Below are 72,089 nucleotides of genomic sequence, written 5' to 3'. Positions count from 1 at the left end.
GTTACGTTCTGCTTTATCGAAAGTCTTGCTATAGTACGCCACCACCCGCTCCCCGTCCGGCCCCGCCTGGGACAGCACGGCTCCCATACCCCCATTGCTGGCATCAGTGTCTAGTAGGAACGGCAGGGCGGGGTCTGGTGCTCTAAGCACTGGAGACTCGGTAAGTGCTTTCTTGAGGGCTTTGAATGCTAGGTGGCATTCTGTCGTCCAGTGGAAGTCTGCGTTCTTCTCTTTTAACCTGAACAGCGGTTCCGCTATTTTAGAAAACCCGTTCACGAATTTCCTGTAGTATGCGGCTAGCCCTACGAAGCTCTCGAGTTCGCCTTTGTTTCTGGGGGTGGGCCACTCCATGACCGCCTGAGTCTTCTCTTCTAGGGTGCGAATGCCCCCCGCTCCGATGCCATGCCCTAAGAACTCCACCCTCCTCTTCAGGAAGTGGCACTTGTCTGGGTGTAACTTTAGACCCGCCTCTGCTATCTTCTGCAGGACTTTTCGTAACGCCCCCACTGCGGCCTGGAACGTGCCCCCGTGTGTCAAGATGTCATCTAAATACACGACGCATTCGGATCGGGGAATGTCTCCCAGCAACTTCTCCATTAACCTCTCGAACGTTGCTGGTGCGTTGCACAGCCCGAAGCTGAGTACTCGAAACTGCCACAGCCCCTTCTCTGTGCGGAAGGCGGTCTTTTGCTTGGCATCGTCGCGGAGGGGCACCTGCCAGTACCCGCTACGGAGGTCTAGGGATGAGAACCAGGATGACTCTCCCGCGGCATCTAACAGTTCCTCTATGATGGGCATCGGGTATGCGTCTTTTTTTGTTACTTTGTTCAGCCCCCTATAGTCTACACAAAATCGCATTTTGGTGCTATTTTTCTTTTTCACCAGCACTACCCCCGACGCCCACGGGCTGTCTGATGGCTCGATGATCCCCGCCCGCAGCATGTTCTCTACAGCTTCGTTCGCTATCTCTCTCCTCGCCGCTGGGATCCGACGGGGATATGACCTGACGGGTCGCGCCCCCTCCGTGTCTATTTCGTGTTCCACCAGGTGGGTACATCCTAGCTCATCATCTGACATGGCGAAAATGTCTTTATATTCCTCTAGTACCCTCCACAGTTCATCGCTCTGCTGGGTCTCTAACCCTTCGCTTTGGCGTTTGTGCAATCCCCTGAGCATCTCTAACCTCTCTCTCTCCCCCTCTGCCTGTTGCGCTGGCTGAGGGCAAGTGTTTGGAGGTGGGCTAGGGGTGGGGCTTTGTGGAGGGGCTTGGTCTGCTGGGTGGGGCTCATGCACTACGGTGACGCGATATACAGTGATATTATTTACATTAGCTCTCTCCTCTGGAACGGTGGGAGGGTGGCCCATCTGGACTACTGGCCCCCCTGCAAATGTCAATGTGCTTTTTCCTAGGTCTACTGTGCATTTGTTTAGCGTCAAGTAGTCTTCCCCTAGGATGCAGGGTCCCGTCATTTCTACCACCCACACCGGAAAGTCCACTGTCTGTTCTCCCACTGTTATCATTACGTGCCCCCTCCCCCTCATTGGCATCAACTCACCGGATACTGTTCTTAGTAGTTGTGCTGCTGGCTGCTCCAGGCGCGTCCCCTCGGGCATCATGTTGACGTTCACCAGCGTTGCCGTACACCCCGTGTCCACCAGGGCGGCGCAGTATCTCCCCTGTATGTAGACTGGAACATGGCAGCCGTTCATCGCGCGCGGCTGCTCTGCATGCTGACAGCTCCGGCGATGTCGTCTACTTCGGGGCCCGGCGGAGCCCCACCTCTCCGTTGCTGTCGGTGGGCCCCCTCCTGCGATGATGTGGCTACGGGGACTGTGGCATCGTAGACCCGTCTCGCCCCATCTGGACGGGCCCTGTGCCGTTTCCCTGGTTCCACGCTCTCCGGCGGCAGTCTGCTTCCCGATGTCCGGGGCGTCCGCATCCCCAGCAGATCATGTTCCCTCTGGCCCAGCTGTTGTTCCGCTGAGTGGGCTGTCGAGCGGGGTTGGGCTGCAGGGTCGCTCTGCGGAGCAGTTGTTCTGTCAGCTGTTGTACTGACTCGGACAGTTCTTTCACCCTGTCGCCCTGCTCTCTCACCGTGTTGCTTTGCTCTGCCCAGGCCGTCTTCCACGCTGGTTCTTCTTGTAACTGGCTCTCCGCGGCCATTCTGACCACTGGGGCGGCCTCCGTTATGCTGCTGCTCTTGTCCCAGCCTTCTACTGTCTCTATCTCCAGTGCCAGCCCCAGCGCTGCTCCCAATGTTTTCGGGTGTCCCAGCGTTACTTTCTGGCTTAGGCTCCGTGGCTCGATGGCCTGGACAAAGTAGCTTAGGGCTAGTCCATCCAGCGTCTCCGTCGGTAGCTGGCTGTATGCGCGCCGGCTGAGAGTCTCAATGTCCGTTGCCAGTGCACGTAGTGACTCACCCTGTCGTCTGCGTCTGTTACACAGTTCTGCGGCTACGATGGCCTGCTCCTCGCATCGGCCGAAACGTCTCTGCAGGACCCCCATCACCACATCCCAGTCCTTTGTATCAGCTATTGCCGACACGCACGCTGTAGCTTCGCCCTCGAGGGCCATGACGAGGTAGCTGGCTCTCTCCTTTCTCGTCCAGCCATTCCAATCTGCAGCCTCTGTAAACTGCTTGCAGTACGCCTCCCATTCGACTTTACCGTTGAATTTTGGCGGGGTGATTTCCTTTCTTCCCCGCCGCTCGCCGTCTTTTGCCGCCTCGACCCGTGTCCCGTCTTTGTCCTCGGGCCGTAGGCTGGCTCCGCTGGTCTGTGGCACAGCCTCCATGGCTACAGCGGCAGTGTCAACCCGCTCGATCTTCACTCTCACCGGTCCCGGTTCTTCCGCTCCTTCTCCCGCCTCGCTAGCTTGCCTGCTAGCTCCCTTGGGCTGCGGGTTAGCTTCCGTGGCTACGGTGCTAGCTCTGTCTGGCTCGGATTTTATTTTCACCAACCCCAGGCTTTCTGTTGTTTTTCTTTCTTGGATCCCTGTGGTAGCAGCTGCGTCTACCCAGACATCATCCTCCTCGACCGGCTGGTAGTCTGCCCCGGCTCTCGCCTCTCCCGCCTCTCGGTTGAGCCGCTTGCGCTCTTTCTTCAGGAACTTGTTAACCATTTCGCTAATCTGGAGGCAATATTCACCGTTTAAACTTCTGACGCCAGTGTAACGTATCCGTTATCTCATGAGGCAGAGGCTTCTTGATGGTACAAGGGTCTTTATTCACAGTTAGTTATATTACAACTCTCAGCGGTTGTCACGCTCAAAGCTAGCAGCTTTCCCTCCAAGTAGTGTGTGTGGACTGACGCGCATGCTCAGTTCACTCCAGAAGTATCCCCCCAGCATAGTGTTCCCCCAATACAACACTCCCACACATCAGTTCCTATCTGCAGTCGAGACACTACCAATGCTCACCCCTGTATGTGTACTGCTGATTCGCTACAATATCTTCAATATATGTCAATACAAAATATGACGCTCTGTATGGTGGGTCAGAAAAAATAATGGTGATATTAGCTGCATGTTATTCTGCTGTAGTAATCACAAATCAGACAGTTTCACAAGCTCTCCATTTACTTTGTAATGACATTCTTACATTGTTGTTTACATTCTAGCAATGCAATGTCAGAAACAAACATAATTATTCATAATCAGACTGTCACTGAACTTTGATTCATTGATTACATGTGTGGTTGGACAGAGATAAGTTTGTTCCGTCTGCAGACAGTAGAGGGCGCTCTTCAGGTTAGATGCAGCCGTGTTTCTTCAGACTAGATGACTGAGTGAACATTTTCTTACAGCAGTCACACCAGTAGCCCGTTCCAGTGTGAATGCGTTCGTGTGTTGTTAGGTTATGGTACTTAAGTGACTGAAACTGCTCCCACATTGGTCACATTTGTAGGGCTTCTCTCCAGTGTGAATGCGTTTGTGTGTTTTTAGGTGACCTAACTCACTGAAACTGCTTCCACATTGGTCACAGTGGTAGCGATATTTGTTTCCAATGATGGCGAAGGCGTGATCCGCCCCTCTCTGCCTCTGATTTGCTGACTGCACTCGGCCAAGCGGATGTGATTGGATGAACGTTTGACGCTAGGCCAATCAGAGGCAGAGAGGGGCGGGTCATGCCTTCGCCATCACGGCAAAGAACTTTTATGGAAAGAAATGACAGCTCCATATTGCCCCATTGCAACATCAGCGCCAAGCAGCCTCCGCCATTTTTTTTTTTTGGAAGCGTGACAGCGCCAAAAGAACCCCTATAATCAGGCTCTCTAAACAGTAACTCAACGGGAGAACACTCTAAAAACTTTGGGGATTTACATCTTTTCCGGGCGTACTGCAAATCTTGATTGAAGTGGTGTAGTGCAGGGATGTAAAACAACAACCATATTGTGGAAACTAAGCAAAATTTTTCGTTTTCTTTGTTTAGTTTTTTCAAGATAAATACCTAATGAAAAGGACCCGAGGTTCAACTCCCGTTGAGTTACTGTTTAGAGAGGCTGATTATAGGGGCCAGCGCTACCGCAGCTGACCACTGCGAGGCGCATTCTGTTTCCAAAAATGGCCGGTGTGTCGTCTCTTTCCTTCCATGCTCTTTGATCACGGTGAAAAAATATCGTGTTCTTCTTCTTCTTCTGTTTGGTTTTACGGCGGTTGGCATCCAAGATGTTGCATTACCGCCTCCTTCTGGACTAATCCATCCAATGTTTCCCTTCTCCATTACAGTCTTGTTAATTATTAGTCCAGTTTCTCTCAAAAACGGACCAGTATAGTTTATTTCCATCCACTGCTCCCACACATCCCATTATATCCTTCACACTGGCCTCTATTCAAGGGCGTAGCTAAACACTAAAAACTCTCTTCTCTCTAATTGAGACTTGCCAACGCTACATGCATACAAGCTGTATGTAGAAAGAGAAACACAATGAAGATATCCAGCTGAAGAACTATATGACATGGTTTCCTGTAGTAGTGAGGTGGCATTGCATATAGGATATAATAAAGGTGATGTACAGATGCACTGACTTGATCTTTTCTTAACTGGAGTTTGGGAAACAGAAAAACCTTGTTTATTTTATTAATACATTGATTTAATCAATACAATAAGCACAACCCTACAGATGGCTTCATAACAATAATTAGGTGAAATGAAAGTTCATGTGTCACATATTCCATCATACAAGCACTATGTGGTTGATTTAAATAGAAAGTAAATCTGATCTAGAAAGTAAAATATAGGATATATAGAAATTAGTATGGATATTCACGTGTACTCACAGAATCTGGATGATGTATACAGTATTCCTAATGAGTAATAAATAGGCTATGAAGCCCCAACTCCAGTAACTGAATGATGATGCGCAAAACAACACTTAATTGCGTTAATTTGAAACTTATATTTGCATTTTATTTTGAAGGCAGAGACATTCTACTGTGAGTGAGTTTCCTTATTGCAGCATTGCAGCTGGCTTCATCAATGGAGGCCCAGCTCCTCCTCTGTGGAGCTAAAACTCCTCTCCTCTGGAGCTCCAGGGGGGAGGAGCCCAGTACTGCATCAGCACCACTTGGCAAAATCTACAACCAAATCACAATAAAGTTTAATAGTGAAACTTGATTTTCAATTAAATGTTAGATGATGACATTAATCAAATATGCTGCCACAGATCATTCATGTAGGCTATAGGCAATGCTTGTTGTGACTTAAGTTATTTTAGTTAATGCCAGGCTAGAAGTAATACACTGAAGAGATGGGGTTTAAATTCATTGTGCCTTTAATATGAAACTCGCCTTTGTTGTTTGTCACTGTTCTTGTTTCATTCATGTTAGTCAACTTTTTTTTGCAACCACATTTTTATAGTCTTTTTTTAACATAAACATTTACAAATGATACATACAAATAATAAAGAGAGACAAAACAAAAGACAGGACCAAGACAAGACACCCTACCCTCCCCCCTTGCCATATCAACAAAAACATTTCTCATCTACAACCATAGGGTATCATTATTTACACATATATTATAACTCATATCATCGTAACATATCTCCATCATGAAACAGTCTTAAGCCACATCAGAAAAAATAGAGAAAGTAAACCACATCCAACAGTTGCCAACCCCACAGATCTCATGTTAGTAAACCTTAGGGACAATATATCTTCAATATATGTCAATACAAAATATGACGCTCTGTATGGTGGGTCAGAAAAAATAATGGTGATATTAGCCGCATGTTATTCTGCTGTGGTAATCACAAATCAGACAGTTTCACAAGCTCTCCATTTACTTTGTAATGACATTCTTACATTGTTGTTTACATTCTAGCAATGCAATGTCAGAAACAAACATAATTATTCATAATCAGACTGTCACTGAATTTTGATTCATTGATTGCATGTGGTTGGACAGAGAGAAGTTTGTTCCGCCTGCAGACAGTGGAGGGCGCTCTTCAGGTTAGATGCAGCGGTGTTTCTTTAGACTAGATGACCGAGTGAACATTTTCTTACAGCAGTCACACCAGTAGCCCGTTCCAGTGTGAATGCGTTCATGTGTTGTTAGGTGACTTGACTGACTGAACCTGCTCCCACATTGGTCACAGTGGTAGGGCTTATCTCCAGTGTGAATGCGTTTGTGTCTTTTTAGTTGACCTAACTCACTGAAACTGCTTCCACATTGGTCACAGTGGTAGGGCTTATCTCCAGTGTGAATGCGTTTGTGTGTTTTTAGGTTACCTATCCGAGTGAAACTGCTCCCACATTGGTCACAGTGGTAGGGCTTATCTCCAGTGTGAATGCGTTTGTGTCTTTTTAGGCTACCTAACTCACTGAAACTGCTTCCACATTGGTCACAGTGGTAGGGCTTATCTCCAGTGTGAATGCGTTTGTGTGTTTTTAGGTAACCTAACCGACTGAAACTGCTCCCACATTGGTCACAGTGGTAGGGCTTCTCTCCAGTGTGAATGCGTTTGTGTCCTTTTAGGTGACCTAACCGACTGAAACTGCTCCCACATTGGTCACAGTGGTAGGGCTTCTCTCCAGTGTGAATGGGTTTGTGTCTTTTTAGGCTACCTAACCGACTGAAACTGCTTCCACATTGGTCACAGTGGTAGGGCTTCTCACCAGCGTGAATGCGTTTGGGTCTCTTGTTGGTGTCTCTCTGTTTCTATAAAGACACAAAGAAAGATTTAGGGCAGGGGGACTCTGTGTGTGTGTGTGTGTGTGTGTGTGTGTGTGTGTGTGTGTGTGTGTGTGTGTGTGTGTGTGTGTGTGTGTGTGTGTGTGTGTGTGTGTGTGTGTGTGTGTGTGTGTGTGTGTGTGTGCTGCAACATCAGTGATACATCAGTGATATTTTTCTCACCTCCTCTTCTGAAGAATTCATTTGGACAATGCTCCTCCCCTCCTACGCCAGATGTCTGTCCTCCCACCAAGCAGCTCTGTAGATACAGCAGGGGTTAAATTAAATCAGTCATATACAATTAAATTACAAATTGGAGTCTCAAACTCTTCATGGAATTGTTCAAAATTGAATGGTATTGTTGCTTAAAGGAGGACTTACCCCCTAGATATGTATTAGAACAGTGATTTGAAAATACCTATGGAAAAAACCAAGAAATGACATGCTCTTGTCTATACTGGACAACATGGGTTAAATTAAATCAGTCATATACAATTTAATTACAAATTGGAGTCTCAAACTCTTTAGGAAATTGTTCAAAATGTAATGGTATTGTTGCTTAAAATGTATTGAGATAATCATTGGTTTGAAGGTATACAAATATTCCAATCTAAAGGTTGAAGATTTGTGAGTTTTTAAATAGCAGAGGATGATTTCAATAAATAAATTAAGACAGATTCCTATATCAGATCTCTTGGCCATGTGATCTCATCTCATGGCTTTTGCCTCAAAGACATCGATGACTGGATGTCTGCCCACCACCTCAAGCTCAACCTTGGTAAGACAGAGCTACTCTTCCTCCCAGGGAAAGACTGCCCTCTCACAGACCTCTCCATCTCCATTGACAATACCACTGTACTGTGCTTCCCTCCCAAACAGCTAAGAACCTTGTGGTGATCCTTGACAACCAGCTGTCTTGCTCGGCCTACATTGCTGCGACAGCACGCTCCTGTAGGGCCTTGTACAACATCCGCAAAATCCGTTTCTCACCAGGGAAGCGACACAACTCCTGGTCCAGTCACTTATCATCTCCAGCCTGGACTACTGCAACGTGCTTCTGGCCGGCCTACCTGCCTCTGACATCCGACCGCTTCAGCTCATTCGGAACGCTGCAGCCCGTCTGGTTTTCAACCAACCTAAATTCTCTCATGTCACGCCCCTCTTCCGGGACCTTCACTGGCTTCCCATCTCGACTCTGCACACATCCAATTCAAGACACTGGTTCTGGCCTACAGGGCAGTACACCAGACAGCCCCTCTGTACCTACAATCTATGGTCATGGTTATGATATCAGCGTCGTCTATGTACCAGGCCGAGATATGTTACTGGCAGATACCACTGGAGACTGTAAACATGATTAGCTATCTGCCTATCTCTACTGAGAGGCTACAGGCAATACAGTTAGCTACAAGAGAGGACACAAAATGACAGAGACTGAAAGAGTTGATTTTGACAGGGTGGCCACAGAATAAAAATGACATTCCGACAGACACTACCACTCATTCCAGGTAGAATTAAGTTTCCAGGATGGCATAGTGTTCAAGGGAGAGAGAGCAGTGATACCAGATGCGCTCAGAGCGGATATCACTCATCGTGTCCACTCCTCTCATCTTGGGGTAGAAGGATGTCTCAGGAGAGCGAGGGAATGTGTATATTGGCAAGGGATGAATGACTACATCAAAACGTTCATCAGCAAATGTGACATATGCAGGGCAGGAGATCCTAAGCAACAGAGAGAGACACTACACCCACATGACATGGCAGACAGAGCCTGGGCCATGGTGGGTGCAGATTTGTTCACTTTTCATAACAAAGACTACTTAATAACTGTAGACTACTACTCTAACTTTTGGGAGATAGATGATCTACCAGACACTAAGAGTACCACAGTAATCAGAAAGCTAAAGGCCCACTTTTCACTACAGGGGATACCAGATGTTGTCATTTCAGATAACGCGTCACAAGAGTTCCAACGCTTCAGCAAAATGTGGGAATTGGAACACAGGACATCTTCCCCAGGATATTATGCACAGAGCAATGGGAAAGCTGAATCAGCAGTGAAAACAGCCAAACGTCTCATGCTGAAAGCTGCGACTGCGGGACAGGATCCATACTTGGCTATGCTGGACCATCGCAATACACCAAGCCAAGGTCTCGATACAAGCCCAGCTCAGAGACTTCTGTGTAGGAGAACAAGGACCCTTCTTCCTACCAAAGACACTCTGTTGCAGCCAGAAATAACAAACAACGAACAAGGACTGATGGACAATAGATGGAGACAGGAAAAATACTACAATCGCACGGCAAGGGACATGGACACTCTTAAAAGAGGGGACAGTGTAAGAGTTCAGCCGTTTGAGCCACATAAGGTCTGGAGAGCAGCAAAGGTCATCAAACCGGTGAGCCATAGGTCTTATGAGGTGGAACTGGAGTCAGGAGGTGTTCTGAGGAGGAATCGTCGGCACCTCAGACACAACCATAGCACACCTGCCTCACCAACAACAGGGACTGTGGTACAAACGCCAAGAGTGGAAGTGGCAGAGCGGGGTCTAGTGAGAGAGCAACATGCTGTCACTACTACCAGGTCGGGTCGTCAGGTTGTCAGGCCTAGATACTTGAATGACTTTACTCAGTAGTCGGGGTATAGTTACAGGACTCTGGCTAAGACTCTGGGTGGAATGCAATATTAAGGATGGGTCTCGCCCTGGAGAAAAAAAAAGAGAAATGGAATGTAATGATATGCACATTTTGTGTTGATATAAAGTTGATTTTTGTTGTTGAAATACAATGTTATGGTTATGTCTCATGGTATTGATAAAGTAGGGACACAGTACTACAGAGAGGATAATATGATTTATTTTTTGAAGAATTATAGTGAGATTTATATCCTTAACAAAGTGGAAAGTACAAGTTTTGTTTATTAATTAAATGCTGAAAATCGGATTTTTGATAAGGATAATATTGGGTCACTGAGATTAAGTGATATGTTGACATTGTTCAGAGTAAGGGACTTAACTCAAAATTAAAAAAGAAAATACGTAACAATAGGATTGTTAGTTCCTAGTGCATGTTGTTCGGGGGAACAATAACAGTGTGACACCAGTCGGATACTGATGAGTACAGCAGCTAGGCTAAAAGACCAGCTAGACTAGAGCAAACGTTATGTTTATGTTATATATGTCTGTTACAATAAACGTTTTAAAGTAAGCAAGAGTCAATGCTTTAACCGTCCATTCTGTAGGGTCATTGATACAAGACGGAACAGAATGAAACAACAATAACCACCGTCACAACCCACCTGAATATCCGATTTACTTCCTGTATACATAGCAGAGCACAGGCTGATATTCGGCTCATATTAAATGTTAGTGTTAGGCCGTGTCTCTGACAGACACAGTAACAACGTAGCCTATTTCGGTCTTCATGTCTTGTAGTAGTTAGTAGCTAGTTGTTAGGTAGTAGGAAGCATTGGTGTCTGGTCCGGAGCTAGCCTGAGAGGCTAATAAAAGCTACATGTTACAGAGTAAGCTGACTATCAGTAGGCTACGTTATTGCACGCATAGGCCTATCTTTACATTAAAACATTGTATTTCATTTATTTTTATTAGAAGTAGGCTATGTCAGTGTTTCCCCCTAAATAGCTGAGAAAGTGGACACTGTAAATAGTTAGCACTGTGAAGCTGATACAATTCAGGTGGTGGTACTGCAACATTTAAGGATGCCAACCGCCATAAAACACAGAAGAAGAAGCGGTTGAAAACAGTCTATATGCGCTAGTCTATATCTAATTCTGTAAGATGATTCGGCCTTACTTGCGTTTCCAAATGTGTCCTTAATTGTGCGCATGTAGGTTAGTCGTAGACTGGATCGGAGCACAAATAAACCTTGATCAGAGGCCTAGTCCTCCTGGTCTATTGTCCGGGAAGCGATATTTGTTTCCAATGATAGCGAAGGCGTGAACCGCCCCTCTCTGCCTCTGATTGGCTGACTGTACTCGGCCAAGCGGATGCGATTGGATGAACGTTTGACGCTAGGCAAATCAGAGGCAGAGAGGGGCGGGTCATGCCTTCGCCGTCATGGGGGAAATTATCGTGTTCTTCTTCTTCTGTTTGGTTTTACGGCGGTTGGCATACAAGATGTTGCATTACCGCCTCCTTCTGGACTAATCCATCCAATGTTTCCCTACTCCATTACAGTCTTGTTCATTATTAGTCCAGTTTCTCTCAAAAACGGACCAGTATAGTTTATTTCCATCCACTGCTCCCACACATCCCATTATATCCTTCACACTGGCCTCTATTCAAGGGCGTAGCTAAACACTAAAAACTCTCTTCCCTCTAATTGAGACTTGCCAACGCTACATGCATACAAGCTGTATGTAGAAAGAGAAACACAATGAAGATATCCAGCTGAAGAACTATATGACATGGTTTCCTGTAGTAGTGAGGTGGCATTGCATATAGGATAATAAAGGTGATGTACAGATGCACTGACTTGATCGAGTTTGGGAAACAGAAAAACCTTGTTTATTTTATTAATAAATTGATTTAATTAATACAATAAGCACAACCCTACAGATGGCTTCATAACAATATTAGATCAAATTAAAGTTAATGTGTCACATATTCATCATACAAGCACAATGTGCTTGATAAGTAGAATGAAAAAATATAAAAATAATATAAAACTGTTTAAATACGATGGATGAGCTGTCAAATTAATTGTACATGGGGAGTTAAATAGAAAGAAAATCTGATCTAGAAAGTAAAATATAGGATATTGAAATTAGTATGGATATTCACGTGTACTCACAGAATCTGGATGATGTATACAGTATTCCTAATGAGTAATAAATAGGCTATAAAATGCTATAATGTTGTTTTGGCAAAGAGCTCCACCTCCAGTAACTGAATGATGATGCATAAAACAAGACTTACTTGCGTTTATTTGAAACACTTATATTTGCATTTTATTTTGAAGGCAGACATTCTAACGGAAGTGAGTTTCCTCATTGCAGCTGGCTTCATCAATGGAGCCCCCAATGGCAAACTCTCCAACCAAATCACAATAAAGTTTAATTGTGAAACTTGATTTTCAATTAAATGTTAGATGACGACATTAATCAAATATGCTGCCACAGATCATTCATGTAGGCTATAGGCAATGCTTGTTGTGACTTAAGTTACTTTAGTTAATGCCAGGCTAGAAGTAATACACTGAAGAGATGATCTTCAATATATGTCAATACAAAATATGACGCTCTGTATGGTGGGTCAGAAAAAATAATGGTGATATTAGCTGCATGTTATTCTGCTGTAGTAATCACAAATCAGACAGTTTCACAAGCTCTCCATTTACTTTGTAATGACATTCTTACATTGTTGTTTACATTCTAGCAATGCAATGTCAGAAACAAACATAATTATGCATAATCAGACTGTCACTGAACTTTGATTCATTGATTACATGTGTGGTTTGACAAAGAGAAGTTTGTTCCGTCTGCAGACAGTAGAGGGCGCTCTTCAGGTTAGATGCAGCGGTGTTTCTTCAGACTAGATGACTGAGTAAACATTTTCTTACAGCAGTCACACCAGTAGCCCGTTCCAGTGTGAATGCGTTTGTGTGTTGTTAGGTGACTTGACTGACTGAACCTGCTCCCACATTGGTCACAGTGGTAGGGCTTATCTCCAGTGTGAATGCGTTTGTGTCTTTTTAGTTGACCTAACTCATTGAAACTGCTCCCACATTGGTCACAAGGGTAGGGCTTATCTCCAGTGTGAATGTGTTTGTGTGTTTTTAGGTGACCTAACCGACTGAAACTGCTCCCACATTGGTCACAGTGGTAGGGCTTATCTCCAGTGTGAATGCGTTTGTGTGTTTTTAGGTTAGCTAACACACTGAAACTGCTCCCACATTGGTCACAGTGGTAGGGCTTATCTCCAGTGTGAATGCGTTTGTGTGTTTTTAGGCTACCTAACTGACTGAAACTGCTCCCACATTGGTCACAGTGGTAGGGCTTCTCTCCAGTGTGAATGCGTTTGTGTGTTTTTAGGTTACCTAACACACTGAATCTGCTCCCACATTGGTCACAGTGGTAGGGCTTATCTCCAGTGTGAATGCGTTTGTGTGTTTTTAGGCTACCTAACTGACTGAAACTGCTTCGACATTGGTCACAGTGGTAGGGCTTCTCTCCAGTGTGAATGCGTTTGGGTCTCTTGTTGGTGTCTCTCTGATTCTATAAAGGCACAAAGAAAGAATTAGGGCAGGGGGACGTACGTGTGTGTGTGTGTGTGTGTGTGTGTGTGTGTGTGTGTGTGTGTGTGTGTGTGTGTGTGTGCTGCAACATCAGTGATACAACAGTGATATTTTTCTCACCTCTTCTGAAGAATTCATTTGGACAATGCTCCTCCCCTCCTACGCCAGATGTCTGTCCTCCCACCAAGCAGCTCTGTAGATACAGCAGGGGTTAAATTAAATCGGTCATATACAATTTAATTACAAATTGGAGTCTCAAACTCTTTAGGAAATTGTTCAAAATTGATTGGTATGTTGTTTAAAATGTATTAAGATAATCATAGGTTTGCAGGTATACAAATATTACAATCTAAAGGTTGAAGATTTCAGAGTTTTTAAATAGCAGAGGATGATGTCAATGAATAAATTAAGACAGATTCCTATATCAGATCTCTTGGCCATGTGATCTCATCTCATGGCTTTTGCCTCAAAGACATCGATGACTGCCCACCACCTCAAGCTCAACCTTGGTAAGACAGAGCTTACCGCTCCCGCCTGGGGGCTCAAAAGTCACTCATCCCTTTCACGACTCTTCTCGTCCCTGACACCTCAATGTTGGAACGAGCTCCCACCTTCGGTCAGGATGGCCAAATCACTGCCGATCTTTTGGCAAAGACTAAAAACACACCTTTTCAGGCTCCATCTGGGCCCTTCTTGAACTAACATCTCTCTCTCTCTCAAAAAAAAAGATGTCCATCTTAATAATGGAGACACGGGTCCGCAGTGAGTGAGGGAGGTGTGACCACCTGTCTAGGTCCGCCTCTATACGTTTAAAAATGCCATTAAAATTATTGGTAGTGATGTTGGCTAAGGATGGATAGACTTCAATCCCTAAGTATTTAAAGCTCTTCACTACAGGGATGTGAGAGGGAAGTGATGCCGGGTCAAATGTTGAATTTAAGGGTAATAACGAGGATTTTAACCAATTGATTTTATAACCAGATAAAGTACTAACATTTCTAAAGGTCTCTAGAATGTGTGGGACAGAATGGGCTGCATTATCTATAAACAACAATATATCATCTGCATACAAAGCAATGTGGTGACTAGTATCATTAAATTTAATAGGTGAGATGAGAGGGTGTTGCCTAATTGTCTGAGCTAGAGGTTCTAGCGAAAGAGCGAATAAAAATGGAGAAAAAGGACAGCCTTGACGGCAAGAACGTAAGATGGGAAATTGGGTGGAGATGTTGTTGCCTGTGACAATCATAGCAGAGGGGTTACCATAAAGTACCTGAGTGAGTTTTATCAAATCTGAATCAAAACCAAACCTCTCAAGAACCATCCATAAATAGTCCCATTCTAGCCGATCAAATGCTTTCTCGGCATCTAAAGATAAAACCGCACAGGGTGAGTCGATGTCTCTGGCAGCATGGATAACATGCAACAGACGACGCATGTTGTCTGATGCTAGTCTGGTTTTTATGAAACCTGTCTGATCATGATGAACTAGATTTGTCATATGTGATTCTACCCGGGTGGCTAATACTCTTGCATATATTTTAATTTCTGTATTCAAAATGGACAGAGGTCTATAATTACTACACAATGTGGGGTCCTTATTAGGTTTAGGTAACACAGCTATTATGGCAGAGTTGGCATCCCTGATAAAAGAGCCGTTTTCAATAGAAGCAAGAATCATCTCCAAAAAAAGTTGCCCAAGTTCATTCCAAAAAGTAATATAAAACTCAGGGGGGATCCCGTCCCAGCCAGGGGATTTTCCCTTTTTCATTCCAGTTAAAGCCTTATGTAATTCAGTCAGGGTGATCGGTCTGCTGAGATCTTTAGCTTCCTCTTGAGTAAGACAGGGAAGTCTCAAGTTACTTAACACATTGACTGCCAACGACGTGTTAACACGTTTTCAATATCCAAAAAAAAATATCCAAAAAAAAAATCGATTTTTTTTTTTTGACGGTGGATCGTTGATCTGGCCCTTTTGCATCTCCTATTATAGTGTTAGAGCCGCCGGGCGTGTGCAATCCATTCCGCCGACCCACTGAGTGGAGACGGTGCTCAGACTATTGAGAGCCAAGCAAGCCAAGACAGCAGCATGGAAGCCATTATCATGAAAATGGATGGGGCGAAAACGCTTTCGCTTTCGCCTGGGTCCTGGCTGTGGGGGATTGCAAACTTGCATGGTGGATTGCGGATGGAGCACACTTTGAGGCACGCAGCGTAAATATGACCAGAGTCGCAGGGGCTTCATCGGAGCTCTCGGCCAGGGCTCCGGGAGGCGGGCGAGTCCAGCCGGGCTTCCTCGGGGAGCGGCCAGGCACAGCCGCACAGCGGCAGCGGGGCAGTGAGACTGTGACAAGCTTGTGGTGCAGCATGCCATTTTGCCTGGCAAAATAGCACCAAATTGGAAACAGCCATAAAAGGCTTTTAGAATGGGATTTTCAACCCATTCTTTTTTGTTTCTTTTTCGCTCTAATTTAGAGTAATTTAATTTCTATTCAGAAATTTATTTGAGAGGTCGAGAGTATGAGAAAGTGCATTTGCACAGGTAGGAAAGTGCTTGTGACATGGCGCTGCAGCCAAGAAGAACGCCCACGGAGGGAGGAGTTGAGCAGAGGGGAGTTTCCTGCTGTTATGGAGGAAATTACTGTTCAAAACTATTGTTTAGGTCTTACTGATGCCAAAAATGAATGGTTAAAGTGACTGTTCTATCGAATTTCACAAAAAGCCGTTTATCTCTGAATAATTTTTCTCACGCTGAAACCATGCTGTATTCAACTGCTAATGCTTACATAACTACTAACTCTACAAACTAACTCTTTTAGACAGAGAAAGCACACATTCTATTAGTTATTTTTAGATGATTGGTGTTCACGAAGTATTAACAGAAAAGAATCCTCGGCTGTTGTAAAATGAGCCTAGAATCCTCAAAAAAAAACCTGGCAGAACCTACCGACAGCATTGAAAAAAGGCTGGCAGTCAATGTGTTAAGAATTTTTTACAGTTAACTTTATCTAGTGAAATTTCTGAAGAATATAATGAAGCGTAAAAAGAACGAAATTCTGTATTAACTCATTCAGGGCCAGTTTAGGACTGCCAATATTTAGCACAGGCCAAAGATTTTCATAATTGTTGGTCATCTTTCAAGACCCACAGTAAATTATCTATTAGCACCAGAGTGATTTGCAATACCTCAAAATGAAGATGTACGTCTCTGGGTTCACCAGGAAAAAAAAAGTGAGCTTTTAGCATGTTCTGTACTCTACTTATAGCCATTTATATACACCCTGTTTTCACCCAAAAGGTCTCTCTGAGAAAAGAAATTGCAGAAAATGGCATTTATGTACACAGCACACAATATCAGGCAGAACTCGCTCTCAATTCTTTTATTTTGAACTGTATTGACATCAGACATGTAAATATTATTCATTATGACACAAATGACAAAAATATATATATATATATATATATATATATGAAGTGCTTTTTTTACATTCAACAATACAGTTTGCTCAGTGTGAGTGAGTGTACAGACAGACACACAGACAGACAGACAGACAGACACACACAGACACAGACACACACGCACACGCACACGCACACACACACACACACACAGAGAGAGAGAGTTCTCTCCACAGCTGCTGCTAGATCGCACCTCCTTCCCCCTCCTTCCCCTTCAGCGTTTTGCCTCCTCTGCTGCTCGTTTCCCTCCTCTCGCTGGGACGAATGCTGCGACACACACAGGAACGGGTCCGCGGCTTGGCTTTGGGACCAGGCGCTGCTGGAACCGGATCGATCATGTTCGTCACGGGTTTGACTAGGCAATCCAGGTTCGCCCTGCAGCAAGGCTGGCACATAGGAACGGGGTCCAGGGACCAGGATCGATCATGTTGGTCACGGGTTTGACTACCGCGGTTTCGATGTCCGCTGCTCTGCAGCAAGTCGATCAGCTCTGCAGCGCGGCGAGGGGGCATTTCAATGGCGTTTCTCCTCTGCAACAAGGAAGCGCGTTTCTCCTCCTTTCCACCTTCTTCCTAATTTCAAACAACAGCTGCGGTATGTGTTTGATAACGTGCTGTCGGCTTGACTTTGAGGTTAGGGACCCGAAACTATGTCACAGGCTGGGTAAGTGTTTCAACTATGCGCTGCACTCATAAAAACAAAAACACGTCAAACACGTCATTGGCGGGGAGGGCTATTTCTGATAACACGTCAAAGACGTCATTGGCGGTGAATGAGTTAATCTCTTTAGGGTCCGATAGAAGGGCGCGTTCTGATCTGATTGTTGTTATATTTGAATATTTGTCATTTTTCTGCAATCTCAATGCAAGAAGGTGACTGGGTCTGGCCCCATTAAAATAGTAATTCCTTCTAGTTCTGTGAATTTGAAATTCTGCTCTAGACCTCAAGAGGGAGTTTAGATCCATCCTGACTGAATCCATTGCTTTTTTCCTTTCTTCTGAGAAACCCAAATGTAGTTGTTCTTCTTCCATATTCTGCAGTTTTAATTCAAGTTCTGATAATTCACCCAATCGAGCCCTATTAAGGTTAGAAGAGAAAGAAATAGAAGTGTTTCTAATACAACCTTTGATTGCATACCAAAGTATGCGTGGATCCTCAACAGAACCAGCATTTTCAGACAGAAATGTATTAAGTTCAGTTTTTGAGTATTCACAAAAAGCATTGTTTTTAAGTAAAGTTATATTAAAGCGCCATCTTGTGGCCCTGACTGGTGTGTCTCTGAGGGTTAATTTCGCAACAACTACTCCATGGTCAGACAGTGAATTAGGAAGAATATTTACATCATGAAGCTGTGATATAGCAGTTGGAGAAGCTAGTAAGTAATCTATTCTAGAATATGTTTTATGCCTATTAGAGTAAAAACTGTAATGTCTTAAAGAAGGGTTAATTGCACGAAATAAGTCAGTCAGGCTGAAATCTGATATGAGACCTTGGAAAGCAGCTGTTGCGAAATTATGAGAATGCTGGTCCCCATGAGAACGATCGAGCACTGGGTTCAAAGTAGCGTTCATATCTGCGCCTATTATAATAAGAGCAAAATTTTGCATATCCGATAAAAGTTCTGTGACTTTCTTATAGAAATCTGGTTCAAAATAATTTGGTGCATAAATTGAAATAAAACAGATTTTGCGCCCCGCAATAACAGTTTTAAGGTAAGAGATTCGACCGTCTGTGCTGCCAAAAGTTTCTAAAATAGACAGGGAAATATTACGTTTCAGCACAACCAGTGAGCCGCGTGTTCTAGATTCAAACGAAGAGGAGGCAGCAGTGTGGTAATGTCTATTGGCAAAACGTTTAACATCTGAGTCTCTCAGGTGCGACTCCTGAATAAAGGCCACATCGATATTATGTATCCGCAGGTAGTCTAAACACATCGTGCGTTTAGTTTGATCATTGAGCCCATTAGTGTTCCAACTCGCAATTTTAATAGCCGTCATATCATAGAGCTAGATTGGGTGAAACATGAAATAACAGTCCAGCATAAACTGCATGAAATCAATAGTGAATTTAGACAGGTAATATTTTCAGAAAGAGATCTATTCCTCCCCAAATATGGGTCGCCACAACCCCAGCAAACAAACAAAATAAAAACACAAAAGTCGCCCACCCAAAAAAGCCCATTACATTGACTTAAAGCAATGTCCCCACCCATAACACGTAGTCCACCTGACACTGGGGAAGCGGGCTATGCACAGTCACTCACCGCTCATTCCCCTGCAGGTAAAAAGATAACCTCTTAGAAAGAAAAAAGGAAAAACAAAATATATATGTCCTACGACATTTTTACTTTTTTAATAATAATAATATGGACATTAAATTAGAATGAGGTTATATATGTAATTTGAGCTATCCCATAATAACATAAGGATATAAAATTAGGCTACTGTTCTCACCACTGTATAGAGAGCGTCCCGGGCATGATGAGAGAGACAAAAGGAAGGGGAAAAGAAAAAGGATAATGAAAGTCGTCAAACATCAAGGATGATAACAGCAGCAGCTGTAGGGAGCTGCTCAGCCATCGGGGCGCGTTCCGTCGATTCCATCGGTGTTCAGAAAGTCCTTGGCCTCCATGGCATCCTCAAACAGGTGGTGTTGAGCGCCGCGGGACAGCTTCAACCTTGCTGGGTAGATCAAGAAGGCTTGGAAGCCCTGTTTCCTGGCAGCATCCATCACGTCGGAGAAGGCTCGGCGTCGAGTGACGGTGTAGTTGCTGTAGTCAGCCGTGAAGCGAACATTCCTGTCGTTGATCTTCAAAGGGGGGTCCTTGTCCCTGGCAGCCTTGAGGATGCGATCACGATCAGTGGAGCGAAGCATCCTGCAGATAATTGTGCGAGGTCCTCTGGCGCCCTCGCGGGACAGGCCGATGCGGTGAGCTCGCATGATCTCAAACTTTTCACAGGCAAGTGCAGGGAACCACTTGGGGATAGATGAGTTAATATATTGTAGCATATTTGTGTTCTCGGAACGTTCAGGAATGCCGATGATACGGATATTATCTCGGCGTGACCGGTCTTCTTGTTGAGCCAAAGCAGCTTCCAATTCATTATATTTACCCATGGCTGTAGATTCAACTTTCGTGATTTGGTTATGGAGTTTGGAGCACTCATGGTTCAATTTCTTGCCGTACATACTGAAATGTCTGACTGAATCTGGTCCAGTCTTCCAACAAAAGTTGTAAACTGTGCCTCGATGAATGAGCGTTGGTCTTTCAAGGCTTGTTCAATGAAAGCAGCTAGCTTGTTATCTGCAGCTGCGCCTGGTGTGGCCACGCCGACTTCGTCCGCTGGCATATCTTCTTCTTGTTGTTCTCGTTGTTGCTTCGTTCGGTTTCGTGTCGTTGTTGCAGGCATTGAACAATAAAGTGTTCGGCAACAAGATGGAGTTATTTTAGTTGGAGAACAGTGTCTATGAACAGGATAGTTCAGTAAAAAAAAGGAGAGTAGAGCGAGAGTGAGCGTGCTACGCAGCCATCTTGCCTGCAGGTCACATGACGCTAATTTCTCTATTGTTGACAAAAATGTGTTAATGTAAGTCGCTTTGGATAAAAGCGTCTGCCAAATGACGTAATGTAATGTTTAGATGTTTAGTTTAGTATGTGTGTAGGTGTCAATCAATCAATCAATCAATCAAACTTTAAGCGGTCCATAGCACACAGACAGTAGAAAACAATACATAAAACAAGAATAAAAATAGTCAATATCCACAAAGTCACATGGTGATTACATAAAGGCTAGAACACCAATGGTTCCATAAAGTGGAAAAGAGCCTGACTGAGCTTAGTACAGGTTCATCAGCAATGAAATCACACTGTTGGTAGAGTCAGAGAGCTACACATACAGCTGTACATGAGATTAGGCACAACAGCAGAACAGGTGGGCACACCAACACTGACAAACATCTGGCTTGCACTGCTGCATCGTGGCATCTTGAGCAGCAGCCTCATTCCATCATTGTATGCTACACAGGGTGCGAACTACGGGGGAGCTGGGGGGGCTTTGGCTCCCCTTAAAGAAGTAGTAGACCCCCCGAAAGGCTGACTTGTGAAATTTGGGGGGGTCTCTAAATTATTGACTAATATATATTACCCCATGTATTTTCTATTTCTTTTTCTGTACCTTCATAGTGAATAATGCGTAAAATTACGCTATTTTAATCGTATGATTCAGAGTGTGCTCAATCACTGTCAAATTCACTGTAAGCCCCTATACCGACATGCATGTTATTCTTATCATCACCACATCGAAGCGTGGCGGCGCAGGTGCAAATCAAACGTCACTCACGCGGGCAGGTCAGATTTAAAACAACAGCAAGATGTCAAAAAGAAAACAAGGCAGTTTGACAAACTTTACATTCACGAAGAAATGGAAGCAGCCGTCAGTTGAACAGCAACAAGTCGCTTCTACTTCAAACGCAGATGTGGAAAAAGTGATGATGAGGTGAAGCTGGAATAGCCTACCTCCGAGTCCTCCCGCATATGGAGGACTGTTTGTGAGATGGAATGCGTCAGGAACTTCACAGTGAGTGGGACATGTGCGTTATGGAGTGGATAAAAGTGTTGGGCAGAGATATCATGTTCTTGTGGATGCAGTGTATATGGAGAGCAGTGCGCCCGTTTCTCCTTTCTGTGCTCTCTCACCCTCCCTCCCTCTCTGTGTCCTCCCTCCCTCTCTGTGTGCGCAGAGCGCTTTTCTCTCTTGGAGAGAAAAGTGGAACAGACAAGAGCTGTATCCGTGTCTTTGAGTGTGCTGATTTAAAATGAGTTATACCCCTAAATTGGCCTTCAAATTGCCTCAAATTGTCAAATAGTGCCCTTTTATGAATTTGAGCCCCTCAAAAGTCGGCTCCCCCGAAAGCCACAGTATAGTTTGCACACTGATGCTACAGATCATCTCTGCATACTGCTCTTTCTGCAGCGCCGCCACAAGTGGGCAGTATAGCCTACATGGAGGTACAGAATGCTTTAAAAAGTGCAGTCTTCACAGGTACAGAGCACATACCAAATTTACAAATTAACACATTAGCTTGTGCAATATAACGTTTGACACCGTCTGTAAATGTCCCTATCATCGGACAATATAGCCTACTACCTTGTTTCACGCCATTATACACGTTGAAAGTGTGTGTGTGTGTGTGTGTGTGTGTGTGTGTGTGTGTGTGTGTGTGTGTGTGTGTGTGTGTGTGTGTGTGTGTGTGTGTGTGTGTGTGTGTGTGTGTGTGTGTGTGTGTGTGTGTGTGTGTGTGTGTGTGTGTGTATGAGAGCGATGGAGAATTTGGGATCGCGTCTAAAAACGTACTGAGATAGAGAGAGAGAGAGAGAGAGAGAGAGGGTTGTGCACACGTTACCAGATTCGACGGTCTATCGCCTCTCTCACACTCGCCATTAACCACTAGACTATATAGGCTACATAAACAAAGATCATCATATCGTTCTAAAGTGATTCTAGAGGATCATTCCATATGATCAGTATGCACTAGTCTACCGTATATCTAATTCTGTAAGATGATTCGGCCTTACTTGCGTTTCCAAAGTTGTCCTTGCTTGTGCGCATGTAGGTTAGTTGTAGACTGGATCGGAGCACAAATAAACCTTGATCAGAGGCCTAGTCCTCCTGGTCTATTGTCCGGGAAGCGATTTTCCCCCCCAAATGATGAGATACATCTATGTTGGCAAATGATGGCGAAGGCGTGACCCGCCCCTCTCTGCCTCTGATTGGCTGACTGCACTCGGCTGCTCTCGCCAGCTCAAACGAGCCTCTGCCTTCCAGACAACTGGGACCTTCCGATTTTCTGGCCTCCTATTAGGGAAAGTGCGCTGGAACGGCACTCAAAGTGGGAGCTCCGACTTGAAAACTGGGAGAAGAAAATCTACCCCCACTATCCAATCCAATCCAACTTTATTTATAAAGCGCCTTAACAGCCACAGTCAGGGGCACAAAGTGCTGTAGGCCTACAGAACAGAAATAAGCAGCACAATAAAATAGATTAAAATACGTAGAATAACTAAAAAGGAATAAAAATAGAAAAAACATAGGCAACATTAAAACAATAAAACAATAAAATAGATAAGAATATGTAAAAACAAAAGAAACAGCACTAAAATCAGTAAAGACGATAAAACAACAGTAAATCAATAAAACAATAAAATCATAAAATCAACATCCTACATGGTGTCGAAAGCCAGGGAGAAAAGGTGCGTTTTTAGGAGGCTTTTAAAGTGCGACAGTGATGAGGCCTGCCTAATCTGCAGCGGCAGCTCATTCCAGAGTTTAGGGGCGACAACGCCAAAAGCACGGTCCCCCCTGAGCTTACGTCTAGTTTTAGGCACAGTTAGGAGCAGCTGGTCAGCTGACCTGAGAGAGCGGGAAGGTGCATAGAAGTGCAACAGCTCAGAGAGGTAGGGCGGGGCATGGGGCAAGGTCGTTAAGGGCTTTAAAGTCGAACTGAACCTGTTCGTCAGATGCATAATGAGTCAGTTTCAGACTGAAAACATAGTTTGTCTAAGGTGACAGGTTGAGAGGTGGGTCATAGTATCATGTCGAGGATTTTATTTGACAATTCTGGGGACTGGATTGGGCTTTGGCCAATCCTGGCGTGTTCCGCCTCCAAATCGAGTGGGATTCAGTGTGTTGTGGCGCTCCCCTCGGGAAGAGCCTTTTGATGGGAGGAGTGGAGCTCAGCGAGCCGCAGGCAGCCAGCTGCCTTTGTGTTGCCGAGCGGAGAGTGCAGCACGTCGGCCTGGAATCTCCGAAGTGCGACCCCTGACAACCAAGCTCTCGGATGCGCGCGCCATTATCGCTGCTGTAAATACGATATCCCTGGAATGCGCGTTTTAACGAGCCAGTTACATTTCTTTGCATTCTTAGAGATTATAGTTTTTGTTTTTTGTTCATGTTTCTAACAATTGGCCAAGTTAGTAGTTAGTTTATGGTATAGGAATTCTGCCAGCTGACAGGCACTAGGCGCCATTTTCTACTTCATTTGGAAGAGAAAATTATCCAGAAATGAAGATTTGATTGACAGCTGTATGTCGTGATATGATTGATTGAAATGGGGTAGAAATTTGATAGTACTAGGTGACGTCAGCAAACTGTACATTACTGTTATCAATGAAATCTTGATGTGCTCATGCTTACGAGTGCCAGTTAAAAGACGCGCAGCGGCGTTCTGAACCAGCTGGAGGCGAGCAACAGAGGATCCACTCACTCCCATATAAAATGCATTGCAGTAATCCAGCCGAGTAGTGACAAAAGCATGGATTACTGCTTCAAAGTGCTGTGCTTGTAGGATGGGCTTTATTTTGGCCCGCTGCCTCAGCTGAAAGAAGCTTGATTTGACCACAGCCTTGATCTGGCTGTCAAATTTAAGGTCAGGGTCAATCTTCACACCTAGGTTCTTCACTATAGGCTTAACATACTGCGCCAGCGAGCCCAGGTCTACTAACGGGGTCACGGAGGGGCCACCAAAGACCATGACCTCTGTCTTTTTATCGTTAAAATTAAGAAAATTCAAGGCCATCCAGGACTTAATGTCATCAAGACATTTGAGCAGCACCTCTATGGAAAAGGAGCCAGACTTTTTTAGCGGCACATAAATCTGGCTGTCATCAGCGTAGCAATGAAAGGAAATGCCGTGCCTTCTGAGGATGGAGCCAAGGGGCAATAAATAAAGGGAGAACAGGACAGCGCCGAGTATTAAGCCCTGGGGGACACCATACAAGAAGGGGGCAGTAGATGACACAGAGCCCTCAAGCCTAACGCAGAAGGATCGATCTGCCGGGTAGGACTTGAACCATTCAAGGGCTATGCCTCTTTTTTCTTTTTTTTGCCCGATTTTTTTTTATCCAGAATGCAACTCGGGCAAGTTATCAGATATCTGCACTGATTGCAAAGGGTGGACAAGCTTTTTCATGTGGTGACTTTGTGAAACAGTGTCTGAATGTGGCTGCGGATACTGTGTTCACTCCTGAGATTGCATCCCTGCAAATTGTCATGGCAAATTGTTTACAAAAGATGGACAATAAAGCTGATTTTCAAAGTACCTTGAGGATTTTTCAAGTTGTGAATTAAGTCAAATTTCTCTCTTGATTACAAAGGTGGAAAATACAACTGTTTTTAACTGGGTGTTTACTGATTAAATGTTTAAGCTCCCCACAAATGCAGATGTTTTTTTAAATATATATAACCAATTGCAAATTATTACAATTACCAAACAGATAAAAAGTAGATTATTATATTGAAATGTTATTTTAGATTTAGAATGTTAATTTTCTATAAAACACAATGCATTTTAAAGGAGAATTTCGTTTTTTTTTAACCTGGACCCATCTCCTGGCATTAATTATGATTTGGCCACTCACCCAGCGATCTCCGCTGCGTTTCTGGCCGTCCTGGCGTTGTTTTGAGATCAATAGCGTCCAAGTCAGTCGTAAAATGGAGCTGATTTGGGGCCAAGTGTGAGCCTGTCTTTCCTGCATCTAAATAGCTATTTTTATTCCCGTTTTCGCCGCATATCGCCATAATCTGATCCGTCAACATCCACCATAGTGATATTTCCCCCCAGGCTATTTCCTGGTCTCTCCCAGGGACCAAATTACCTCAAACGTGATCTCGGTCACCAAGTCTCGTGAAGTCCCGCGATACTTTCCTGCTGACTGGTCAACTAAACAGGTAGGACGCTTTGCGGTGGTGGTTTTAGCGTAACCTATGTGGGGTTTGGCGTAACCTATGTGGGATTCGAAATAACGAAGGTTATGCCAAACCCCACATAGGTTACGCTAAAACCACCACCGCAAAGCGTCCGACCTGTAGTTGACGCGTGATTTCTAACCCCACATAGGATAAGCAATAACCACGCCCTGTGGTGCCGGGATTGGCCAGGAGCATTGAAGCTTGGGACTAAAGCACCTGGGGTTTTTCATCTTTTAAAATAAAGATGTTTAAAAAACTATTGCTTGTTACATTTTCAGTGCTGTACCTTTTCTCTGGGTAAGAATTGAGCTTGAAATTAACGATAATGATACATTATATTATATGAGCTATTAACGTGAACACAACACCGTTTATATTATTGCATGTTTTTGTAGATTGTGTACATTGTGTAGATTACAATTATTATGCTTATTATTATTATTACTATGCTAAGGAAGGTAGGTGACCATAATTAATTTCAATGTACGCTCTCGAAATCGCTGTCCGTTCTCAAGAGCTATTCAGTTGGTTCATGAAATCGCTGGGCTGCGTGCCCTCCAGTGTTGCTCCTGGCTAATCCCGGCGCCACAGGGCGTGGTTATTGCTTATCCTATGTGGGGTTAGAAATCACGCGTAGTTGACCAGTCGGCAGGAAAGTATCGCGGGACTTCACGAGACTTGGTGACCGAGATAACGTTTGAGGTAATTTGGTCCCTGGGAGAGACCAGGAAATAGCCTGGGGGGAAATATCACTATGGTGGATGTTGACGGATCAGATTATGGCGATATGCGGCGAAAACGGGAATAAAAATAACTATTTAGATGCAGGAAAGACAGGCTCACACTTGGCCCCAAATCAGCTCCATTTTACGACTGACTTGGACGCTATTGATCTCAAAACAACGCTAGGACGGCCAGAAACGCCGCGGAGATCGCTGGGTGAGTGGCCAAATCATAATTAATGCCAGGAGATGGGTCCAGGTTAAAAAAAACCGAAATTCTCCTTTAATGTTTATTTTTGGCCCTTGGCCCTCCACCCAGATTGAGTTTTGGCCCTTCATGGGAAAGAATTTGGGCACCCCTGAGCTAGAGTCTCTTCGCAGGCCGCCTGCGAAGTGAGCTCAGGGGCCCATAAGCTAGAGTCTCAGCTGCGAAGTGAGCTCAGGGGCCCATAAGCTAGAGTCTCAGCTGCGAAGTGAGCTCAGGGGCCCATAAGCTAGAGTCTCAGCTGCGAAGTGAGCTCAGGGGCCCCATCAGCCTGTGGCGGCCTGCGAAGAGACTCTAGCTCATGGGCCCCCTGAGCTCTCGGGCCCCTGGGCCTGGGCCCGGTAGGCCCGTTCAGTAATACAGCCCTGGTACTAGGCCCAATGGCGGGGAAGACCTCTTTAAAAAGAAGTCTAGGCTGGGAATCAGGCTGGGAATCAGTTGTCTGACGTCACACAACAATGGCCACAACCATGGAGTATGTAGTCTACCGGGAGTGAGTTTCATCATAGAGACAGTCGGCATGTCTGGGAACGCCATATAGGCTCTAGGAACGCCCACAATAGACGCTGGGTTAGCTGGCTCAGCCTGGCTGGGGCCGTGGTCAGGGTGCGGTAAATCCTCCTGTTCTATCCATTCAGCAAAGTTAGAATTTAGCTGATAGCCCAGCCCAGGCAGACACGATCGGGGATTTAACCACCGCAGTAAACGCACAGCTGAGCAGACGTCTTGTGTTCTGAACCCCCAAACCTGTAGTTTAGAGCCGCAGCACCGTCTTTTGGTGAGTCAGCCCATGAGATATATCGGCGGTTTTACCCCACTCGCGCGCCAGCCGTTTAACATTTTGTGGGTGTTCCCAGACATGCCGACTGTCTCTATTGCAGCATTGCAGCTGGCTTCATCAATGGAGCCCCAGCTCCTCCTCCCTGGAGCTAAAGCTCCTCTCCTCTAGTCTGGGCACCTTTTACTCCGCTTTGTGTCATGGGGACGTAAACCAAGGAAACAGGAAACAACACCAGAAATAAGTGCGCGGCGAGGGTACGTTAGCTAGAGCCTGAAAAGAACGACAACACAAGTTGTATAGTAGCCTAGCGTTAGCACATTTCTAGTCACTGCCGAGGAAGGTTTCTGGAGAGCCAAAGGCTGGGTTTCCCAAAAGCTTCTTTGCGCTAAGAAGCTAATTCAACCCTTCTTAAGGCCCCCTTAAGAAGCAAACGCGTTTCCCAATTGCTTCTTTACGAAGGCATGCGTTTCCCAAAAGCTTCTTAGCGCTAAGAAGCTTCTTTGACCCTTCTTAAGGCTCCCGTAAGAAGCCAACGAAGCCAACGCGTTTCCCGATTGCTTCTTAGCCTAAAATTATCTTCCAATTATCCTCCGTTAAGAAGGCTGCGTTTCCCAAAAGCTTCTTAGCGCTAAGATGATCTTTCGTTAAGAAGGTTTTGTAAGAAGGGTCTGGGGCATTCTTAACACCTTCTTAATGACAAAACACTGGCAGATCCAGCCGCGTCAGGCAAAAGGAGATACTTGTGTCCACTGTTCCTCTTGTGTTTTTCCCTTTTTCCTTTCTTTCATGCACCCTTTAGTGTTTAAAATTGGGGAACACTTGAAAATCTCCCCTGTATGTAATATGGTTACTTGTGTTTTAAATGTTTTACCGTAGGCTATATTTCTCTAATCAGAATGGATTCCTTTTATAATGTTGTGGATTTATATAGCACCTTTCACAGAACCCAAGGTCGCTTAAATTCTGTAGTGTTTCTCTGTTTTGTTGTATGCTGTGTATATAAAGCAATTTGAACTGCAGTCCATGTCTGAAATAAATAATGTTTAATAAAGTTTAACATGACCATGATTAGGTGTTAACAGTGTTTCTCAACCACTGAGTCGTGGCCCACTGCTGGGCTCAGAGTGCCATCAAGTGAGCCGCTCCAGTTAAGATGCTTCTTAAGAGCCTTCTATTTTTTTTATTTTTCTCGACTGTTAAGAAGGCGTTTGGGAAACACTTCTTTGGAGCCTTCTTAACTCCTTAAGAAGCTTCTTAACTCCTTAAGAAGCTTCTTAACTCTTAAGAAGCTTCTTTGTTGGGAAACTCAGCCAAAGACAATGGAGTACTCGCCATGTGAAATCTTATGATCAATGTCCATGTCTTTCCCAGCACAGGCAGCAGAGATGCTTCAACTGTTGTACTCGATCCTCCTTTATCGATAACAGCGGACAGACAACTAGCGTTATAACTATTCCATCAACTGGCCATTTGTTTAAAAAGTAAAGCTTCTGTATTGGCTTAAAATATGTGAGATTGTGAATCCGCAATGTTTCTACAAGAACTTCTTCAAAAACTTTGTTCAGTACGTCCATCTTTTGTTGGCCGGAAGCAGGCAGGGTGACAAAATCACTTGTGAACGGAGGCCAGGCTCTTTCTCGCCGAGAAGAGCCTGGTGACGCGAGGTTACTGCATGGCAGCTGGCCACCTTCAATGGGTGAATGTAGGCACATTGTTAAGTGCTATATAAATGCAGTCCATTTACAAGTTCAATCAGGAGAGACTAGATACCAGAGAATGAATAAAATAATATTTATTACAATAGTGAATGAATGTTGAATTACAGAAAATATGATGAGAATTAGGTATTGTTAATAGTCTTTGGCACTTAGACACCACAGGGAGATAGTGAGATAGAGCTGCATCAGTCCGGAGCAGCAGCCAGATAGATCCCTCTGTAGAGTCTAGATACTGGTGGTGGTGATGGTGATGCCTCTCCTTCTGAAGCTGATGAGACTCTTCAGACTGAAGAATCTGATGGGTCTGTGAAAACTGGGTGGAGAAGAGGAGGTGGAGGGTGCGAGTCTGTCAGCAGCAAGGTTGGGAGGCTGAATGAATAGAAACAAGCATATTTAATAGGACAACAGACATGTGATAGGCTTACGATGAGGGGTGAAAAGCAATGTGATAGGCTTACAATGGAGGTGTGTGGGGTGAGAGGTGATGTGACGCTATAGCCGTTTTCCCACATGCGCTTTGTACCGCTAAATGACCGGAACGTGGTCTAATGCCTGCATGTGGGAAAGTCGTCGTGCCGGTGTAAGCGCGACCCCGTCATCGCCGACATTTCACCAGTTTCGAGCCAGTCAGAAGAGCGGTATGCGCGATAACAGGCGCAAGTGTAGAACGGGTCCAGTCATTTGCCGGCATGGGCGAGGTGTACACACACGTTGCTTAATGTTCCAGCGGGCATAATCTAATCATTCGCGCACATTAAAGCAAACTGGCGAAATTATCTTGTGATCTCTCCTCTCTGCTGCCTGCTCGCTCTCTGGCCACAGTCGTTAAGTCCTCCTCCTTCAGTCACAGGCACAGCCCGACAGGGACACAGACGAAGCAAATGCACGAAGCGAAATGTTGAAGTATTTTGCTTACGTTGCCGACAGCGAAGGCAAGCCCGGACACATCAAACGAAGCCAGTCTGTAAAAAGTGCTTCAACACGACGCAGGTGAACGGATAAACAAGCAAACTTATTTCACCATCAAGAGTTTTGCCGACACGTCACTCCCCACCCGCTCTGCAGTGCCGCCCCGCCCCCCAACATACAGGCAATTTGGCTGCTAGATTCCCATATGCGCGAGCCAAAGTGTGAAGGGAAATGTCCGATATTGACTTACAGGTAATTTTCCGGTACGCATGTGGGAAAACGGCTTATGCTATTGGATAATAGAGACCAGGTGGCAAACAGCTGATTATTCAATTGAAGGCAGGAAGTTGACAGGCTATTTTGAGCACGTGAGCAGATTTGTAGGTGTGGAGGAATAAGAAGTGAACTGAGGAAGTGTAAAGTGCAGATTATAGTCTTCCTGACTGAATTTACGTTAGAACTACATTTGTCTCGCACCCCCCAGGGAGGCACGCCTCACACTTTGAAAACTGCTGGTTTAGACACATTTTGAAGACAAAAAAAACAAAAATTATCTGGTTCCAGCTTCTTAAAAGTGAATATTTTCTGGTTTCTTTTGTCTTTTATGACAGTAAACTGAATATCTTTGGGTTGTGGACTGTTGGTCAGGACAAAAGAAGACATTTGAGGATGTCATCTTGGTCTTTGGGGAAAAAGTGATTGACATTTTTCATCATTTTAATTTTATAGACCAAATGACTAATCGATTAGTCAAGATAATAATCAACAGATTAATCACCAATGAAAATGATGCGTAGTTGCAGGCCAAAACTGCACGATAGTCTCTTAATTTCTCTGTCAAGTCAGCCAACAATCTTTCCTTGTCGCCTATCTTAGTGTTTTCCTCCTCTTCTCTTCTTACTACAGACAGCTGCCAAAGGACTGCCAGATGCTTCTGTTCTCTGCTACCTTTGAGGAGTCCGTGTGGAGCTTTGCAGAGCGGGTGGTTCCTGACCCAAATATCATCAAGCTGAATCGTGAAGAGGAGACTATGGACACCACACTTAGTCTCTGACTCTACAGACCTATAGTATGGCTCTACCAAATAACAGGCTGGTTAGCTCAGATGGTAGAGAACCAGACTTACAATTTAACAATCTTTGGGTTCAGGGTTCGAATCTCACCTGGAGGGAGTGTTTATTTGATAAGGATATCTTTCACTTTATATTAGTGTGCGAAAAGAGTAACAAATGGACAGGTAATGATTCAGTACTCATAAACTACAGAGTATGATGCACCACTTTACAATAGGGTACACGAAAAGACCAACTAATAGACAGATAATAATTAAGTAATGATTCAGTATTCATAAACTACTGAGTATGATGCACCACTTTACAATAGGGTACACAAAAAGACTAACTAATAGACAGATAATAATTAAGTAATGATTCAGTATTCATAAACTACTGAGTATGATGCACCACTTTACAATAGGGTACACAAAAAGAGTAACTAATGGACAGGTAATAATTAAGTAATTAAGTAATGAATAACTAACAATTAACTATATACTCCCAAACTGACCATTGACTAACCATTAACTAATGAGTAATTACTCTACTAAGGAACTAACAACTAATCATGAACTAATGATTAACTACTATACTCACAATGTGACCTTGACTAATGATTAACTAATGATTAACTAATACATTCACGCACTGACATTTTGGAATCATTAAGTAATGATTAACTACTCTATTCACGAGCTGACATTTAGTAATCATTAGGTAATGATTAACTACTCTACTCAGGAAATTAGATACTAATCATTAACTAATGACTACCTACTCATTAACTATGATTAACTAGTGATTGACTAATGCCAAATTTTTCATTAGCTACTCATTAACTGGCTATTAGTTAATGGTTAGCTTACTAGTAACTACTATAGTATTTGTGTACGTTATTGTAAAGTGTTACCGACATTTCTTCTTATTCTGCTTATTTTGCTTACTATTGCATCTACTACTGTTTATTTTATGCTATGTGTGTTCTGTGAGCGAGCTACTTGTCCCAATTTCCCCCCGGGGATCATTAACGTCTTTCTGATTCTGATTCTGATTGATAGGCTACTACAAGACAGCAACTACAAGACAGCAACTATTTGGATGCTGACTAACTTGTTAATTAATTTGTTTCTCTCTCACAGAGATGACGATCTTCAAACTTGATGCTGAGGACCCTGATGGACCTAAGCTGAATGCATCCACACAGCAACCAAATATTTTTGTTTACTGTTGTAGCCAAGCAACTATCTCAGGGGTGGCCAAACTTTTTTGGTTGTTGGTTTTTGGACAAAAAAATAAATAGACCAGCTCAGGGTACCTACTCGTATAACCAATTTTCAATAGTTTTAAAGTCAAGCTGAACCCAAAAATGACTTTTCTTTTCTTTTAGTTCAAATACATGGGTATGCAGCGCACCTATTTGATTATGTATGCAAAGACAATCACAGAAATCTAATTTCTTTCGTTTTTCACACTTTTTCACATCAAAAGTTCATTTTTCAAGATTTCATTCATAACAGTAATCTACAGTTTGCTCACGTCACCTAGTACTATCAAATTTCTACCCCATTTCAACCAATCATATCACAGTAACAGAGGTAGGCAACAGCACTCGAATTAGAGTAAATCTTGAGGTTTTTTTATTAAGGGCAAAACAGACGCGTTTCAGCCATTCATATCACGCCCTGGCAGCTGTCAATCAAATCTTCATTTCAGGATAATGTTCTCTTCCAAATGAAGTCGAAAATGGTGCCTATACTGTCATCTGGCAGAATTCCTATCCCATAAACTACTAACTTGGCCAATTGTATGAAACATGAACAAAAAACAAAAACGATAATGTCTTAGAATGGGGATATTCTGTTTTTTTGTTGTTGTTTTTGTTTTTCGGTTTCAGTTTTTTTCCACACAAAAAAATCGTTTTTATATGAGTTTCTATATGATTTATGAGGTGAATGCATCATCAATAGGCTAAATCTGATCTGAATTAATTAATGTACTGTAGCACGTTGTAACATTAAGTGCTACATAAAATAATTATGCAATCGTTTTTAATCATCACCATTGTTGGTGTTACTGCATGTCCAAAAAATATTCACTGATCAGGTCTCTGATCAGTGTTTGCACCTGCACCTAAACAAGAAATGAAATATGAACTGATATCTCCCATCAGTTGTTAATCACAAATTCACAATGATGCATTGGATGCCTCACTCATAAATAAATCAGATATGAATCAGACACGGCCCAATGCGACTGTAATCTAAGTTTATTCTTATTCTTATACAAAACACCGTAAGTCCATTTTTGTTTAAAATGCCTCATGAAATGCATCTCTCAATGCACAGATGATTCTGTATCCAAACACAGCACTATTTTCAAACTCCAATTGTCTCCAAATAACATAATCTCTTTTACCTTCGCTTGGTCATTCTGCGATTATATACTGTAGGTATCAGTTACTTAAATGTCGGAGGTTCATTTTAGGGGGGGGGGGGTCCTCAGATGCAGCCTGCTTATTGACCAGCTGGACACCCAGTGGCCTGGCCTGGCCTGCCAAAGAAAAGAAAAAAAGAAAAAAAATTTAACCAAAACACTTTGAATATATTCAAACATTTTGCGGGCAATTAAAGTTTGTTCGAACTTTATTTTGGGAAAAAGTGACAGCTCTAAAAAGAGTGTTATGATTTGTACAACTAAAGGGGACAGGGACCTCAGTCTTCCTGTTTTTTATTTGTTAGAGAATGTTCTATCTGTGATAAAACAAAATATCTAGGTCACTTTATTACAGATCAAATGTCTGATGATGATGACATGTATGATATATGCTCAGGGTAACATGTTGGCAAAGAAATTCCACTCTTGTTCTGATGTTGTAAAGATTAATCTCTTTAGGACCTACTGTACCCCTGTGTACACTGCCCCCTTGTGGGTCAAGTATTATAAAGCTAGCCTCCTCAAACTCCAGGTCACTTACAATGATTGTATGAGGATACTGCTGAAAAAACCCAGGTGGAATAGTGCAAGTGAAATGTTTTGTAATGGTGTCAGCACTTTACAGGCACTCCTAAGAAATTTGATGTATACATTTATTTGTCGTCTGAATGTTTCTCAGACCAATCCTGGTATCAGTGCTGTCAGATACCAATTACAGATGTCTCATTTTTGGTATAAGTCCCTTTTATAGTTGCACTGAGTTTTTGTGTCCTTTTAAATGTCGTCTGTTTTTTTCTATGGACCTGATAATAAATAATAAAGTTATATCTGATAATAAATTTGATTAATTGATAGGGTATTTCTTTTGCTTTCTGCTTCATAAGTAACCTGCTTGTGCAAAATATTCCCATGGTTTGGGTTTATAGAAATGGACAGCTTCATAGAAGAAAGTGGAGCACAACAGCTCAATAAGCCAGGTGACAGATCAACTATGAACTTGAGAATCACGGTACAATATTAGATCATTTCAGCTCTTTAATTTCTACCACAGGCCACCAGTTTGACTTCAAGGTGAAGCACAGTACTGATTTATGCATCTATGCCCTGAAAGAAGTTGTTGAAACGTAGAGAAGGCAGAATTCCTCTGTTTTAATTGGTTTTATTGATAGCTACTGAATGTATGTTTCGTTTATGGTGTCAAATTTAATGTTAAATGCAATGCTAAAAAAAAGAGTTATGATGTTTTATAATGCAGGAGTCAACACTTTTCAGGCGCTTTTAAGAAATTTGAAAGTTTATTTGTCGATTGAATGTTTCTCAAAATGCCATTATCATGCTGGTCAGCTAGCTCACTAGTTTTTAATACCCAAACCACCCGCTGTTTGTATAAGTGCCTTTTCTAAATAATTTTTTTACTGCGCTCTTGTGTTTTCTTTTAATTGTTATATGTGTTTGTCTGTTCTTTCTATGGACTGTTCGCTAATAAAAGTTGATTGATTGAATGTCCGCACACTAGGATGATGCTACCAGTCAGTTGATTATTAACGTTTCGATAAAAGGACCAGATGAGGAGAAACAGACAGTTTGCAGAGGAGAAACAGACAGTCTTTTCATGTGCTTAGCCTATAATATCGGCACGAGAATTTAATATTCATTTAATATTTCTGGACTGAGAGTCTGTAGTGGTGCTCGAGAGAGAGTTTAGGAAGCATATTTTTCTCTCCTGTGGTTCCCTTATATTATAATATGTCTATAATATTTTTGTCTGGTCTGCTACTCAATCATGAGTTTATTCCTCGTACGCATGCAGGTTGTTTCAAGTGAAGCAAGTGTAAGCACACACATCAGATATGGGTCACTTTTAAAAGTAGATGTAAGTAAAATAAGTCCTATATAGGCAAAAGGTCAGATCTGGCATCAGTGTATAAATGCATGCAGCCATAGGGGACTTTGCACATTTATGATGGGAAATAATATTATTTAACATGAATCAAGATGTGTTTAAATCTGTCTGGGATGTGAGTTGCATTCAGATTGTATACAGTATCAGGTTCTGTGTAACCATATGGCATTTGGCTCGTGTGTCTATGGTGTAAAGGTATTTTAGAGGTAGGCCACTTTAGCAAAATGTTCATGTAAATCTGTGGTATTTATTGCCATCACTTTTTACGTGTAAGGGAAGGAGGGGGGGGGATTTCAAGTCTGGGTCACCTACGGGCATCATACTGTTAATCCTGGCCCGATTCTGGAACAATTAGAAACAAGCATTAGAAATGTCAGATGGCTGTTGATCTGATGGCTGTTCTGTTGGCACTGGTAGACTTACTGTTAGAGCTGTGGTTTCATGGAGTCGCAGCGGTAGAACAAAAACATGTCCAATGCTTTACTGTGATGAGGATGAAACAGCACCTGCTCATGGACTGCTACAGAGCTCAGGAGGTCTGGGCCATGTTGCAGGGTCTGGGTCTTAACATCGGGTATACTTCCATCATGTATGGTTTGCTGCACCTGAGGTAATGCCTGTTAAGGAGGAGGAGATGTTCCAACTCATCTTTTTTCTTTTACAAATTATGGAAAACCAGATCCGTGCATCAAACAAACTGCATTGACATTGACACAGGCACAAAGCAGGTCCTGACATCCTAACTGAGCTCAGGAGAACTGTGGACAGACAGCAGACATTCCCTTGGAATGTACTGAACTTTTGAAATAGTACTTTTTGATGTATTGATATGATTTGTGAGTCTCAACCATGTAGGCTAATCAATTATGTGTGCCTTTCTATTTTTGTTAAAAAATATATATATATAATATATATATGTGTGTGTGTGTGTGTGAAAAACATTATTTTAGAAGCCTACAATATGATCAAGGTCAAACTGTTGACCTGGTTATTTCTAAAGGCCTTGATATAACCCCAAAGTGCACTCTTGATGTTGGCATTTCAAATCACTTTTTTTCAATGTTGCTTAGAAGACCAAACATGAACCTGGTTTCAAATGAGTCAAAAGACACTCCATTTGGGGCGTCCGGGTAGATTCCCTGCCTACCAACACGAGGGTCGCAGGTTCATGCCCCCTTGTTACCCCCGGCTTGGTCTGGCGTCCCAACAGGCACGATTGGCTGTGTCTGCGGGTGGGAAGCCGGAATGAGGGTATGTGTCCTGGTCGCTGTGCCTCCTCTGCTCGGTCGGGCGGAAGGAAAGTGTGATCCTCCCACGTGCTACGTCCAGCCGCTGAAACTCCCCGCTGTCAGGTGAAAAGAAGCGGCTAGCAACTGCCTATGTATCGGAGGAAGCATGGTGCTAGTCTACGGCTCTCCCCAGATTGGTAGAGGGGGTGGGGCAGCGACCAGGGCAGCAGGGGGAATTGGCAAAGTACAATTGGGGAGAAAAATCGGAAAGAAAGAAAAAGACGCTCCATTTGTGCAGACACTAAATATACTGTACTAACTCTGTTAGGAGTAACTGGTCATAATAATCTACACCTGTTGTATGAAATGTGCTATATAAATAAACTTCCTTGACTTGGTTTTGTGTCAAATACATTATTTTGTTTGCGCCATAAAACCTTTGTTCCAATTTTCCAGTGTTGTGCAGTATTTCATTTGTATGTCTACACTGGACAATACATTTTGACAGTGATTAACAATGATTTTTGTGTTTTACTTATATAACCACACAACACATTTTGATCATTAATAAAAAATAAAAACACTTAATAAAAAATAAGAGTTGAGTAGACAATCAAACTCATCTGAGGTTTATTAACATCTGGATTATTTTACAAAATAACCAACTTGGGAGTGCATAAAGCACTGCAATGCCCTGAGTCACACACACACACACACACACACACACACACACACACACACACACACACACACACACACACACACACACACACACACACACACACACACACACACACAGTGGTGTTCATGACCCATAGCAATTTATATTTAGTGTACGCAGCTTTCAACACTATAAATACATGGGCAGCCAGTCATAGTCAGATACACAGTGTTTTCTCTTCATTAATAATTGTGGTCTGCATCAACCTCATTGTTCATGGGACCACACACACACACCAGGGTTGGAAATTATGGGGGGAGGTAAAACAGGATCATCTAAAAGTGGCCTTGGAATTGGGATGCACAGGGCTTTAAATGCCCCTGCTAAATAAAGAGTTAACTTTCTGTATTTTATTGTTAACTCTGAATTTGCAGCGCGACTTGAAAATGGCCTGCTAGGCATCCGTACCTACCTGCACAACCCCCGCCTTCTCCGCCTAGTAGCGTTGTGTACCTCAGTGACGGGCAGCGCGCAAGCTAGCTGGTCAGCTAGTTCACTAGCTCACGAGTTTTTTAATAATACCCAAACCACCCGCTGTCTCAGGACTAAAAACACATGTCTCCTGGTCTGCCCAGGGCCTCAAAAATGTGTCAAAGAGTCTACGTTTGTGGGTCAGAGAGGATGGACTGGATGGCGACATGTAGCCTACCTACTTTATGTACTGTCGGTCTGTTATTCGAAAAGTTTTTGTCAAGTACATTACTATAATGTACTGTAATGTGTAATTTACATAACATGCCAGACAGTGTTGTTGAGATGATATGTGAGGATTTGTAACTGTAATTGTTTATGAACTTTAAAAATAAAATCTGCTTGGATAACGGTGAGTGAATATTGCACATACAGACACACACACGCATGTTATCTGTCTCAGGGCTGCATGCGTATGGCTCCATCCAGTCTGATGACCTCTCCGTTGATCATGGGGTTCTCGGCCAGCGACGTCACCAGGTGGGCGAACTCGGCGGGGTCTCCCAGGCGCGAGGGGAAGGGCACCTGGCGGGCGAGGAAGGAGCGCACCTTCTCTGGAAGGCCGGCCAGGAGTGGAGTGCAGAAAAGACCTGGAGAAGACAGAACATCAACTTTCCACTCACTTCAGCCTCTGCTTTCAAATGAACATTGGAAAAGACACGAACACGACTGTAATCAACAATAAAAATGTGAAGTAAGAGGTTAATAGAGGCTGGTTATTCAAAAAGGTACCCAAGACTCAACAACCTGCTTTTTAAGGAAAATATTAAAATAACTGTGGAGGATCATCCTCTCGATCGTCTATGGACCAGCCTGCCCTGGTTCATGTTTACAGTGTGAAAGTAATGGACACCAACCGGGTGCTATGGTGATGACTCGGATGCCCATGGGTGCCAGATCTCTGGCGATGGGGAGGGTCATTCCAACAATGCCACCCTTGGAGGCTGAATACGCAGCTTGGCCGACCTAGAGCAAAGATGGAGGAGGAAAATCAGATTTGGTTCTTTCTAAGTATGGTTTTGGAAAATCAAGGTGTTTTCAGGTTTGGTTCAAGAAAAATGGAGTGGAACCATCAATCATCTTTTTAGCTGTAATAATTAATTGAAAATTGCATTAATAAAATTCAGGCAATTTGATCTGATTTGTCTCTGATCAGTCTGCAGCCTGTGTGTGTCAAGAGCTATTGGTGCAAACATTAACTTTGGAGTATTTAGTGAAGAACGGGTAAAAAGCTGAACAGTCTACCAGCTCTCTCTACCGAACTTGATTTCTAACTTTGCCTGTCCTCTTATCTGCTCACTCATCCATGCTATCGATGTTTCTCCCCGCCCAATGTAGGCAAAATTCACTGTGCCGAATTTCCATTGGTCCATGTGGTCAAGTGTACCTGTCCATCAAAGGCTGCCACACTAGCAGTGTTGATGATGCAGCCTCTGTGTCCATCTGCATCGGGCTCGTTCTTCCCCATCTCGCCCACGGCGAGGCGAATCACATTGAAGGTTCCTCCGATGTTCACCTGCACAAAACCACAACGTAGACATGATCCTCTGAGCAAGGTTCACACACACACAGGAGCATGACAACCATGTTTGGCTTCCCAATATGTCTTCTCTCTTACAGTGATAACACGCTGGAAGTCCTCCAGGCTGTGCGGGAGGTCCTTCTTGAAGTTGTAGGTCTTGACGGCCACAGCGATGCCGGCACAGTTCACTGCCAGGTCCAGCTTCCCAAACTTCTCTCTGGCCAGAGAAACCGCTGAGCGCACCTCCGCCTCTGATGTCACCTAGGCACCGACAAGGAAGGAACCCTTTACATCTGGTATTAACATGCAACGCGGGTGATCAGACTGTATATCAGATATGAGGAGATATGAGGAGTGTGGGTGGGTGGCAGTAATGCACTTTTTATGATCTGCCCGTTAAACAAAACTGAAGAAGCAAAAGAGCAGTGTGTTGTTGTGCCGGAGTGTTTGGCTTGTGTTTGATAACAGTCCTGAGGTTTGGTGGACTCACGTCTGCGGGGGCGAAGGCACAGCGGTCTCCCAGGCTGGTGGCCAGAGCCTGGCCGTCAGAGGAGGGGAGGTCCAGGATCACAGCACACGCTCCATTCTGCACCAGGCGCTCCACTGTGGCCCGGCCCAGACCAGACGCACCGCCCGTCACCAGGCCAACCATACCCTGCTCGTGCACACACATCATCATCAAATATACATTCACAAAGGCATAGATAGACCCACGATACACATACGCACGCACAGATGCAAGAGGAAAAAAAACACAGAAACCTGGTGAAAGGAAGATCAAAACACTCAAAATCCAGTCAGTTAGCCTAAATGTCTGTAACCACCACAACATGTCAATCAATAATTGCTATGTGCAAATGCATATTGGAATGCAAACTATGTAGTCTCCAAGATCTCTGTTTAGAAACATGAAGTTCCAATGTCAGTGTAAAGACAGGGGAGGTTAGCTTATAGCTAACACTGAGGGCGCTGTGTCAACTCATTGGTTTGAAGGTTTCCCCATGTGGATAATGTTACACAGTGAAACTTCTGAATGGCACAGTGTTAGGAAAACAAACTAGGCGGCGAAACGTACACAAGCTTATGTAAAACTATTCTGCATCATGAGCGCAAAAACGAAATAGTTTAAGTCATGCAGTTTGGAGTCGCGTGTATGTTTTATTTCTCTTTCCTCACCTTGATGCTCCGAATGTTCGCCATGTTCACACAGACTGCTTGCGTCACACCAAAGATCGTATATTTTGAGCAACGATTCACTCAACAGTTTGGGTGCACGTTCCACTTCCGGGGTGGCATTTTTTGACCCGCCCTAGTCTGCTTCTGATTGGTTGGGTTTAGGCATGGGGAGTGAGGATTGGTTGGGTTTAGGGTAGCCAATCAGAGGGTGGCCTAATTTATTTTTTCCTAATTCCCACCCCCATGGCACTTTTTCCTTCGAGAGGGATGTGCGGAAAACAACCACACGGAGGCGACATTACACAGATTCATCATGAACTGGGCAAAACGATTCTACCTGTTACACCAGTAAAAATGATCTCCCATAACAAGGAAATTAATGTCTGACTCTATCAATTTCGATTTATTGGCTTTCACCCAGTAAATATAAAAGCAAAAGATCATTCATTGAATCAACCCTTAGAATACAGAGAATAAATAAAGGTAATAATAAATAGAGGTAAAGTTATGGTTGAAATGCACATTGTGCAGGGGTAGTGATTACCCTGCATTCAGGTTAGGCAATTTACAAAATAACGGCGTTTGTGAACCACTTTTGGACCAAAGCGACTCTCCAGCTTCCCCCCCATCCAACCCGTCTGACGCCTGTTTGGTACTTGCAGTCTTCGTGTTTCTCTCCAGAGTGTCTCTGAAAGGAGATGATGCACTTCTAGAACTACATTTCCCAGCGTGCCCCGCGCCGCACCTCCTCCCTCCACTCCGCCTTCCCCTCCCACCACTCTGCTGGGCCGCGAGGAAGTCGCAAGATGGCTGATGTCGCTTGGAAGTATGTTCCCCTCCGCAACATGAAGCCGTGAGTGTGGAAGAAAGCGAGGGAGGCACCATCGGGCTTTTATTTTTATTTTATTTTAGTTACTTTTCTTTTATTTCCGTCAAACATCCATCTCATTCCGCGTCGTGTCCGCCCCGGACTTGTCTTCTGAGAGTTGACGCGTCAAATCACGCCGGGGACCCTGCCAGCTAGCCAGCAGCTAACACCAGCTAGCCACACACACCACAGTTAGCAAATACTACAGCTAGCCACTCAGTCAGACAGACAGACACAGCTCGCTAGTTTTGGCGTTTAAATTGGAATACCCCGACACCACCAAGCTAAAAAAGCTACCGCCACATGTGCTGCAATTCTGCTTAGATGGTGTCATGTCAAATAGTTCAACTGTCTGAGAGAAATAACGATCTTGGTATAGCTGCTCGATTTAACATCATGTCCGCGAGCTGCCCAGACAGCCTGTAGGTTGCTAACTAATGCGCAGTATTGCATCTCATGTGCACCACTCAGTAGGATTATTTTTTTGTAGGCATTGCTGTGCAACATCCACCAGCTAGCTGCATCATCGTTATCAATAGCCAACTACATTTCTTGGTTTATTTGGGAAGCCAGTTTTCTAAAAGCCAAGTTATGGGGGCACGCAATTTGGTAAACTTTTTCTTCAAGCTGTAGCTAGCTACACTGGCCTTGCTGGGCACCTCACCAAAAATCTACAGGGATGGACACTAAACTGAACACTCACGACCAAATTTGAAGGATTGGCATTAGGCTTCTTGCAATAAGTAGCTGTCAAATATAATATTTGTTAAGGCCGTGCATGGTCGATCAATTACCGTGTCTGTGTGACAGATACGTTGTTTTGCAAGGTTAAATAGACTCCAGTCAGTCACTATAACACCAGAGACCAGTTAGCTTGCCAACAGTGCATAGCTAGCTACAGTCTCGCCCCACGTAACATTACAAACACGGCGTACAGAACGTATCCCGAGCCCGCTCCCGGCCAGACACACCGGCTCAACAACACCGTCATGGGAGTGCAGGGTTTCCAAGAGTACCTAGAGAAGCGGTGTCCCGGGGCCGCAGTCCCGGTGGACCTCCTGAAGCTTGCCCGTACCGCGGGCCGCCAGCCCCCTCACCACCACCACCCACACCACCACCCACATCACCCCGGGCCCATGCCTCCCCCGCCCCCGCCCGCCAGGATCCTCATCGACGCGGACTCCGGCCTGCAGCGGCTGTACGGCGGCTACCAGACGGACTGGGTGTGCGGGGGCGAGTGGAACGCCATGCTGGGCTACCTGGCCGCCCTCTCGCAGGCCTGTCTGTACCAGGGCGGCCTGGAGCTGGTCGTGGTGTTCAACGGCACCCTGGGCAAGGAGCGCTGGCCCGAGTGGGCGCGGCGAGCCCAGGGCCAGCGACAGACGGCCCAGCTCATCGTCAACCACGTCGGCAGCAAGGCCACACCGCCTCCCAGGGCATGGTTCCTGCCCCCGGCCTGCCTCAGCCACTGCGTCCGCCTCGCCATGTTCCGCTTTCGAGTGCGGGTGAGTTATTAGCAGCACGCCGTTCATCTAACACGAATCCTTTGCTCCTGACCTGCACGTCCATGTAATAACATAAATCAGTGTTTTTTAAGCTTCATGCGAGTTTGTCACCACAAGTGCAATTAGGTGATTGACCAGTGAAACTAATACATTTTCCTATCAGTTGCTACTTTCCCAAACTGTCATATAGGCATTCGTTGCCAGCAGAGCAAATATCCCCGTCCGATGATAGCTGATCCATGTACAGTAGCTGCTCTTTTGGGTTTTGTTCGGTTCAACATCTCTCTCTGCTCCCATGGATTTATTTGGGATGGGCTACTGGGAGGAGAGATGGTGGCAAGGCTCCAGCGCCGTGTTTTTTTAATATATCAAACAGCGGCTACTGGCTAACCCAGTCTGTGCATCCTCATGGGAGAAGGGTTAGAAACATGTATGTATTGGACACCGTGGCCTAGCCTACATATTACATAACATGAACTCAATGAACCTTTACACATTGTTAACAACTGCTGAGTAGTTGAACTATTAATAGACGCCTGTGCATGGCTGTTGTAGTGCATTTGTTAATGACATATTTTGTGCATTCCAGATGGTCAGGTGGTTTGCAATACAGATTATTCAGATTAAATGTATTCATGTATTTTTTGATTTTCTCTGTTTTGAGTGTTTGATCCATTGACAGAACATTACTTTGGTATCAAAGTAGGGCTGACTATCACCGCTGATTTCCCGATTCGATACACTTCCGAGACACAAGGTCCCGATTCGATATCCGATACGATCCGCTATCGATATTTCAGTTACAATACCGATTTTGCTTGGATATGAAATGGATATCAAATAACTAACGCCTCACCATCAACCTGATCTGTCGGTCTGAAAAAAATCCCATTTTAGTGTCAGAATGTTCAGAAGATATGTGGCTTGGGAAAATGGGCAGAATATTTACTTTGATGATTATGGGGGCGAAATAATCATAGTCATAATCTGAGATCACGTTCACTCAAACCCACGTGACACAAATACAGGAAGTGACTCAAAGATGGGGAGTCTCGCTTTGATATCCCACTGTCTGTCACTGATACGTCTCCCACCGTCTTTGTGTCTGCTGATGCGCTTGCCTCAGTCAAATGGTCACGTGCGTGCATCAGTGATTGAAGTCGGCTGCAGGCTGCAGCTGACTAGCAGAAGTCAGGTTGCAGATGCAGGTTAAACAGCGGCGGCTAGCAAGAGTGAACGCCAACATTCACTCCGCAATGCCTGGATTATTGTATATTTGTTAGGGATGTCACAATATATCGTCCCACAATAATATCGCAATATCAAAATGTGACAATATGTGCTGTGTTAGAGAAGGCAAGAGACCATAAAACTTCAAATAAAAGCCCAGTCCCAAATTGGCGCAGGTCCTAAATAGATGGAGGGTCTGGCTACATGTTTTGGTAAATAAACGCCGGTCTCAATTTGACGCCGGGGCTATTAATTGAAGTTTTACGGTATGTTACAGACAGACCTGTTGGAACGGAACCCTCTGACATCACGGGACCGAGAAAGCAGCGCGTTTCCTCTTTTTCTGTCCCTCCTGACTCTCCGTAGTGGTAAAAGGCGCGTTAGTAAATACAGTATAAACAAAGTAAACAAGCTTTCTGCTGCAGCTTGTGATTTGTTCAAACTAACTGAGCTAGCTTAGCTACCAGGGCACGGTGGCTCAGTGGTAGAGCTGTCGCCTCACAGTCAGAGGGTCCTGAGTTCGATTCTCGCCTGGGACACTGTGGGCGCTGTGGTTGTGTTCCCCCCCATATCTTCAGTGCCTACTGCCCAGGTGGGGTATCTCGTCGTAAGGGCCTTTCTCTCTGTGTGGAGTTTGCATGTTCTCCCCGTGCTCCCCCAGGGGGTTCCTCCGTATATAACCCCCCCCCCACTAAAAACATGCAGTAGATCAGATCGTCATCGTCATCCGACCAGTGACGACAACATCCGAAGTTGGTCCCCGGGCGCTGTACGAGAAAGCGACCACTGCTCCTGGCCTGCCCCCCCGGAGGAAAGGACATGCCTGGATGGGTTAAATGCAGAGGACACTTTTCACCGGCCACCGTCAGCATGAGTGTGTTGTGGCCGCATGCATGTGTTGTGGTGTTCGTGTGACAATAAAAGACGGGGCTTGTCCCGTTACGAGAGTTACGAGAGTTTTTTACCATTACTCGCTAGCTAATCAAACGGCTGCTTTCCAATGAAACACAAACTACTGAATGTGTGAGCGGTAGGCTAATGTTACTTGTTTGAAATATGGCTGTTTGGCAGCTGCATGCGACAATTACTGTACTGACAAACACACCAAATAGCAGGTGGCACGGTCAAACCAGATCTCTATACTGTATTTTTTATCCAAGTAATATTCATACTGGGTTAAATAAACAATTTGATACTATTTCCAATCTTTGCTGACACACGGGATCTGGCTACACATTTTGGTAAATCAACGTCCAGGCTACACGGTAGTCTGCCATCACTAACACAGCACAGTTGAGAAGTGTTCACACATTCAAGTCTCTCTTTTTAATAAATAATTGTCTGTGAGCTTCTGCTAGTTCTCATCGTAAAAAAAACTCTTATTGTTGTAATTAAGCTTGATTTATGTCTTAAACGATGCCGTGTCGGGTCCTTGAATTTGGGGCAAAGGTCCTTGAAGGGTAATTGAATTTGATGTGTGGGTGAAGGTGTGGGAAGCCTGTGAGTCAGTAGGAGCAAGACAGAATACATGTGCCTGAATGAGAAGGAATAGTGAGGATGCAATGAGTTGAGGTGGCGAAGGTGAACAAGTTTAAGTACATGGGGTCAGCTGTCAAATGTAAGGCGCGAGTGCGGAATAGAGGTGGAGAAGAGAGTGCAGGCAGGGTGGTGTGGGTGTAGGGCTGCCACTAACGATTATTTTCATAATCGATTAATCTGACGATTATTTTCTCGATTAATCGATTAGTTGTTTGGTCTATAAAATGTCAGAAAATGGTAGCAAATGGCGATCAGTGTTTCCCAAAGTCCAAGATGAAGCCCTCATATGTCTTGTTTTGTCCACAACTCAAAGATAATATCAATTTACTGTCATCAGGAGTAAAGAAACCAGACAATATTCACATTTAAGTAGCTGGAATCAGCCAATTTAGACCATTTCTTTTAAAATTATACTCAACGATTATCAAAATAGTTGTCGATTAATTTTCTGTCGATCGACTGATCGATTAATAGCTCTAAGTGGGTGGAGAAGAGAGTGCAGGTGGTGTGGGCGGAGAAGAGTGTCAGGAGGGATTTGTGACAGAAGGGTTTCAGCAGGAGTGAAAGGGAAGGTCTACAAGACGGTAGTGAGAGCAGCTCTGTTGTCTGGTTTGGAGGCGGTGGCACTGACAAAATAGACAGGAGGCTGAGCTGGAGGTGGCAGAGTTGAAAATGCTAAGAAGATTTTCGTTGGAAGTGATGAGGATGGACAGGATTCAGGAAACGAGTACATGAGCTCATCTTGTGACAGTTTGGGGACACGGTGAGAGAGATGGTTTGGACACGTGCAGAGGAGACATGCTGGTTATGTCAGGAGAAGAATGCTGAAGATGGAGCTGCAGGGCAAGAGGGAAAGAGGAAGGCCAAAGAGGAGGTTTATGGATGTGGTGAGGGCAGGACATGCAGGTGGTTGGCCCCACAGAGGACAGGAAGAGCTGGAAACAGATGATCTGCTGTCGCGAGTCTCACGACCCCTAATGGGAGCAGCCGAAAGTCGTCGTCATGTATCTCACCATGTGTCTTGAGTTACACCTTTACTAAAGGCCTTGCTGTTCTTTATGCTGCGTCTCAGCTCTTGTTTTGGGTGGCCTGCTCAGGTTTACATGAGTCCGTCAGTATTTAATTTTTGTATGACTCTTCCGAATCATATTCTTCAAATGTAAGAGCGAACAACCATGTTGGTTGTTCACTACAGACCCCAGTAAAATCACATATACAGATCCTTTCCAAAAAATTAGAATATCATGGAAAGTTACCGTAGTTTTTTTCCATAATTCCTTTCAAAAAGTGAAACTTTCATAGATTATAGATTCATTACACACAAAGTGAAATATTTCTAGCCTTTATTTGTTACATAATTTTGGCCTACAGCTCCAGAAAACCCCCAAAACAGTATTTCAAGAAATTAGAATAGTGTGAAGAAAATCAGCAGTTACTTCTCAGTTATGACTGACTCCAGCCTCAGTCCACTCCCTCTGAATCTCTGCCAAATTTTTGAATCGTCTTTGCTTGACAATCTGCTGAAGCCCACAGTCATCCATGGTATTTCCATGATATTCAATTTTTTTGGAAAGGATCTGTATATATATATTTTATGAAATACAAAAATTTGAATTCCCACTAAAATCGTATCTCAATAGCAGTATCTGTCTAATATCTGGGCCTCTTAGACAAATCTGACTTAACTCAAAGATCATGTATATATCATGTATATATATTGTAAAAATATCTGGGTGCACATTGAAAAACACTTTAAATTTGAAAATCACTTTCCAATATGTGCCAATGTCTACTCAGTACTTCTTTAACTGACTTGGATGTAGGACTATTCACCTTATGCAGCCCCGCCCACTTGACCCATTGTATCGCGACTTCCTGTTCAAAACGCCGGCTGTTTTACCTGCTCAGACTAGTCTGACTCACCTGGTCAAACCTATGTTGACTCACATGATGAGTCAGACTAGGTTTATGAGTCACAGGAAGTGTAAATACAATCAGAACCTCCGATTGTATTTACACTTCCTGTGAGTCTCTCAAGCCAGACGGTCTCTTGTGAATAAGGTGAATAGGTAGACACAAATGCTAAGCCCTGAGCGTCTGGATGTAGGTTTAAGTCAATCAGACGCTGAACTTGGCGTACTCTATTGAGATGGTTCTCAATCTCCAGTATTTCATGATCCACAAGGTTATGGAACTTCTTGGTGCTTTTTACCATAGAAAGTCTGAGTGTTGTTGGCAGCATTGTAGGTCTGGTGAGTGATCTCTGCTTTGGAGGCTGTTCAGTCTGACAGTCTATCATTCCATTGTTGGCATGTTATGAATGTTCTTCCGAGGTCTTTCCAACATTGTGAACTGATACAGAAACAACTGCTTTATGCCATCAGTAGGGCTATATATAATCCCTTTTATTTCTTCCAAATTCGGTTTTATTTTATTTTTTCAAATTCAGTTTTTTCCATTTTAATTTTAATTTAAAGGATCGATACATCTATGTGTATATATACTGTATTTTGATGACTTTGCTCTCTCAGGCAGTCTCTTCGAACTGCTTAAGCGAAAACCAAACGCACTATCGACCCCCCCCCCCCCCCCCCCCCCCCAAACACCTCCATTCGAAAACTGAATTATTTCTCTAGGCCTATTTTACAATTATGAAAGCATTTAGGTTACAACAATAATTACAGTAGATCTACTTTCGATTTTGGTAATTAGGCCTACTTACTTTTTGTCAATTTCAGCCAATTTATGGAAAATTCTACAGTATTCCATGTTTTACAGTTGATTCAATTTTTATGACCAAATTCCACGATTCCGTCCATTTTTTTCGTTTTGGCCCTAGGCCATATCTCCCATCGCAGAGCACATGACTGCACCAATCACAGTAGAGTTTCCTGTGAGGACGCAGGATACTCTGCTGTAATTGGCTTATGGAATTGTGGGACTTGTCGTAAACTTCTCATGTTTTTACGATTATCAGTGTGTGTGTGGGGGGGGGATTACGGTAGATTGTAATCTGTACTGTGCTCGTAAATTATTTTTCCCATTCGCACATGTCTATTTTCAGGGGCAAATGCGAGTGAAATGCTCGCACTGTAGTGCAGTGGGTGCTCACAAGCTTCACCAGTCTCTCGTAATGGAGTGAGAGAGGCTGGGGCCGAGTCCAGGAACTACCTTAGAACGTAAATACGTTGAGAAGGTTTTCATGGAACAGCAGCTCACAACCTCTCTCCTCCCCCCCCCCCCCCCTCCCATCCACAGGTTGTTCAGACTCTGGAGGACCACCACCAGGAGGTGCTGTCTCTCTACAGGGACTTTGGCTTCGCCGGCCTGATCGCTCAGGACTCTGAGTTTGCCCTCTGTAACGTCCCCGCCTACTTCTCCTCGCACGCGCTCAAACTGAGCTGGAACGGCAAGAACCTGACCACGCACCAGTACCTGCTGTCTGAGGCGGCCAGACAGCTCGGGCTCAAGACACAGCACCTGCCCTGCTTCGCTGCTCTGCTGGGTAAGGAGACACTCGACACAATCAAAAGTGTATCCTACCATTTCTCTCCATCTCTCCCTCACGTCCAAGTGTAGGAAATAAAAAAATATATTTGCGGGACAACTTTACCTCAAAAGTCTAGTGGAACCGAGTCCTGATTCCTGAGCAGGGCCCATTTGCACAAAGCACCTTAGGTTAAGATTTCCCTTAGGGTCCGAGTTAAGGTGTCCATAAAATAGAATCGGCTGCACAAAACACCCTTAAATCTTGTGCTTATTTTTTCCTTTTAACCTTATGGAGAAGATTTAAGGGTGTTTTGTGCAGCCGATTCTATTTTATGGACACCTTAACTCGGACCCTAAGGGAAATCCTAATCTAAGGTGCTTTGTGCAACTGGGCCCTGGACACTATTGCCCTGACCCGGACTGTCCTGTTTGAGGGACGACTGACGCACTTTCCGGATCTTTTTGTGGGGCTTTTCATTTCAGCAAACGCCAGCTAGTGTTGTGGAATTACTTGAGGCGTGTCTTAACAATCTACACTTCAAATGTCATATGAATACTTGGCCGTTAAAATGTCCATATAGTTTAGGAAAGTGATTTTGATGAGAGAAAGCCATGGGGCAAGCTTGGCCGATGCTCGACGATCGATTGCTAATGTCTTAATTGCGTTGTTTACGCGAGCATGGAAACATGGTTTCAGACTCGGGGCTAGCCTAGGGGCGATGCTAAATGACCATCGATCGATAAGTGTCCCGTTTTCTGACTCTGGTAAAGATCAATCTGAAGTGAATGATTAAAAAACGATATATACCGCTAGAAAGGCAAGAAGTTCTACTTGAGTTTTACCTCATTAAACTGGCTGTAAACATTACATGGTGATAACAGTAGCTAAGCACTTGAAAATAGTAATTAGTCCATAAAGTTGGAAATGGAAATTGGACATCACGGTTTTAAGGTGCATTCTGCTCACATCCCCACGTATGAGGTTTATGCTTTATCAGTCTTCTTTGTCCGTTGTCTTTATTGACACAACAAACATTTGAACGTGTTGTTTTGTATTTGTAGGGAACCATATTCTGCCTGATGAGGACCTGGCTGCCTTCCACTGGAGTCTGCTGGGACCGGAACACCCGCTAGCCTCTCTCAAGGTATACTTCCCAACCCAACACCCGCTAGCCTCTCTCAAGGTATACTTCCCAACCCAACACCCGCTAGCCTCTCTCAAGGTATACTTCCCAACCCAAGCCCACTGCAAACTAGGGCTGTGAATCTTCACTGGCCTCACGATTCGATTCGATTACGATTCAGAGGGCTATGATTCGATTTGATTACGATTATCGATGCATCTCGATGCATCTTCAATCGATGCATCACTTTTTTTCCCCAATACATGATTTATTTTTTCTCACTTTCTTTTTTCTCACTGTGTGGCTACTTTTAAAATAAAAGTGCATTTGGAATGGCATTGTATTATGATCCAAATAAACAACTGCATGTACTTCCATTATATTTTATTCGATTATTTAAAAAAAACATATATATTTTTTTAATAATCGATTTTTGACATTTGTGAATTGATGCAGAATCGTGCACGTCCGCATTGCGATGCATCTTATAATCGATTATTTTTGACACCCCTACTGCAAACCTTAGCCTACTGTAAAGCAGTAGTCTTTCATTTAAATCTTTTCCAACCTCAACTTGAAACACAAGCGCATACAATTACAGGTGGAACTAACAAAACTAGATGACGAATGAATAATGAATGGGCCTGGAAATGTAGAAAGTTACATTTTCTATCAACTCATTAAACATTAGCATGTGGAGTTCGTCTTCTTTTTTGCAAAAGTCTTTCCAGGGTCTGAAGTACTTAGTATTTGCCCACACGCTGCTCTACATCCATCAAATGTTAGGGATTTGCACACGTCTTTCTCTCGTGGTCGGCTGGGAAATTCTTAAATGTGGCTTTGTGAAACCTGTCGGATGCTGTTGAGATGTTCCAGCTGTTGTTGTTGTGAAGCTGGGGGGACATGACATTGTCACTGAACAAGTTCAATTTCCTGAACTTTTCCCACATCTGGGTATTTGTGTGGCTTTGATAATGACATAATTGCTACCAAAACAAACTACTGGAGGACAAAAGAAGTGGTGTGTGTGTGTGTGTGTGTGTGTGTGTGTGATGGGTTTTGATGACTTATCCTTTTCAAATGTACCTCCATGTTACAGCATATTCTGCTGAAATGGACTCACTGCATGCAAGCCGCAACGATGAGTTTTTGAGACTCATCTGATCATTTAACCAGTAATTGCCTGAGAACAGGAGAGAGAGGACATTGTCTTTACTCTCATGTCCAATCAGAGGAGAGAGGACATTGTATTTACTCTCATGTCCAATCAGGCCTGAGAAAGGAATTAGAGGTCTAAATCCGCTAGTCAGAGATAGGGATGTCACGATACTATAATTTCTACGTCGATACCGATACCCAGGAAAATATCAAAACTCGATACCATTTTTGATATACCACGGGAAGGGGGGGATGACGACACATCAATAGACATAAAAATAAAGTTGGACAGATGGACGGACAGATGCACACTTCTCCATAATCTAGGCTAGTTGTCTAGGCGGATGGTTGTCAAGATAACAGCCTTTTTCCCCGCTAGAACAGAGTGAGAGTAAGAAGAGCCAGACCCTCTCCGGAGAAAGTCCAGCAAGCGAGACTAGTCAGAGAGCAGCAAAACCTGATGGATTTCGTTTCGAGGGACTACCTGAGATGAGTGCAACTCCCTGGTGTTTAGTGCTCAAATCACCAGGGATCCTTCAGAATGTGTTTTTGAATCTAAAATCATAGCCCTCTTTAGACCGAAAACAGCATTCTAAAATACACTTACCGTATAATTACTTTTATGATATCGAAGGTATGTTGTTGTAATAGTGAAATTACCCTCATGTGTTAATATGCCAAAATATTACACTGCACTGCATTCTTGGGGGAACAATATTAACTCATTGAATGCCATGGACGTCCTTCGACGTCCAATTAAATAGTGACGTAGAATGCCACGGACGTCCTTCGACGTCCAATGCGTTTTTTGACGGTGGGACGTCGATCAAAGCCTTCCGCAGCTCCTGTACAACTATAGTAGCTATTGGAGGTGTATAACCTATTTTACGGACTCATTAGGTGGCGACAGTGCTTGCTCGGTGCAGTCCAGATTAGAGACAGGTCCGAGAAACAGCCTAAAAGCCGTGGATCAAAGACAAACCGATACATGCTCCCAGAGCCATTTGCTCTGTCGCGGGAGCTGACATTGGCTCCGAACAGGAGTCAATCCGCGCTCACAACTGAGCCCCTCTGTCCCTGTCTGTCTGTCTGTCTGTCTGTATAGTTTCCCCACCCGATTAGCAGGCAGGAAAGCAGCCCCTGACGCCAAACCATTCAGCAATCCGCGTTGGCTCTTCCCTGCTGTGGCGCTGAGAGCCGACAGCAGCACACAAACGCACTCCGAAAATATAATGGTTGCGTGAGGCTGTGTGCAGTGTGGGGAGGAGTTTACGGGGGGAGGGGGGGAGGGGGGTGGTGCCGGGTGGTGCACGCAGGGCATCACACAACAACTACGTCACTACATCAGAAAATATTATCTTCAGACTCAGTGAATGTGCTTGAAATGCTGCATTTCACAAAAGGCGGATTATCTCAGCTAATAATTTGAAAAGCCTGAAAACGCTGAAAACAACCTATCTTCTCCGGCTCATAACTAAAGAACGGAAAATGGTATCAATAAACTTTTTTTTGCTGATGATACAATAGAGCCAGCTCGTTCTTGTGCGTGTTCGGTGTTTACATAGTAATATCACACAATATTCTGTGGGCCTCGAGAAATCACTGAAAACGCTCTGAAAACTCTGGCACTGGGAGCATCCGTTCTCCAAAAGTGGCTGGCACTGAATGAGTTAATATCTGGGAAAGGCCGCCGACCAGTAACTAATTAGTATTAGTGGCCCAGTATATGAGTTAATTAGCTAATTTCCCTGCCTTCTTGCCCCTCATTGTGGCAACCCTGGTGCGTTCTTTTTCAGAGGTAGATGCCTCCTACCCCTGGGCTTATTTGCTGACCGCCCAGGAACACCTATATCTACGTACTTCTAAGTGCTGTGGAGTTGTTTACTTTAGTATATTTGCACACTGATAGCATAGCAGTGAGTAGCTAAAAACCAAGTCATAAGATAAAGTGATTTCAAAACACGAGATAATCTTCATGTGGCCGTCTCCCAGTGTTACTCACTCCACACCCAACCCCATAGAGAGCCAACGTGGAACGTCACTTCCTGTTCCAGCACTGTAGCAGAGATTTTCATCCGCCATTTATTTTCCCTTTAGACATTTTGTAAAATGCTTATAAAAATAGTTGTACTTGTTCAAACCAAACGGTTCAGATATACAGTGTATTTAGAAACAGGAGAGACCACATAACATTTCACTCTGACCAAAATGTAAAAAACTGCAGATTTAAAGAAAAAATATATACCGTAAATTTCGGACTATAAGCCGCGGCTTTTTCCCCGTTTTTTGGCCCTGCGGCTTATATAACGGTGCGGCTTATCTATGGATTTTTTTCAAAAAAAAGAAAAAAAAAAAATCTCTCTTTTTTAGCACTCTTTCTAACTATAAATCCACTTCTGTTTTAATTTCCTCTCTTGCCCTCTTTTCACCACACCGCGGACACTGTGTGCACTGTAAAAAAAAACACAGGTGGTGTTGTGTTATATTGTTTTGTTGAAATGTTAATAAATGGGAGCTTCCTCAAACAGCCATCTCTTTCCCGACAATCCCCTCTGTGCATGAACCCTTACATATGGTAATTAAACATTAAAACACAATTAAAAAAAATATATATATATATATATATATTAAAACACCTGCGGCTTATAGTCTGGTGCGGCTTATATATGTAACAAACAGGCAATTTTGCTGCTGCGGCTTATACTCCGGTGCGGCTTATAGTGCGGAATTTACGGTATATCTTTTTTTTGGTCCGAGTGAAATGTTCTATGGTCTCTCCCCATTCTAAATATATCTGGACCGTTTGGTTTGAACAAGTAGAACTACTTTTTTATACGCATTTTACGAAATGTCTATGGGAAAATAAATGGCGGATGAAAATCTCTGGTACAGTGCTGAAGCAGGAAGTAGGCGGTCACTTTGCCTCTCTCTCTCTATATATAGCCACTAACATCAAACCCTTTGTCCCCGTTGCTGTGGCAGGTGCGAGCCCATCAGTTGGTGCTGCCGCCCTGCGAGGTGGTGATCAAGGCCGTGTCAGAGTACGTCTCCTCCATCAAAGACCTGGGAAACCTGGACGCCATCGCCCGAGATGTCTTCAAACAGTCACAGGTAGCTCACATGAACGCGTACACACGTACTGTCTTTCCATCCAAATGTCAAGGAAATTTTATGTGACGTTTTGGAATGTTGTAAAAAAAAAAGCAGCATCGAATGTGAGTAGGCTTTGTTGGAAAACATATCCCACGAGAAAAATGAAAATCTACATCATTATGTCGTCGACAAATCTGTTTCCATCATTCCTTCAACGAGAAATATTTCCACCTCAAGTCAGCGAAACTGAGGAATCTTATCAGAAATTTGCCTTTTCCATTCAGTCTGTCTAATTTGCTACTTGGATGCTGGGAAGGAAAGCCAGTGACACAGAAGTATTTACACACAGGGTTTTTCCTGCCTCAAAATGAGGCCGAGGTGGTCCTAGAGCCCAACTGATAAAGGATCTTGGAGACAAATTCACTCATTACCGATATGCAGCCAATATAGTGATTTATTCGTATTTATTTATTTTTCTTTTTATAGCTGGAATGAAAATAGACGTTTTCTATGTGGATTGTGCACCGATATGACTATGAGGCCATTTACACCTGGCAGTAACATGCGTTCTCTGTGATCAGATTGCAATCAGATAGTGGACACCCTCTCGCCAGGTGTAAATGAAATGAGGGTAATGCCCTCATTTCATTTACACCTGGCGAGAGGGTGTCCACTCAATCCACATACAGTTACTGTATCCGTCTTCAATGTGTTTTGGGGGCGTTTACACCTGTACTTTCAAGTGGTCAAGCACTATCCGATTGCAATCTGATCACAGGAAACGCATGTTAGTGCCAGGTGTAAATGGCCTCTATGCAAAGGTAGTCAGAAGGCTGCTGTCTTTTAACTTTTAACTAATAACTTTTTAACTATTAAACAATATTTAACATAAAATTGTCAACACATCAGCGTAATGCCACAATTACAAATGACAAATCCACCAAGTGCAACACTTGTTAGAAAATAGCTTTTTCCCATGAATATGCAGTATGCACACTATAATGCAGAAACACATATGCATTCCCCAGCTGCGCATTAGTACATTTTCACACAGCTAACCCCCACATTTGGAATAGTCCACATCTGATTGCTGTGTTCCCCCTGCATTTGGAATAGTCCACGTCTGATTGCTGTGTTCCCCCTGCATTTGGAATAGTCCACGTCTGATTGCTGTGTTCCCCCTGCATTTGGAATAGTCCACGTCTGATTGCTGTGTTCCCCCTGCATTTGGAATAGTCCACGTCTGATTGCTGTGTTCCCCCTGCAGTCTCGCATGGAGGACAAGGTGGAGCGTTTTAAGAAAGCCGTGGAATATTTCTCCGCTGCCTCCAAACCACGCCCACTCAACATGGGGCCGCCCTCTTTCATTCGTGAGTAGCAAAACCCCTTTGCCCTGTTAAGAAGCAGAAGCACCCAGCTAGTTCACTTCACATGTTTTTATTATTATTATTATTATACATTATTATATTATCGCCTACTTTTGTTTGTCTTTGCATCAGTACCTGGGTTTGGACCCAATCCATTCGGGGGACCACCTGGCCACATGGGGCCCATGCAGCCGATGCAGCCTGGAAAGAATCAGGTACATTTCTTCTCTTATCACTTGACTTTCTGCATTTTATGTGTCTGTCATTATTCTAATGATACTCTGCTCTATATGAATCTATATGTACGAGATTGGATTAATTTTTTTTGCTCTTTGAAATCCCTTTGTGGCATGTGTTCATTTTAAGAGACAATATGCTTAGGGAAGGAGGAGGGTGCAGTCCTTTACATCCCAAATCCTTCGTACCAACCTTGGCTGGATGCTTCTAGTACTGTAGATGTGAAATGAACTAGAACAGCGTTAGTTCCTGTCCCTGATGCATCCTCTTCCCTTCTCCTCCCTGGCTCCTTTTACACTTATCTCCTTTCCTATCTGCTCCCATCCTTCTTTTCTTCTGTGTCCTATCCCCTTTCTCTCCCTCGCTGTCCTTGTCCCCCCTCCCTTGTCCCTCCTCCCCTGTCCTCCCCTCTCTATCCGCTCACAGTTCCCTCCTCCCCAGATTCCGGGGCTAAAGCCGCCCTATCAGAATGCTCCGTATGGACCCGGCTCCGCCCTTCTGTTCCAGCATCCACCGCCACCAATGCAAGACTGCAACGATTCGCTGGCGGGCAAAATGGGGTTCACCGATTGGTCGGCCCCGTACGATTCCACTCAGGGGGGAAATCGATTACCCAATCACCACGCCAGCACTCAGTCTGGTCCCTCTCCCTCGCCTTCCTCATCCTCCGATGGAGATGAACCCAACGACAGCAACGCAAAGTAAGAACACGGAAAGTAAGGCCTTGTTCACACTGTTGCCTCCCCCACCCTACCCCTCATAGTTAAGATTTCAATTTATTTTTTTGACGTGGGGATGTATGAGGTACTTATCGATAGTCGGTGGCCTATTCACAGTAGAATGCACCCAGTGCACTCCCAGTTAGGAGCAACAAAGCAGCTTTGACACGGAAACGGTTCTCTGCTTCTGTCAATGGAGGTCACGTGCAAAAAAAAACGTAATTTAGCCACCTACAAGAAGGCTCACCTAAACAAATTAATGTCAGTGTACATGTACATGTACGCTATATTTTAAAAATGTTCAACACTTCTTTACTTTGCCGTCAAACAGCCCTTTGATGTGGCACTAACTGTAGAACTACCGTATTCCTACGCATAAAGATGGCTCCTACTAAGAGACGTCATTTCGTCTTGGTCATCAAATATCTCATAGTTCTGTGGTTCATATGACTTCACAATATTAAATTAGACAATAATAAAGGTCAAGCGATCTTTGTGTTCAGCGAGATGATCTTCACAAATGATAAAAGTGCTCCTCATTTGTGAAGATTATCTTGCTGAACACTAAGTTCACTATTTCATAGAGCCCGACTGATATATCGGTCCACCGATATTATCAGACGATATTGGCCCATGAGCGATATATCACTATCAGCCGATATGTTGGCCGATATTGCCGATATTTTTTATTTTTTCAAGTTATAGACAGCATGTTGTGTATATTTGATCCTTTTTCTTAACTCAAGTTATGTTTATTTGTTTCTATTTGTGTTTTTGTATTTCTAGTTATTTATAATTATTAAATTCCTAGTGATGTTTGTTTGCATTGCATTGATGTCAATTTGGACATTTATTGATAAGCTGTAAAATATCCTGCCTACATTAGATATCTCAAGTCATGTCAAGTCATATCTTTGTGAAGTGTTTGATATTTGAGGGATCATTGCGAAATAAATGGTGTAATATAATGGGTATATATAGAATATCGGCTGATATATATCGATATCGGAATTGTTTTACTCCCTAATATCGGCATCGGCCTCAAATATCCAGTATCGCTCGGGCTAAATTTGGTGAACCACAGACCTTATTTCAAGCATATAACCAAAATCCCCATACAAAAATCCCATTGACTTTTACTCTACTTTTTGTTGGCAAAGGCAGCTACTTCAGCTAGGAGCCATGTGGAAAAAAGTCTGCATGTGTTTTGTTTTGTTTTTTGGCCTAAAAAGTGCTTTTCTGGAGAGATTAGTGTGAACAAAACCCCTTAAATAATGCGAGGCCAGACCCATCTTCAACTTTATTCCATCAAGTCACTCAAGACGACTTACCCGTCCTTCCCCCTTCCTCTCTCTCTCAGCCATTTGACGGACAAGCCCTCCCGGTGGGAGGATCCAGCTGCAAGGGGGGGCTCGGCCTCTGGAGACGGTTCCCATGGCAATGGGAACGTGTCAAACATTCCGTCACTGCTGTCTATGGCGACGCGAAGTCACATGGACATAACCACACCCCCTCTGCCTCAGGTCTGTGTCTGTGTCTGTATGTGTATCAGAGAGAGGGGAGAGTCTACATGTGTTGCATAGTGCATATTTTACACTTTTCCTATTTGGCAGATATCATCTTTTCAAACAAGTGAATCAAAATACAGATTGAATGTGTAAACTGTTGTGGGTTGGTTTTGAAAATGTACAACTAGTCCCCCCTTTGGTGTCCATGGTTTTCAGGTCAGTGCCGAGGTGCTTCGGGTGGCCGAACACAGACATCGCAGAGGACTGATGTACCCCCAGATTTACCATATATTGACCAAGGTACATAACATAACCACGTCTCAATACCTGCTGTTAAAGCAATGTTAAGCTCTGTGCCTAGTTTACACTACAAGATATTGACCCCGATTTTACACATGATTTCCAGTTGGGCACAGTCTGTCTTTGTTTACTAGTCTGCAGTTGTTATGGGCAGTTGTTGTGCCATTCGGTACCAAAATCTATTAGTGTATACTGGGGTACAGATTCTAATCCAGTGTATACTGCCTCCCGATTATATCAAACATGTTATTTCTGATACAACACACTAAAGCTGTTTGCTCACAGTTGTCAAGTCAGCCAGAATAAAACGGAAACTTCCCATTACAACTTCCAAAATAAAAGTATACCATTGCAACTTTTTTTCTGTGTGATCCAAAATTCCCCCAAGTACCAAAGAGGAAATAAAGAACACATGTGCATAGAAACCTGTTTTAAAATGAACATAGTGTTGTGCCTTCAAAAAGTCAATTTTAACCCAAAGTGAATCATGCAGTAATACATTAGCGCTTTTATTTTTGAAAGTAAAATTGTCTTCTAGCTTCTGTATGGTTAGTAGCCACGAGAGCTCATTGTTTTCACGTGAGTTTGCTGGGCACAGTCGGGTAGTGTATTTTTTTGTCCTGTGATTCCAGTCGTTCCCAGTTGTATCGTGTATTTCAGTCAGTTTTTCAGTCGTGATGAAAAAAGTCTTAAGGAACCAGTCGTGTAGTGTAAACTCCCCAGTCTTTTCGTAATCTGTCAAGACCTTCAACGTTGTCCAGTGTATCCTCCTAGCCATTAAGAGGCGTGTTCTTGTTCTTTTAGCACGTTCGACACTTTCAACCTCACTTCATCCTCGTTCGTTCCTTCTCTGTGTTCACCTTCAGAATTCATTTTCAACTGTTCAAGAAGCGTTACTGCTGGACTGATTATGAACTGCACCCGCAGGCAGTTTCTGTAAAAAGAGAACGCCTACATGAATAAATAATAATAAGGTTTATAAAAATGGAGATAAACTCTTAATAATACATGTTCTTCCTTTTCATCTCTCCCTCCGCCCCCTTGACCTCTGACCCCCCCCCAGGGAGAGATGAAGATGCCAGTGTGCATAGAGGACGAGTGTAACTCTGAGCTGCCTCCTGCCTCGCTGCTGTTCCGTGCTGCCAGACAGTACGCCTACGGCGTCCTCTTCAGCCTCGCCGAGACACACCGCCGCTTGGAGAGGCTCGCCATGCGCAAGAGGGGACCCCTGGAGCGTAGGTCGTGGGACTGAAAAGGGCAGGACGGGGAGACACAGACTGATATATGATTGTTGTAATTATGTATGGCCCTACCATCAGCGGTTCGCAACCTTTTCCAGCTCAGGGAACCACTTGAAAATGTCAAAACTTTTCGCGATGCCCCCTCCAACCCCGTGAAAAAGACGGAGGCCAAATAATGCGTTCTTCTCAGAGCACTTTAAATTTCCACACAGTCACTAACACACAGTCACTAACACAGCATCTGAAACCTGTTGCATTTTCTGTGTCGCAGTTTTCAAAGAGCTGTCCATCAGCAAGGTTTTTTTTATTTGTTTAATGTAAAAAAATATATATATTTTTTTTTTATTGATTTGGCGGCCCACTTGCAATACGGGCAGCAGCCCACAGGTTGGAAATCGCTGGTTTACATATACCTTGTTTAGGGCTGGGCGATATGGACAAAATCAAATATTACAATATTTTTGACCAAATACCTCTATCGATATTGCGACAATATTGGTCCTTTCCCAAATATATTTGCAGCTAATAATGAAACAGTCTTGGTGAGTTCAGAAAATTGCGTCACTTTACTTTAATGCAGCCTTTAAAACCAGAAAAACACTTATAGAGACACTGCAAAACGCATCATCATGCAGAAGCCACGCCCAAGACGGGGGAAAACAGAAACCCCCCCTCCAATCCTGGCGTTCTCCCATGTCACGTGCATGGTTGCGTGTTGCACAAAAAGATCGTATATACAGAAGATAAACACTCCAACTTACTTCCTTGACAGCTAGATCCACATTTTTCTTCTCGCCAATTCTCAATGGCTTCCTTGTGTTCCTCGGGAGTACAAAAAAAACTTGAACTGGCGATTTTTTACATTTGTTGTATGCGCAGCCCCACCACACAACAGCTTTTAGCTATGTTTAATTCAAGGAAAATGACGCTGGTGTGTGGAAATGAACGCAGCTTTTCCCCCGTGATGGGCGTGGCCTATTTCATGCAGTGTCTCTATGCCATATCATGATATTACGATATCCAAAATCTAAGAAGACGATATCTAGTCTCATCATCACGATATCGATATAGTATGGATAGATTGCCTAGCCCTAACCTCAGAGTTGTGTCTCAGCACCCGACTTAGGTACTTGAGGGAAGCTCATCAGAGAAATGAAAACCAGTATAATTTCCCTTATTATATTTGCATAATTATCAGGTGAGGGAGTCACTGGCCAAATGTGAATCTAGTTGGGTTTTTAGACAACCAGTAAAACATGATTCTGGACTGTCTTCCTGGTGAAATCCTAGTTGTTAGCTATACTCTTTGTTCTGTTGATGTTTCTCTGTTCCCTTCAGTAATGGGAAGTGGACACTCAAAGTGCTTGTATCTTGTGGCGAGTCAGCAGGTCGGTTAATGACGGGCCACCTAATAGTCAAAAGGTTGCTGCTTGGATCTCCAGTGTCAGCAGTGCTGAAGAGTTCCCATGAACATGAGAACTAAATGTCTATGTATAGTCTGGAGTACCCAGTACCCAGCGAGTAGGGAAGCTGGAGAGAGAGTGTGTCATAACTGCATGGTCACGGGTCACACCCCTTGAGCCCCCTACCTGCATTGTCAGAGGCCATTTACACCTGGCACTAACATGCGTTTTCTGTGATCAGATCGCAATCAGGTAGTGCTTGACCACTTAAAAGTCCAGGTGTAAACACGCCCAAGACACATTGAGGACGGATTGCGATCTGATCGGCCAAACCACCTCCGGAGGTGGTCAGGGAACGCATTGTGACCACATTGAACACAAGTGTAAATGTAATGGGTCCTCTCAAAGCACATACAGCAACAGTCACCACTGTTTATCTGCCCCTCTACTCTATAGAGCTCGCCTGAACAGATTGCAATCAGATCTCATTGCGGACACTGGAAACACATGTTAATACCAGGTGTAAATGCAATCAGGTTAATGTGGCCGAGCACTATCTGATTTAAATCTGATCTCAGAAAACGCATGTTAGTGCCAGGTGTAAATGGCCTTTAAGTTGCTTTTGATAAATGCTCCGGCTACATGACAAAAATGTAAAATGACAACAGTAATGTTCCAAAAACTGCAGTGAAAATTGTCAGACATGATCTAAAATACTTGGGCACTACCACCATGCCACGTCTTCTTGAAAAGCACACTATAATACCATGTCCTCCTGCCTCTGGGTCACAGTTCCTCCAGTGATTGTCAAAGAGTGGAGCAGCGGCAAAGCCAAGTCGGCCCTGACCCCGGAGCTGGTCCCTGCCCTTTGCTTCCGGGAGTGGACCTGCCCCAACCTGCGGCGGCTGTGGCTGGGCCGGGCCAGCGAGGACCGCTCCAGGAGAACCCGGGCCTTCCTAGCCTGCCTGCGCTCCGACTGCCCCGCCCTGCTCAACCCAGCACAGGTCCCACAGCACCTGCTGCTCATGTGCTGCGTGCTCAGGTATGGTAACCGCTCTCAACCACCTGAAGCATCAATGCAGTTCATTGGAGAGAACTGAACAATACACTGTTGACCTTAAGGTTCTGTGTTCCTGCTCGACAGTTCCGTGTTCCTGCTTGAAAGTTCCGTGTGTTTCTCCTTCCCTCCCAGGTATATGATGCAGTGGCCTGGCGGGAGGATCCTCCAGAGACATGAGCTAGATGCCTTCCTGGCCCAGGCCGTTTCCAACCAGCTCTACGAACCTGACCAACTACAGGAGCTTAAGGTCAACTCCTCACTCCTTCATACTAGCATGATACACACAATTCCCATTTCATTCCTAATCGAAGATAGCAGTCTCCCTGAGGGCTTTATAGCAGAACAGCTCACCCTAAAATCCAAAATACATATATTCCCTCTCACCTGTAGTGCTATTTATCCATCTATATCGTTTTGTGTTAGTCGCCTGAGTTTTGGAGATATCGGCCGCAGTTTCTGCCTTCTCTCCAATACAATGGAACTGGATGGAACTCGGCTTGTGGTGCTCAAAGTGCCATAGAAATACATTTGATAAACTCAACAGCAATGTCTCTTTCCAGAAATCATGACCCGGTTACTCAAGATAATCCACAGACCTCGTTATGAGCAGTTTCATGGAGGAACTACCGGTATTTTCTTTTGACCGAACTACACCTGCTAGCTGCTAGCTAGTTCCTACATGAGACTGCAAAAGAAAACAGTTCCTACATGAAACTGCGCACAACAAAGTCTGTGCATTATCTTGAGTAACCGGGTCATGATTTCTGGAAAGCGACATTGACCTCAACTCAGTGGAGCGGGTGGATTTCGAAGGTCTGGACTCAGGCAAATCTTTTCTGCTCCTCATCTTTGTTAAACCATCTCCGGTCTATAAATGCTGTCCTCTTTAACGTGTGTGTTGTTCTGTCAGGTGGAGAAGGTGGATGCTTGCGGTGTGGTTAACGTGTGTGTTCTGTCAGGTGGAGAAGGTGGTTGTGGTTAACGTGTGTGTTGTTCTGTCAGGTGGAGAAGGTGGATGCTCGCGGTGTGGTTAACGTGTGTGTTCTGTCAGGTGGAGAAGGTGGTTGTGGTTAATGTGTGTGTTGTTCTGTCAGGTGGAGAAGGTGGTTGTGGTTAACGTGTGTGTTGTTCTGTCAGGTGGAGAAGGTGGTTGTGGTTAACGTGTGTGTTGTTCTGTCAGGTGGAGAAGGTGGTTGTGGTTAACGTGTGTGTTGCTCTGTCAGGTGGAGAAGGTGGTTGTGGTTAACGTGTGTGTTGTTCTGTCAGGTGGAGAAGGTGGATGCTCGCGGTGTGCAGCTGGCTTCTCTCTTCATGGCCGGTGTTGACACGGCGCTGTTTGTCAACGATGTGTGTGGCCAGCCGTTGCCGTGGGAACACTGCTGCCCCTGGGGCTTCTTCGACGGCAAACTGTTCCAGAGTAAACTGGCCCGGGCTGCCCGCGACAGAGCCGCCCTGCTGGACATGTGTGAGGGGCAGGTATGGACCCGTCTGTGTGTGCCTGTCTGTATGTTTGTGCTTATTAATCCTGTGAGCACGGACCACCAGTTTTTTGTATGCCTCCGCCGGTGATAGCCGTGGCCGGAGACATTATCTTTTCGTGTTTGTCCGTCTGTCTGTGTGTCTGTCTGTCTGATGCTCGTTAACGCGATATCTCAGGAACGCCTTGATGGAATTGCTTCAAAGCGTGATCAGTAAGGGGGCGGGGCTAGAGAAATGTGGCCATAACTAGGGATCAGTTATGTCATAGAGTGTCAGGGTTCGAGGGGTGGGTAGGACCATTTTCCATGTTGAAAACGTTTAGCCTTGTTGTTGGGTACTCCCAAACATTGCTTAAAGTGCCATAAGGCTGAATGGCCACACCGCTGCACTGTGGGCTTCAAGGTATTTGTGCTCGTCTGAGTCTGGACAGACATGGATGTAGACTGCTCACTTCTTGGCGGAGGCATACAACCACAATGCGGTATTTCTAGTTTCTTATTTGTTATAGTTTATATATATATATGTATATATATATATATATATTTATTTATTTTGTATGCGTGTTATGTAATGTTGTAATGTTTATGTTACTCAATTCATCGGAAAAACATAACCAATAGATGAATTGACAATGAAATTAATGGTTAGTTGCAGTGCTGGTAAGCCGTCTCGTGTGCTCTGCAGGAGGAGCTGGTGTCCAGGGTGGAGAAGATGCGCCAGGCGATCCTGGAGGGCATCAACCTGTCTCGCCCTCCTCCTCCTCCCCCTCCCCTCCCGCCTCCTGCCTTCTTGCCCCCTGCCATGGTGCCCCCCTTCTACCCCATGCCTCCCCTCTACCCACCTCGCCCCATGGGCAACATGCCCCCTCATCATCACCTGCATCATCCACATCACCCCGCCCAGCACAGGCCCAGAGCCTTCCCAGGTACAGAGATGCCTTCTTTGGCTTACAGACATATACTCTCTTAGTCTGTATTATCCATCAAGCCCCTTCACTTCTCCGTTGACAATCACCTCTTTCCTCCCCCCTCAGGTCTTCAGTCCATCCCCCCTCAGGGAGGGAAGTTGGAGATAGCGGGCATGGTTGTTGGCCAGTGGGCTGGGAACAAACCAATCCGTGGGAGAGGGGGGTTCAACATGCAGGTGGTGTCAGTGGGAGCAGGGAGAGGGTGAGTAAGATAATGATCTTTCAGTAGAGAGCCAAAGTGGAACGTCACTTCCTGCTTCAGCACTGTACCAGAGATTTTCATCCGCCATTTATTTCCCCGTAGACATTTCGTAGAATGCTTATAAAAATAGTTTCACTTGGTCAAATCAAACGGTTCAGATATGTTTAGAAACAGGAGAGACCACATAACATTTCACTCTGACCAAAACATTAAAAGAAATGCAAATTTAAAGAAAATATTTTTTAGATGTTTTTTTTTAGTTTTGGTCCGAGTGAAATGTTCTATAGTCTCTCCCGATTCTAAATATATCTGAACCATTTGGTTTGAACAAGTATTTTTATAAGCATTTTACTAAAAATGTCTATGGGAAAATAAATGGCGGATTGAAATCTCTTGATACAGTGCTGAAGCAGGAAGTAGGCGGTCACTTTGCCTCTCTTTTGGCGCTGTGTTTTAGGGGAAGAACTTGACTTACTTAGGTTACTATATAGAGGTCAGATGAGCCATTCCTGTTAGGTTGCAGAAGTCGTCTGTTCGTGCTGCTCGTGGCCTCTGGAGATGATTAGCAGCAAACCACCGGCTCTCCAGGATTGTCAAATCATTGAGTTGGATATATTAGCATTGCGAGCATCACTTAGAAGGGTTTTCAACCCAAAATGGTGACTCGAAAACGGACGCTAAAACCCTAATTACAGCCGGTTATTGCACTAATGTTTACATCTGTTTTCTGTTTTGCATCTCGGAGAACTAGCGGTGTCTCTCTATCAGACGGCAACATTCTTGTGGCTAGTGTTAATTATACCCAGAGCCTGTGAGCTTAGAGCAACTATTTCTCAAGCGGAAGGAGGCAGCACTCTGACATTGATCCTGTCCTACATCCATGTCTCACAGGAGGGGGAAAGAGATTCCAGCAAAACTACGGGGAGGGAAAAAGGCAACTGCCAACAGAACACAGGTACGACACAAGAGCACAACGGCCCCCAGTCTGTTATACACCAGATCACAGATACACCAGTCTGTTATGCACCAGATCACAGATACACCAGTCTGTTATACACCAGATCACAGATACACCAGTCTGTTATGCACCAGATCACAGATACACCAGTCTGTTATACACCAGATCACAGATACACCAGTCTGTTATGCACCAGATCACAGATACACCAGTCTGTTATACACCAGATCACAGATATACCAGTCTGTTATACGCCAGATCACAGATACACCAGTCTGTTATGCACCAGATCACATATACACCAGTCTGTTATACACCAGATCACAGATACACCAGTCTGTTATACACCAGATCACAGATACACCAGTCTGTTATACACCAGATCACAGATACACCAGTCTGTTATACACCAGATCACAGATACACCAGTCTGTTATACACCAGATCACAGATACACCAGTCTGTTATACACCAGATCACAGATACACCAGTATGTTATGCACCAGATCACAGATCCCCCAGTCTGTTATACACCAGATCACAGATACACCAGTCTGTTATACACCAGATCACAGATACACCAGTCTGTTATACACCAGATCACAGATACACCAGTCTGTTATACACCAGATCACAGATACACCAGTATGTTATGCACCAGATCACAGATCCCCCAGTCTGTTATACACCAGATCACAGATACACCAGTCTGTTATGCACCAGATCACAGATACACCAGTCTGTTATACACCAGATCACAGATACACCAGTATGTTATGCACCAGATCACAGATCCCCCAGTCTGTTATACACCAGATCACAGATACACCAGTCTGTTATGCACCAGATCACAGATACACCAGTCTGTTACACGCCAGATCACAGATACACCAGTCTGTTATACACCAGATCGGCAATACGTCATTTTGTAGGCGGCTGCTGGCGGCACATGTTCCCGCCCCCTTTTAGGGGGGAAACACCAGCCCCTCCCTGTTGACCTCAATGTAAAATAGCACCGCCAAAGAAAATTATAGAAAAATAACAGAATCAATCTCGTTTATTAATGACCCCAAAACACCATGACATGACAATATATTACAATTCGTCTGGCCATAGAATGGGCAAGATACACCGGAAATATGACTTTGACCCATTTAAAATCATGTGACTCATGTCACATGTGACGTTTTTTTTTTTTTACAGCCCCGTGATTCGCGGAGCCCAGCATCATTGTACCTGGCTACTTAGGCGGCTACTACTAGAGTGACGTTTTTCAAAAAAAATTGGGGTAGTCAACGGGGAGAGGCTTGTGTTTGCCGATCTGATGTGTATACAAGGCTGTGTGTCTTGCAATGTTTTGTTTTACTAGCAAAGTCGTTTTGTTATTTTTCTACAAAGTGAAATCGCCGCGAAATATCACGGCCGTAAATGTCCTCTTGTCACATCTTGAACTCCTCCTGGCGTTCCCCTCAATCTTCTGCCCTCCGTCCCGCTCCAGACATCGTCATTCCCCCCATCCAGCAGTCCCCCGAAGCCTTCAGAGGAGGCGTGCTCGACTACCCCCGAGGTCGCGACCAAGCAGCTGAACGGCAGCCCCGCGGCCTCCGCCATCGGCCAGTCCTTGGACCTGGCCCCCCTGGCCCAGCCAATCCCGTGTGCCTTAGCCAGCAGAGACAACCAATCAGACGGGGTGGAAGTGGAGGCCCCCTGTTGCCTTGACGACTGCCCGTCAGACGGAGCGCTACAGAAGGAGGAGTGACGGCGTCCCGCCCATGGATGCGCTGCTCTGAGAGAGTGATCTGTGTTCGACTGCCTTTCCCTGTTTCGTAGCCCTGTCCGCTAGCTGCGCGCCTCATCACACGGACCGGGGAGCGAAGAGGGGAGGGGCTCCCCCCAATGAGCTCCTCCCCCCTCCTCTGCTGCTCCGTGTGATTGGCCAGAACAGTTAGCCGTTACTCCCTTTTTTAGTTTTCTCATGTGGTTTTACATTCTTTTATGAAGAGAGGTTTTCTCCATGAGTCTGTAAGTGCCCCGCCCTCCCCCCCCCCCCCCCCCCCCCCCCCCCAAAAAAAAAAGAAAATCCTCCCTCCCTCACTCAGAGTAAGATGAGCTTGAAGCTCCTCCCCCGCCCCCGATACAGCCCACAACTTAAATGAACCCCGTAGTAAGTAGGGGTCTGCACGGTTTGAGTTTCTTATTATCTGTGTTTTTAAATGGTCCCGCTGTTCGAATCTCTGCACACAGATGTTATAAGCTCACGGTGACGGGTGACAGATTGGATGTGGTTTCCATGGTTACACCATCTTTTTAGGCTTGGTCATCGTGGTTGGTTTGCTAGGTGTTAACGTGGTGCGTTGCCATAGCCATCTCGTGTAAGGTGTGCCTTACATGAACCAAGAGAGTTTCGGAGTTTGACTCTGAATATGTGGCCAAGGAAGATTTGGATACTAGGAAAAGATTTTTAACGGAACAGACTAATGTGCTAATTTTTCTGTGCAGTGTCCTGTGTCGCCCATACTGTGCAGGTTAGCCATACTGCGAAACACCGAGTGTTAGCATACTCGCTAGCAACATAGCCCCCCTATATAGATTGATTGGTTATCTATCACTGGAGCACTTCTGCGCCACCATGGTATTAGCGTGCTAACTTACCTTGACCTATGTAGCATAGCTTAGTGCGTAGCTGTGCTAAGGAACCCCATGAATTTATGCACCTTAAACCCTGAAGTATGCAAGGTTCTTACCCTCCCCCTCTAAAAAAAAAAAAAAAAGTGCATTAATATATCTTCCCAATCCCCTTGCCCCTTGTTCCAAAAGCTTTGATTGTATATCCCAACAAAGAGCACTTATTTAAATGTAATGAATTAGAGCAAAAAACCCCGAAACTGTCGAATTGACAGTGTGAGGGGTTGCCCCCCTGCACCTGACTAAATCATTATGATGACATTGTAAAGGTAGAGATCTATTTGAGAGACATCCGAATGTTGGAACAGAGTGGTTTCAGACAAAGAAGCACTTTGTTTAAAAAAAAAATGTTTAAAAAAAACCACACTGGACAGTCCTCTACCAGGTGAAGAAGAAATGAAAAACTCTGAGGCACCTTCTGGAGTTTAAGGCCAAAAAGAGAGAATAATATTGCCCAGTCAAATAAGAGAAATGAATGCGAAGGGTTCGGGTCACTGCTAGTAGGCAGGGTTTCCCTTCAGATTGGCCTCGCGTTCATATGAGAATTTTTGCAATTATTCTGTTATGATTACTGGAAATCATTTCAGATTTGGATATAAAGTAATTCCCAAAGTCTGTTTTAACACGGCCGGCCGGTCGAGCTGGCCAGTAATAAGAAAGGGGGTGTGGCGCCGAAGCCTCAAAGATCCCCCTCCTGTCCTCCGCGCGGGTGATTGAGTAACCGTTGTCACGGTGATAGCCCAACACCAAAAGCTCTTGCCCAGCAGAGCGCTAGTGTGTCACTTTAGAAGACCAACAGGAAGCACCCCCCTCCCCTTAAGTGCTTCGGCCAATCAAGGCAGAGGGTTTTAGGGGTTGGAACATGTCACATGACCAGGGGAGAGGGATGCGTCATGGCGGCCTTTAAGTGTTCCGCTCACAAGCTGAGACTTCTAAGATTCTGAAATTCTTTTATTAGAGCACTTATGTTTGTATCGGATGAGATGTGTCCCCCCCCCCACAAAGTAGATTTCATCTGGCAAAAGGAAACACACAAGTATTTACTTCTTAATCAACCGTTGGTAGCATAGCTGCAAATGTAAGCAGTAGACTGATAGGATACTGCCCCGAGAGATGCTGGCCATAAATGTCTTTTATCGAAACTTGATATCTGAGAGAGGTTTGAAAATGAGCTTCACGAGATGAAAACGAAAAGGCAAAATCAACAAGAAGCACCTTATTTTCTTACTATGTTGATTATGCCCTTATAATCGTGTGCCACAAAATCGACAAAAAAGCTCCTACGAAAATGCCGTTTTGAAGGAAAAAAAATACCCCGACTATAATGTAAAGCGTTAATGTAGTCGTGTCAGACACCCCCCAAACCCCCCCCCCCCCCTCTCCGTTAACGACCTTCAACCGTAACAGTGAAAACGCTGTCAGTTGGCCCAGCAGAATGAGCGTAGGCCTACACTCGTCGCGGCGGCTGGTGCCTCGCCTCAAAACCAACACCAAATGAAATCAAAGGTTTGGAATTATTAGCTGTTATTGGTAGGGATTTAAAGCATACGATACAGAATGCTGTAGGTGTTTTTTTTTTTAGGTTTAAGAGTTAGGTAAACGGCGTCGGGACTCTACACACAGGACTGTAATACACGGACACCAAGACTAGGCTAGAGAATATAGCACCACTGGCTGAAAATACTAAGTCTAGAATTACTAGGAGTCATAATACTTAACTGCTTTTCAACTTTTTGACATTAAGTAACAAAGTATGTGTATTGCAAAAACAGTGCATTGTTAGAAGATGGGCTTTTTCTGCGGCGAGCCGGAGCGAGATCTGGTTTTCCGATGCCCTCTCTCGATTCGCTCGCCAGATAACCGAATTATGAACACACACACACACAACGCGTACGTGCGCACGCACACGTACATATTATACATCACGTTAACACCCGATACGCATACAAACAACAACATACACAATTAACACATATTCAGTTGCATTTGTTACCAGCAACATTCGCTCTGCTTTTTGTGCTGAAGTGATTTTGTGCAGTTTCAGTTCCCAGTGGAGTGGTTTGTCGGTTCATCGGAGATCATTTTGGTAACACTTTCTACTGACTAATAATAACTATAAAAAAAAATCCCACATTCGAGTTTTGCATGGACGGATAAGAATTACATAAGAGGTGTCGGGTTAAGACGCCGAATCATACTCATCTATACACACAAGACAACAGCGCATACACCAACAACACACACGGATACATAGATGTTATACCCTGAGTTACACACTAGCTACTACTAGTATGGAGAAAAAAAAAGAAGTCAAACAATACATAATGTAGTGTCCCTATTTTGTCCTTGTCTGTTTTAGTTTGTTAGATATTTGATGAGTGATTATTATGCTTGTTATCGTAACCCCCTGCTCTGACAACTTTTCTCCCCTTTCTCATCCCCCTCCTCTCCTCTCCTACCCCCCCTGTGTTCTTTTACTTCTTTTCTCTGCCCCCTCCACTCTCCCCGTGTTCCACTCCTTCATAGAATACATTCGACCAGGCACACACACACACATTCAGACTGGACAGTCGAATCCAGGCACACACACACACACACTCTCAGACTGGACAGTCTCTAATCCATGCTCACTAAGTAAACGCAGGCGCACACTCACACACACTCAGATTTTTCCGCGCACACAGATGACCCCTCCCGTCGCCCCCCCCACCCCCCGTATTTCAGTTCCGTTTCACTCTTATCGCCCGCCCCCCTCCCTCTCTTTGCCCCTCCCACTCTTAGCCCTAGGACCGTTTCTATTGGCCATTTTCTCTCTCTCTCTCTCTTTGGGCTGCCCCGCCCCGCCCCCTTAATCAACCCAACTAACAGTAAAGGTTATATTAACGTTGATAATCAGTTTCTGTATGTATCTAGCCAGAGTCTGGAAAAAAAAAGAAAAAAAATTCAAAACTGTTTTATTCAATTGTGCAAATGTGTTTCTTACTATTTTTAATGTTATTACATCTTCTAATCTAATCCTTCTACCATTGCTTCAGTTAGTACTGAAATACGCTTAGCCAACCTAGAGATTTGAACTGTAATGATTGCGATTTTCCTTACCTGTATTTTATATGGCATCTTTAGACCACTTCACCCGTTTATTATGTACGTAAGTAAATATTGCCCGTTTCGAAATTGAAAAATCGTCTGCACTATGTTTGATTCTCACATTATCCCCGATAAACAATTTCACGGTCGACTCATTCTATCAATCAAAGCTGAACTCTGCGCCCTCTTGCACAAAGCAGCTAAACATCTCATCTAAAACACCTGAGAACCAAAGTACACATAGCATCCCCCTCTACCCCTATAACGCCCCCTTTTTAGCCCCCCCCCGCCCCGGACACTGATGGTCTGCCCCAAGTAACGAGTTTTCTGAT

The 72,089-nt window shown here is 44.3% G+C and overlaps 2 protein-coding genes across 3 annotated transcripts; one reads left to right on the top strand and one right to left on the bottom strand.

Annotated features, from left to right (window-relative positions):
* Window positions 1-37,268: 37,268 nt before the first annotated feature.
* hsd17b10 (hydroxysteroid (17-beta) dehydrogenase 10) lies at window positions 37,269-42,477 on the bottom strand. 2 transcript variants are annotated; one of them, XM_083656846.1, is made up of 6 exons: window positions 42,423-42,477; window positions 39,853-40,017; window positions 39,459-39,623; window positions 39,228-39,356; window positions 38,698-38,806; window positions 37,269-38,430 (listed from the first exon to the last, which is right to left on the bottom strand). In XM_083656846.1, exons 2-6 carry the CDS (start codon window positions 40,012-40,014, stop codon window positions 38,240-38,242), a joined length of 756 nt encoding a protein of 251 aa, XP_083512972.1. In that variant the 5' UTR covers window positions 40,015-40,017; window positions 42,423-42,477; the 3' UTR covers window positions 37,269-38,239. The 2 variants fall into 2 exon arrangements, with proteins under 2 accessions (XP_083512972.1, XP_083512971.1); XM_083656845.1 differs by lacking the exon at window positions 42,423-42,477 and adding an exon at window positions 40,539-40,578.
* Window positions 41,370-68,784, top strand: fam120c (family with sequence similarity 120 member C). Its single transcript, XM_083656830.1, has 17 exons — window positions 41,370-42,911; window positions 48,939-49,185; window positions 50,232-50,314; window positions 54,434-54,562; window positions 55,812-55,914; window positions 56,044-56,126; window positions 56,575-56,849; window positions 58,228-58,390; window positions 58,592-58,675; window positions 59,739-59,910; window positions 62,112-62,361; window positions 62,512-62,626; window positions 63,646-63,855; window positions 64,543-64,783; window positions 64,892-65,027; window positions 65,919-65,982; window positions 67,484-68,784. Exons 1-17 carry the CDS (start codon window positions 42,396-42,398, stop codon window positions 67,742-67,744), a joined length of 3,132 nt encoding a protein of 1,043 aa, XP_083512956.1. The 5' UTR covers window positions 41,370-42,395; the 3' UTR covers window positions 67,745-68,784.
* The last annotated feature ends 3,305 nt before the right edge of the window (window positions 68,785-72,089 follow it).

The sequence above is a fragment of the Poromitra crassiceps genome (genome assembly GCF_964638095.1).
Source record: "Poromitra crassiceps genome assembly, chromosome: 20".
Lineage (NCBI taxonomy): Eukaryota > Metazoa > Chordata > Actinopteri > Beryciformes > Melamphaidae > Poromitra > Poromitra crassiceps.
The sequence above is the reverse complement of the archived record's forward strand: the minus strand, read 5'-3'. Positions and strand labels throughout refer to the sequence as shown.

Excerpts from the sequence above, each read along its gene's own strand:
- hsd17b10 (XM_083656845.1), bottom strand. The coding sequence starts at position 40,562 with ATGGCGAACATTCGGAGCATCAAG. Across the intron at positions 40,018-40,538 it reads CGAACATTCGGAGCATCAAG|GGTATGGTTGGCCTGGTGAC; the intron begins GTGAGGAAAGAG and ends GTGCACGAGCAG. Across the intron at positions 38,431-38,697 it reads AGTCATCACCATAGCACCCG|GTCTTTTCTGCACTCCACTC; the intron begins GTTGGTGTCCAT and ends TGTCTTCTCCAG.
- fam120c (XM_083656830.1), top strand. The coding sequence starts at position 42,396 with ATGGGAGTGCAGGGTTTCCAAGAGTACCTAGAGAAGCGGTGTCCCGGG. Across the intron at positions 42,912-48,938 it reads TGTTCCGCTTTCGAGTGCGG|GTTGTTCAGACTCTGGAGGA; the intron begins GTGAGTTATTAG and ends TCCCATCCACAG. Across the intron at positions 62,362-62,511 it reads CTCATGTGCTGCGTGCTCAG|GTATATGATGCAGTGGCCTG; the intron begins GTATGGTAACCG and ends CTTCCCTCCCAG.